Below are 72,089 nucleotides of genomic sequence, written 5' to 3'. Positions count from 1 at the left end.
GCACAACAAAAATCCGGCTATCATGTTAATCATGGCATGTTTCATATTTCTAAAAAGCCGATGTATAGTTTTGCCAGTATGAGAGAGACCGAACCAGAACATACAACTTCGGCCACAAACAAAAAATCTAGTACAAGTGAAAATCCAGGCTGGAGGAAGCCCATTATTGATTACTTGTGTGATCCGAGTGAAAGGGTGGTCAGGTTTGTTCGCCGTATAGCTTCCAAATATGTTATGAGGGATAATGAACTTTATTGCCGAATAGTAGATGATATTCTTTTTAAGTGCTTGGATGAGGACCAAGCTAGAATTTCTATGGGATGGGTACATGAAGGTATTTGTGGAACTCATCAGTTGGCTCCCAAATGAAGTGGTTGTATATGATGGTTGAATTTGTGGAATTTGCTCAACTAAAAATCTCTTACATATACTCTCATAGTACATATGATGAATTATAATTGCTTCCATGAGTGATAACATAGTTTATTACTTTTCAAGAAAGTTTATTGCTTATACTTTTGAAGTTATGAATGAATTGTTACTTTAATATGTGAAGTCTATGATGACTACTTGTTGTCATAATAATGATAATGGTGCTACTATGTCCGTATTTTGTCTTATTGACTTCTCTCTCTCTCACCATGTGGTCATGATTATTGAGTTTGTTATTCGTTTGAGGACAAGCGATGTCTAAGCTTGTGGGAGTTGATACGTCCATTTTGCATCATGATTTTTGATACTTCTCCATCGTATCTACTTTTCCAAACTCTTTTGCCCTTGTTTTGGACTCTAATTTGCATGAATTGAATGGAACTAACCTGGACTCACGCTGTTTTCAGCAGAATTGCCTTGGTGTTATTTTTGTGCAGAAATCAAAGTTCTCCAAACGTCTTAAAAATTTACGGCGAGCAGTTTTGGAAAATATCAAAAAAATCTGCGCCAAGTTCCACCTCAGGGGGTGGGCCAGTGGGCCACAAGCCCCTGCTCCGCCACCACCCCCTGGTGGCGGTGGGCAGGCTTTTGGGGCCCACACGGCCCTGCCGCCCCCAACTCTAGCTCTATAAGTTGCCTTTCATCCCAGAAAAAATAAAAAAGAGAAGTTTTCATCGCGTTTTCGATACGGAGGTGCCGCCACCACCTGTTGTTCATCTGGAGGGCAGATCTAGAGTCCGTCTTGGGCTCCGGAGAGGGGAAATCGTCGCCATTGTCATCATCAACCGTCTTCCCTCTCCAATTCCTTGAAGCTCTTCGTCGTTCGTGAGTAATCTATTCGTAGGCTCGCTGGGCGTGATGTGTAGGATGATATCTATCATGTAATCGAGTTAGTTTTGATGGGGATTGATCCCTAGTATCCACTATTTTTGAGATTGATATTGCTACTACTTTGCCATGCTTAATGCTTGTCACCAGGGCCCGAGTGCCATGATTTCAGATCTGAAATTATTATGTTGTCACCAATATATGTGTGTTTCAGGTACGATCTTGCAAGTTGTAGTTACCTACTATGTGTTATGATCCGGCAACCCCGGAGTGACAGTAACCGGAACCAGTCCCGGTGATGACCATAGTTTGAGGAGTTCATGTGTTCACCAAGTGCTAATGCGTTGGTCCGGTTCTTTATTAAGAGGAGAACCTTAATATCCCGTAGTTTCCTTTTGGACCCCGCTGATACGGGAGGGATGGACAATAGATGTCATGCAAGTTCTTTTCCCTAAGCACGTATGACGACACACGAAATGCATGCCTACATCACATTGACGAACGAGAGCTAGCCACATATCACTCCGTGTTATAGCTGTTGCATGATGAATATCATCCAAACAAATCACCGACCCATTGCCTACGCGTTTGTCCTACTGCTGTTGTTACTTGTTTTGCTCTGCTGCTGCTACTACTGTTGCTACTTATGTTACTCGTCTTGCTCTGGTGCTACTGTCGCTTGCTACTGTTGCTACTTGCTACTGCTGTCACTACTGCTGTTCCTTGCCACTGCTATTGCTCGTTACACTGCTGCTAACTGCTACATTGTTGATTCGCTGGACGTTGACGGGAACTGACAACTTCCGTCAACGCGGCAACGGAGGCGCCATTGATACAATCGTTAGGAATAGTCTGCCGTCAACAGATCGTTTCTGACACCGTTGTTATCATACTACTTTGTTGTTACTACTGTGCTTGCAGATACTAATCTTTCAGGTGTGGTTGAATCTAGCAAATTCAGCTGCTAATACTCGAGAGTATTATCTCACCTCCGGACGGGCTTATCAACAAATTGGGTCGAATACTCTACCCTCGAAAACTGCTGCGAACCCACGCGTTGGTGGGCCATCAACAACATTCTTCTAGTTCCGTTGCCCAGGAGTGCTAGCAGCATTCTTCTGGTGCCGTTGTAATGGAAGGTTTGTTGTCATCAGCATTCGTCTAACTATCGCCAGAGATTGCAAATCAGCATTTTTCTGGCGCCGTTGCCGGGGAGGTATTGCTATATTCTCTGAGTTACTTGGGATTTATATCTGCTGATCACTATGAAGAATCTGAAGGATCCGAAGACCAAAGTCTTGCCCTCAACTACGAGGGGAGGTAAGGAATTGCTATCTAGCTCTGCACTTGATTCACCTTCAGTTATGAGTAAGTTTGCGACATCACCTCCTGCTAGAAATCTTGATATGTCGCCTGTGCTTGATGATGCTTGTGATACTACTGCTAGAGATGCTATGCTTGATACTATGCCTGATACTGCTAGAGATGCTATGCTTGATACTATGCTTGATACTATGCCTGATGATACTATGCTTGATACTATGCCTGATACTGCTAGAGATGCTATGCTTGAGACTGCTTTGCCTGATGATGCTAGAGGTGCTATTTTGCCTGATGATGCTATGCTTGATATTGCTAGAGATACTCCTTTGCCTTATATTCCACTAGGAGTATTCCTTGATGCTCATATTGCTAGAGTTACTGCCAATGCTCGTGATGCTTCTGAAACTACTGATACCATTGAGATAAAACCTGCTTTTGCTCCTGCTAGATCTAGCTCTCCTAGATATGAATTGCCTGATATACCTGATGGTTACGTTATGGAGGGAGAGATAGCTGAGGATTTTCTTGCGTGTAAGGATGCCTATGATGCTGAGAAATTACTTCTCAAGTGGAAGGAAAATTCTCGGGAAGCTAGGATGAAAAATGACCCGAAGTTTGCCACTTCGCCTATCTTTGTCATCGATAAGGATTATGAATTCTCTGTCGACCCTGAGATACTCTCTCTAGTCGAATCTGATCCTTTTCACGGTTATGAGTCTGAGACGGTCATAGCCCATCTTGCCAAACTATCCGAAATAGCCAACCTTTTCACTAATGAGGAGAAGATCCGCCACTACTATATCCTTAAGCTATTTCCTTTCTCTCTAAAGGATGACTATAAAGTCTGGTTCACCTCTCTTGCTCCTGGATGTGTGCGTAGTCCCCAGGAGATGGTCTATTACTTCTGTGAGAAATATTTCCCTCCCGTAAGAAGCAAGCTGCCTTGCAGGAAATATACAACTTTGCTCAACTCCAAGAAGAGAGTCTTCCACAAGCTTGGGAGAGGCTCGTCCATCTACAGAATGCTTTGCCTGATCACCCTCTTAAGAAGAACGAGATACTTGTTATCCTCTATAACGGACTTACCGATGCCTCTAGAGACCACCTAGATAGTTCTGCCAGTTGTGTTTTTAGAGAACGAACTGTAGAACAAGTTGAGACCCTACTGAATAACCTCTTGATCAACGATAATGCTTGGACTATTCCCGAACCACCTCCTAAGCCAACTCCTAAGAAAAGAGGTATTCTATTCCTCAGTCCCGAAGATATGCAAGAAGCCAAGAAATCTATGCAAGAGAAAGGCATTAGATCCGAAGGTGTCAAAAATCTATCGAAGAGATCCATGGTCTCGATAACCCGATACAGGTAGTAGAAGTGAATTCTCTGCGTAGGATTGATGAGAGTGATATTCCTTCTGATAAACCTGCTAGCCTATGCTTTGATGAATTTGACAACTTTGTTGCCAAACAACAGAGTTTCAATGATTATGTTAGCAGACATTTGGAACAAAGTGCTCGTATGCCTAGCCATTTAAGCGCTTGTGTAGACAGAAATGTCAATGCTCTGAAGCTTCTGAGTAAACATGCCTCTATGATTACTACTCAGGTAGAACAAGTACTTAAAGCTCAGAATCACTTGCTCAATGAATTAAATGACAACTCTGTGAGAGTCATTTCTAGAGGAGGCAAAATGACTCAGGAACCTTTGTATCCTGAAGGTCATCCTAAGAGAATTGATCAAAATTCTCAAGGAATCAATGTTGATACACCCAGTCATCCTAAGGAGATGAAGAAGGATGATAGAAACCTGAACACCAGTTCACCAAATACTGTCACACCTGAAGAACCTAATGATATTTATGCGTGTGATGCAGAAACACAATCAGGTGATGAACATGAACCTCGTGACAATGTGGACAGTGATGTTCATAATAATGCTCAGCCTAGCAATGATGAGGATGTGGAGATTGAACCTACGGTTAATCCTGATAATCCACAACCTAAGAAATACGACAAGAATGACTTCACTGCTAGGAAGCATGGTAAAGAAAAGGAGCCATGGGTTCACAGACCTATGCCCTTCCCTCCTAATCCATCCAAGAAAAAAGATGATGAGGATTTTGAGCGCTTCGTTGAGATGATAAGACCCGTCGTTCTGCAGATGCGGTTAACTGATATGCTCAAGATGACTCCGTATGCCAAGTACATGAAAGATATCATGACTAATAAACGGAAGATACCAGATCTTGAGATCTCCACCATGCTTGCCAATTACACTTTTAAAGGTGGAACTCCTAAGAAACTTGGTGATCCCGGAGTGCCCACTATACCTTGCTCCATTAAAGGAAACTATGTAAGAACTGCCTTATGTGACCTTGGAGCCGGTGTTAGTGTTATGCCACTCTCTCTTTATCGTAGACTTGAGTTGGATAAGTTGACACCCACTGAAATTTCTCTGCAAATGGCTAACAAATCAACTCCTTTCCCTATCGGCGTTTGCGAGGATGTGCCTGTTGTGGTTGCTAATACCACTATCTTAACAGACTTTGTTATCTTGGATATTCCGAGGACGATGCCATGGCTATCATCCTCGGAAGACCCTTTTTAAACACTGTAGGGGCTGTTATAGATTGCAACAAAGGCAATGTCACTTTCCACGTCAACTGTAATGAGCACACACTGCACTTCCCGAAGAAACGATATCCAGTACATTGCATCAATGCTATCGAAAAGACTTCGTCAGTTCTTATTGGGAGCTTTGAATGCCCTATTCCTCGTGTCAAGATGAAGTATGATTTGTTTGTTGGGGCGATACATATCCCCATTGAGGTGACTTAGTGGCTATTCGAAAATTCTCCATTCCCTCTTGTGATTCGAGAAGGTTTTGTCATAAGGACTTGATCAATCCCATTGATGGATTTCTTTCGATGACCATGAAACGGATGAATCAAAGAGTCACATACCTCTGTTTTGAGCTTTATTTTTCTGTTGCTTAGAAGAAAAATGATAGAATTAGTTTAGTTTTTCCTGTTTTCTGTTTTAGCGTCCCGGAGAAAAATACCTCGAAAATAAAAGTTCTCCGATGGTCTTGAAAATTTAGTATGATTTTTTCTGGAATTTTTGAAAATTTGTGGGCTTGAGAGCTGGCCTGGGGGCCACAAGCCCTGCCACCGCCACCTATCCCCCTGGTGCCGGGGTGCAAGCTTGTGGGGCCCACAAGCACCCCCTCTAGTCATTCGAGCTCCCAGCCTCTTCTTCCACCTCTAGAAAAAATTGTTTCGCAGGTCAAACCCGTGTTCTGGCTCATTTGGCTGTGATTTTCGATCTCCTTGCTTAAAGCACCATTCTCCGAACCATTTTGGGGAAATTACTCCTTGGTAAGTGACTCCTGCATTGGTCCAAATAGTTTTTGCTCTAGAGCTTTATCCTTCGTGTATTCTTGCTACCTTGGTGACCCTGTTCTTGAGCTAGAAATGTTGATTTTAGCTGGTCCCAAGTAGTTTTAGCGCGTGATACGGTCTCTAGGCACTAGTGGGAGTAGTTTCTACAAGTTGGGTTAACCTTATTCACTTTCCTTTCGAAGTCTCTAAAAATTTCAGAATTTTTCAGAGCTAGAAAAAGGAAAAGATGAGGAGGTTCTTGAGAGGCTCTTCAAGCTGTAACCACAAGGAGGATGAAAAGAACAACCCCAAACGCGTAGTCCCTTGAGTCACAGAAGTTCGAGCGTGCGAGTGGCCAAGTGATGAATTTTGCGCACTGCCGGACTTTATGAAGACTTTTATTACTTGGTGGAGAATGCAGGTCTTACTGCGTTCGTTGAAGATAAGTGCCCACAATATCTCCTCCTCACCAATATTTTCGTTCAAGCTTCAACTTTTATCCGAGGAAGAATCATCCCATGGTTGAGTTCATGATATACGATGTTCCCCAGTGCATGACGTTGCAGGACTTTTGTAATGTATGCAAATACCTTATGTTGGGGATATCCGTGACCCTCGTCCACGGGACTTGGAGGATTTCATTGGTTCTATTGCTGTTGGAGAGGAGAGAGGAGTGTCTCGCGCTAGAATTGCTAGCATACATTTTCCTGTGCTTCGGTACTTCTCACTATTTGTGGGAAAATGTTTGATTGGCCGTGGGGAGGCTGGATCACTTAGTTCTCCATACCTTGCGTTTTGCGCAAAGGCCTTTATAACGATAAGACTTATAGCTTGGGCGCTATAGTAGCTCAACGGTTGAACCTGAACCGTTCTGAAGGTGTCGTCTATGGAGGTATCTACGCTACCCGTCTTGCCAGACACTTTGAGATACAGATTAGACTGGGAGTGGAAGGAGAGATGCTTCTCCATGAGAGATATCTGGATTATGACAGCATGGTTCGCCATGATTTTCTAGATAGAGATGCTAGTAGATGGATGATTTATAACCTGGTGTTTAGTCAGGGTACTCGAGAGACAATTACTTTGCTTGCTCCTTCTTTGTGTGATCTTCATGCAGGCAGGTACACTATTATGCCCGCGGACATCTACGCATATTGGGGCTTGGCCCAACCACAGGCGCCCTTGCCCGAGCCGCCAGTCGAGTACCAGACGCTAGTTTATCAGTGGGATCCAGAGGAGCTCACACAGCAGTGGCATCCACAGTCTGCTCCCGAGTATCCCGGAGCTAGTTATTTCCCACCTTGGGAGTAGACCAAGCTAGGCCAAAAGCCTAAGCTTGGGGGAGTACGTGTTCTCACCGACTTTACATTCATGCTTATGCTTTCACTTTGTTAGCCGATGTTTACACTTTGCCACTGTATTATCCATGCTAGTTTCTTTTTGTTTTCTTGTTTTCTTGTTTTGTGTCCTTTTGAGAAAACCCAAAAAGATTTTTCTTTCTTCTTTTGCTTGTTGGGAGATTTCCTGTGTAAATAGTTTTCTTTTTCTTTGTGTCAAGGTAGAAGATGTTGGTTACAATGCTTAGTGGTTCTTGCATGCTTACCTGTTTAGCTTTCAAAGAGCCATATTACTTTGTCTTCTCCTTTGTGTTTGCCTGCAGATTCATCTTAGTCCAATGCGCTTATTATTGTTCACATCATTCGATCGTACAAATGAAAGGCAACAATGATGATATATGATGAAGTGACTGAGACTGAAAAGCTGGTATGAACTCTATCTATTTGTTTTTGTAAATATGACTGATTGTCGACCCAGATTTAGCTTTGTTGTGAGAGAACCATGTTTGCAATGACAACTTAGAGATCATAGTTTCTGATGCCATGCTTATTTAGCTGAGAGCTTATAATGGTTTGTCTTGAATGCCAACATAGATTTTGAGATGACTATGATGTAGTATGATAGGATGGTATTCACCTTTGAATGTTTCAAGTGGCTTGACTTGGCACATATTCATGCATCTAGTTGAAACAAAATCAACATAGCCTCTATGATGTTCGTGTTCATGGTGATTTATATCCTGTTCATGCTTGCATTCAATGTTAGTCAAACTATTTGCATCTTGATGACTGTTGTCACTCTCTAGTTGGTCGCTTCCCAGTCTTTTGCTAGCCTTCACTTGTACTAAGCAGAATACTGCTTGTGCATCCACTTCCATAAACCCAAAAGTTTTTCCATGAGAGTCCACCATACCTACCTATTTGCGGTATCTACCTGCCGTTCCAAGTAAATTTGCATGTGCCATTCTCTAAACCTTCAAGAAATAATCTATTCTGCATGCCCGTACCGCTCATGTGGTGACAGAGAGCTATTGGTATCTTCCATGCTAGGAGTGTTATCCTCGACATGTGTTTATTCACAGTCATTCACGAGAAAGGGGACGGTATTTGGAATGCCCAGTTCCACGCTTAAATCGAAAACATAACTGTAAAACAAGACTCCCCCCGGATTGATGTTAGTATGGACGGTACCCGAGGATTCGGCTAGCCGTGGAGTGTGATTGATTGGTGGTGGGGGACTTAAAACTTTACTTTTCTGTTTGGGAACCGCCTATAGCATGAGTAGCATGGAAGATATTGAGAACTATTGGTCCTTGCGTTGACAATGAAAGCATGCCACCCAAAATTATTATCTCTGTTTTCAAAGCTTGAGCTCTGGCACCGCTGCAAATCAATGCTTGCCTCTTCGAAGGGCCTGTCTATTTATTTTCCTGTCGAGTCATTCTCCTCTTATATAAGCACCAATTAGATGGCACCTCTGTCATTTTTATGCTTTGCTTTTGATTGATATTGAGTATGACTATGATTGGATCTTCCTTGCTATGAATTACAATGTTTAGTCAGCCCTTGATCTTTGAAAGTGCTCTGCATTTATGTTTTGCGGTCTCGGAAAGAGCTAGCGAGATACCACCTATTCATATTGCTTCATGCTTGTGTTGATTGAAGTGTTGGTATTAGAAACTCATTATTATTTGCTCGTTAGCTGAATATGCCATAGATATTAGTTTACCGTGAGACCTTTGTGTCATTTGCTTATGTGGTTAACTTGTGATCTTGTTGAAATTCTAGTTATGAGTTAGACATAGTTGCAACAACAAGATCAAACAGAGTTTGTCAAAGTTTTTCTTTCTCTCTCAGTTTGTCAACTGAGTTGCTTTAGGACAAGCAAGGTTTTAAGCTTGGGGGAGTTGATACGTCTCCATCGTATCTAATTTTCCAAACTCTTTTGCCCTTGTTTTGGACTCTAATTTGCATGATTTGAATGGAACTAACCTGGACTGACGCTGTTTTCAGCAGAATAGCCTTGGTGTTATTTTTGTGCATAAATCAAAGTTCTCCAAACGTCCTGAAAATTTACGGGGAGCAGTTTTGGAAAATATCAAAAATATCTGCGCCAAGTTCCACCTCAGGGGGTGGGCTAGTGGGCCACAAGACTCTGCTCCGCCACCAACCCCTGGTGGCGGTGGGCAGGCTTGTGGGGCCCACACGGCCCTGCCGCCCTCAACTCCAGCTCTATAAGTTGCCTTTCGTCCCAGAAAAAATAAAAAAGAGAAGTTTTCGTCGCGTTTTCGATATGGAGGCGCCGCCACCACCTGTTCTTCATCTGGAGGGCAGATCTAGAGTCTGTCTTGGGCTCCGGAGATGGGAAATCGTCACCATCGTCATCATCAACCTTCTTCCCTCCCCAATTCCATGAAGCTCTTCGCCGTTCGTGAGTAATCTATTCATAGGCTCGCTGGGCGGTGATGAGTAGGATGAGATCTATCATGTAATCGAGTTAGTTTTGATGGGGATTGATCCCTAGTATCCACTATCTTCTGAGATTGATGTTGCTACTACTTTGCCATGCTTAATGCTTGTCACTAGGGCCCGAGTGCCATGATTTTAGATCTGAAATTATTATGTTGTCACCAATATATGTGTGTTTTAGATCTGATCTTGCAAGTTGTAGTTACCTACTATGTGTTATGATCCGGCAACTCCGGAGTGACAGTAACCGGAACCACTCCCGGTGATGACCATAGTTTGAGTAGTTCATGTGTTCACCAAGTGCTAATGCGTTGGTCCGGTTCTTTATTAAAAGGAGAACCTTAATATCCCGTAGTTTCCTTTTGGGCCCCGCTGCCACGGGAGGGATGGACAATAGGTGTCATGCAAGTTCTTTTCCCTAAAAACGTATGACGACACACGGAATGCATGACTACGTCACATTGATGAACGGGAGCTAGCCATGTATCTCTCCGTGTTATAGCTGTTGCATGATGAATATCATCCAAACAAATCACCGACTCATTGCCTACGAGTTTGTCCTACTGCTGTTACTTATTTTGCTCTGCTGCTGCTACTACTGTTGCTACTACTGTTACTTGTCTTGCTCTGCTGCTACTGTCGCTTGCTACTGTTGCTACTTGCTACTGCTGTCACTACTGCTGTTCCTTGCCACTGCTATTGCTCGTTACACTGATGCTACCTGCTACACTGTTGATTCGCTGGACGTTGACGGGAACTGACAACTTCCGTAAACGCGACAACGGAGGCGCCATTGATACAATCGTTAGGAATAGTCTGCCATCAACAGATCGTTTCTGACACCGTTGTTATCATACTACTTTGTTGTTACTACTGTGCTCGCAGATACTAATCTTTAAGGTGTGGTTGAATCTGACAAATTCAGCTGCTAATACTCGAGAGTATTCTCTCACCTCTTGACGGGCTTATCAACAAATTGGGTCGAATAGTCTACCCTCGAAAACTGCTGTGAACCCATGCGTTGGTGGGCCATCAACAACATTCTTCTTGTCCGTTGCCGGGGAGTGCTAGCAGCATTCTTCTGGTGCCGTTGCAAGGGAAGGTTTGTTGTCATCAGCATTGGTCTAGCTATCGCTAGAGATTGCAAATCAATTTCCAACTGTTATTTACAATGTTTTTGATAATTACTATGTAATTATTATGCCTTTTCACTCTTAATTTTTCATATTTATCTGAAGAGGGAAATTACCAACAGTTGGAATTCTGGACCTGAAAAAGCTACAGTAGATATGGATATTCTGCGGGGCTCCAAACGACCTGAAATTTTATGAAGAATTGTTTTGAAATAAATAAAAAATACTGGAGGAAGAATCATTGGATAAGGGTTGCCAGTGGGTCACAAGCCAGGTGATACCACCCCGGGGCATGCTATGTGAGCTTGTGGGACCGTTGATGGGATTTTGGGGCCCCCTTCTCCTATATGGTGGCATTCACCATAGAAACAAATCAATAGATTACTTTCGGGATAAAGCACCACCTTCTTGAGGTGGAACCTTGGCAAGATCAGTTTAGCTCTTTGGTAGAGCGATTCCATCGGGGATACGTCCCTTCGGAAGGGGGAAATCGAAGCCATCGTCACTACCAACACTTCCACCATCATGGGAGGACTCATCTCCATCAACATCTTCACCAACACCATCTCATCTCAAACCTTAGTTCATCTCTTGTATTCAATATTTGTTCCTAAACTTCAGATTGGTACATGTGGATTGCTATTAGTATTGATTACATATTGTAGTTGATGCTAGTTAGTTTACATGGTGGAAGATTAAATGTTTATATACTTAGGCATATTAAATTCACCTCTTATCTAAAACATGAACATGATTTGCGAGTAGTTAGTACTATTCCTGGGGACATGGGAGTGCTTTTTTTGTTTCTACTATGTTTCCCAAGAGTTGCATCATGAGCAGTTTTATGAGTAGATACAGGTTGCGATCTAAATCACATATTGATGTGAGGGTTTGATGTTCTTGCTATGCTTCCCTCATGTGTTTCTTTGATTTAGTTGATTAACAACATGATGTGGCTTTGTACAAAGTTTTAGCTATCGCTCGGCTCTAGCCGCTCATGATCTGCGAACAGTACTTTGGGCCTCATCGTAGTCAAGAATAGTGAACCTTCGCGTACACAAGAGGGTGATGAAGAGTGACGATATATAGGGGGTCATGCAAAATGAAGAAGTTTAGTGTGGAGCTAGATATTGTTAATTAACTCTCTACCTCACACACCGAAACTTAATCCAGGAACAAGGATTATCGCATTAGTGGTGGATGTAGGTAGCTAGTGTTATCCAGAAACCCTAGAAACCACAGAATTAAAATTTCCCAAACCGATTAGTGGACGTCTAACTTGTTTTTGCAGGATAGCATGTTATTTGGTATAGACACTACTACAGGATGCGTTTAACGCAACACTACAATCACAGACCCTTCGATGAAACTATGTGTGATCCACCTATCACATGTGGTATAATTCAAGTTCCGTCACTAGTGACACGAACTGTGTGTGATGGTTGATCCACCAATTGCGATTCACAAAAGAGTTGCGTGTGTGATGAATGCCATATAGTTGGTTCTTAGGAATCATTTGTGATTAGCCAAGATAACACAAAAGATTAAGAAAATACATATGTGTGAAAAGTATGGCATACATTTCACTTGGATAAACTGCTTACGCTGATCCAGCAGAATGCAAATGAGTTAGCATAAGAAGGTGTGAGTGATACTCGACAAATAGTTCATTCATGAGAATTGTGCATGAAGACCAATTATAACACAAATGGGTCATCCCAAAAAGTTGTGTGTGTTGTGGGAAGACGGTTGCTGCCAAACAATTGTCATTGATTGATAACATCATTATCGACGCTATGTTGGAAGTACCGTTTGCCTGTATTAACACCACAGACGTTTTATTATGATGACCCGTATGCATGCGCATCACCCCATCCTCCTCTCTTACGTCTTGTCACAAGTTGCCACCCGAGGATTCTAGTGCACACCTTGGCACCTCTTTTAGCCATGCATCGGATCGATCAGCCTGTTCTCATGCTCAAAACCATGCTATGTCTCTGGCTTCCCACGAGGCTCGGCGAAATCTCCAAATCCCCAATGCTTGTTGGCCTCCTATCACGGCCAACAACTCCACATTACGTTCATTCCCTCCCTCCACGTCGCTTATCTAGTTTGCTTCTCCCCCAGTCACCAATAATATTTATGGTTCTTCGTCACTCAGCCACTCCGCCATAGGACAACTCCAGCTGGGAGGCTTCACCGCATCGGCGTGGCAGTCCTCTGAAGCCTGTAGTGCACATGGCATCAATGGTGGGTGTGTGCATGACACCCAGTACATGCTCCACCATTGCTGCCCCAAGGCAGCTTCTGTTAGTGGTCCTCGTGGCCGACATCCCACCAGCAGCCGGCAGGACGCCAGCACAGCGTCGTCCGCCTTGGACACGACCCCGTCGTCAGGTGGTGGGGTCATCACGCGATCTGCCATCATGGCCCAAAAGAGGGAGGTGGAGGCTGCCAAAGGACCGCCGCCGGGCTTCTGCGTCACAAAACTTGTGTGCTACATGTACTTCCTAGAGAATGAGTTAGAGTGCCGGGTCGTGCACGCGAAGAAGCTCACCGACATCGTGGCCGCAGGAGAAGCCGGAGCGGAGGCGCCGAATGAGCAGATCTACATCGATTCCTGCCGCTTCGATTGGGGCCCCTTGGGCTCCGAAGGGCAGCACTGGCAGGCAACACACACAACGCCACCAACTCATGAGTAGGCTCCTCCTCCACTTGCTCTTAATGATCATGCTCGATTGCGCTGGAATTAGTACAAAGTCCCTCTATAGTACTAGTATGTAGGGGCTATTTTGTTCATTTCATCTAACTATAGATATGTTGAATTGTACCACGTACTATAAATAGATAGTATATATAGGTTAACTAGCTATTTTCCTACGTGGTTGGCAACAATTGCGAAATTTCTGTTCGGTTCAGCTGTCGAGTTGAACTGTTTTGTACAAACACCACCGCTTAACGTATGAATGAAATCCGTGTTTAGTGCACTTCAGTTGCAAAATTGCACCCTAATTATGATTTTTTTTCCTGTAAAATTTGACAAATGTTAGTGCTACAATGTTGACAAATGCCAATGTTACTAGATCGGCAAATGCCAATGTTCCCGATTTGACAAATGGTAGTTTATCCAATATGATAGATGCAAATATTCCTAGATCGTATGTACTAAGCACACGTGTTATATTAGAGAAACTTTTGCAATGACGCATTGCACCAATCCTTCCCGCCAATTTTTCACTTGGCTTGCGGGCGAAGGAAACATAGCTATCGATCTGCAAATGGGTAATCAACCTAAATCGTTTGTTATGAGTGTTTATTCATAGAAAAAAATGATGGTTTTTGTTTTCTATGTGAATTCAGAGATAAATACTTAGCTCATCAAACCATTGATTTCATTCAGTAAAGCTTTGACTTGACATTCATACGATCGAAATACAATATAAATAAACTAGTTGCAGTTGCGAGGACGTCCTACGTTGGCGATGTCGTGTTCCGGGGCGCAGTTGTTCAATTCTTCAAATGAGACCAAAATGTTACGGACTTCCAAATCAATGAGCCAGTCGTCGCGCGATCGATAGACGAGGGGCCGGGCGGCGGCAACTAGTGGCACTACAAGGAAGCTATCAACAACAGTGTCCCAACACAATGAGGGGGTCGTGACGGGTGCAGGCACGCGCACGTGCACGAGAACGGTGGGTGTTGGCGCGTGCACGGGGACCGATGCGGCCCATGAAGTGGCGAGCACGAGCACATGCACGGGAGGAGGCGCTGGTGCTTGCAGGTGTATGAGCTCGCTTGGGTCCATGGAGACCTCACTGACATACGTGGATTCCAACTCTGCGATGATGCTCGGTGACCAGCCCGTCAATTCTACGGGGATGGTTGTTGGGTGATGTCTACTATGAAACTTTATTCTTGTAGACGTTGTTGGGACTCCAAGTGCAGAGTTTTGTAGGACAACATCAAATTTCCCTTAAGTGGATGACCTAAGGTTTATCAATCCATGGGAGGTGTAGGATGAAGATGGTCTCTCTGAGACAACCCTCCAATAAAAGACAAGAAATCTTTTGTTTGCCCAACACACCCAATACAATGACAAATTGTATAAGTGCACTAGTTCAGCAAAGAGATGGTGATGCAACTATAGTATGGATAGTAGATACAGGTTTTTGTAATCTGAATAAATAAAAACAGCAAGGTAACAAGTAGTAAAAAGCGAGCAAAACGATATATTAATGCTTAGAATTAAGGCCTAGGGTTCAAACTTTCACTATTGCAATCTCTCAACAATGCTAATATTGTAGAATCATATGGTCATACCTCAACGTGCGACAAAGAATCACTCCAAAGAACATAAGATACAAATTTTGTAGGTAGCGAACCACCTCAAAGTCATTCTTTCTGATCAATCTTATGGGCTATTCCTATAAATGTCACAAACAACCCTAGAGTTCATACTAGAATAACACGCATGATACATATCAATCAACCTTAATGGCACCTAGATACTTGATACGTCTCCAATGTATCTAGAATTTTTAATTGTTCCATGCTCTTATATTATCATTCTTGGATGTTTTACAATCATTTTATAAGAACTTTATAACATTTTTGGGACTAACCTATTAACATAGTGCCCAGTGCGAGTTAATATTTTTTGCTTGTTTTTTCCTTCACAGAAAATCAATATCTGATGAATTTCAAGTGTCTTGAAACTTTTTCTAGATTTGTTTTGGACCAGAAGGAAATTTGAGGAGAAAGGAAGCACACCAAGGGAGGGCAAGGTGGCCCAATAGGCACCAGGGCGCGCCCTGGTGGGTCGCGGGGGCCTCGGCCACCTCCTCCACAACTTCTGAGCTCTATAAATACCCCTAATATTCCAAAGCCCCTAGGGGAACCAACGAAAAATCGTTTCAGCCGCCGCAAGTTCCAAAAGCCACGAAATCCAATCTACAACCCATTCCAGCTCGTTGCCGGAGGGCGACGCAGTGATGGAGGGGTTCATCATCCTCATTGGTGCTCCTCCGATGATGCATGAGTAGTTCATATCAGACCTACAGGTCTGTAGGCAGTAGCTAGATGGTTTTTTCTCTCGGTTTGCTTCTCAATACAATGGTCTCTTGGAGATCTATTTGATGTAACTCTTGTTTTGCGGTGTGTTTGTTGGGATCCAAAGAAATGTGAGTTTATAATCAGATCTATGAAATTATATCCATGCTTTATTATTATAGCCTCATATTTCTTCTCCGATATTTGGGTTTTGTTTGTCCAACTTGACGTTTTTATCTTGCAATGGGAAGAGGTGCTTTGTCATGGGTTCGATCTTGCGGTGCTCAATCTTAGTGACAAAAAGGACATGACACACATGGATCATTTCTAGTAACGATAAAACGATGGGGTCTATTTCTACATCGGTAGATCTTGTCTACATCATGTCATAGTTCTTAAAGCATTACTCCATTTCGCCATGAACTTAATACACTAGATGCATGGTCGATAGTGGTCGATGTGTGGAGTAATAGTAGTAGATGTAGGCTGGAGTCTGTCTACTTGTCTTGGACGTGATGCCTATATACATGATAATTGTCTTGGAAATCATCATAATTATTCGCTCTACTATCAATTGCCCGACAGGAATTTGTGTACCCATCGTTTGCTATTTTTTCGAGAGAAGCCACTAGTGAAACCTACAACCCTCGGGTCTATGTTACATCATCTATTTTGTAGGATATATTTTTCTATTCACATTACCAATTTATTGGCTCTTTAATTTTCAAATCTATATTATTAAAAAACCAAAAATACCTTGATGCGCTTTATTTACCATTGCTTTATTTGCATCTGTCAATCTATCTATTTTATCCATGAGGGATTGACAACCCCTACACGTGTTGGGTTGCGAGGATTTATTATTTGTGTCCCGGTACTACTTACATAGTCTTGTGGATCTTCCTACTGGACTGATGCCTTGGTTTCATAACTGAGGGAAATACTGGTGGTCGATGTGCTACATCAGCCTTTAAGCTTGGAGGGAAACGAACACAATCAGCGAGGAGTCAAGATTTCTAGCACCGTTGTTGGGGAAGATCAAGTCAAGATCTATCATGTTCTCACACATAAACTCTCATCTCCTTGCAATTACATTATTTTCGATTTGCCTCTCGTTTTCCTCTCCCCCACTTCACAAAAAAATGCGTTTTTATTTTCCTTCTTTCCATTTTCCTTTTTCTTCCTTGCTTGCTTCTCTTGCCATCATGTCAACACTCAAAAATAGAAAAATAAATAGGAAAACTAAAGACATATGGATCCTCATCCACTTGCTAATCTTTTCAAGCGATCTAATTATCTTGAACCAATTGCTAGTGAGTTGAGTGCTCTTGATTATTTTTGTTAAGTTTTGCTTCAAAATCATGAATCTGAATATTATGATGCAGTGTTAAAAGAAGAAATTATAAAGTGATTCATGATATCTCCTTGAATGAAAAGGATGATTGTGATGATGTTATTATAAATTCTACTTATGTAAATTGTGCTAATAATATGCAAAACTACAAGCTTGGGTTTGACAAATTTGTCATGTCCACTACTCATTGTAATGATCATGATTGGGGTTATAATTCTTATTATCTTGAAAATTTATTTAATCCTCATGATGAAAATGATCTTGATAATAATGTTTGCAATAGTATTGAAAGTGGGTTTGGAAGAGTGTCAAATTTAGTTAATAATGATCCCGATATTTTGTAGAATTATCTATCTTTTGAATCTTTCGATAAAAGTGTGTTTGGAGGGGTCATGCCTTTAGTTAATGTTACTCCCACTACCTTGGAAGATTATAAGACTTCTATGCATGTGGATCATGAATAGAATATTTTATGTGATAGCTATATTGTTGAATTTTAATATGATCCTACATTTAATTATTATGAGAGAGGGAAATATGGTTATATAAATATTCATGTTACTAAATTATCTCTTTTCATGTTGAGATTGCTATCGTTTCTTTCTTCTTCCATGCCTATGTTAGATATTTCTTGTCTTGATAATTTAATTGCTTATGAGATTCTTATACATAGAAATTATGTTATACTTAAATGTGTTTGTCTTATGCTACATGATGCTCTCTTTGTGTTTCAACTACTATCTTTCATGTGATTATCATCAAAATCTCAAGCCTATATTAATGGCTATAAAGAAAGGGCTTGTTGGGAGGCAACCCAATGAAAAAAAAATATTTTTCACTTTTTCTTTCTGTTATTGAGCGTTTGCACAATTTTTATACCATTACGATTGTGTTTTTCATGTTTTAGTTAGTGTTTGTGCCAAGTAAAGCCTTTAGGATCGTGTTGCGTGATAGTTGCTTTGATCTTGTTAGTAAAGCCTTTAGGATCCAGTAGAATAATTTGAAAAATCTCAGAAGAGACCAAAGTGTATGAATATTTTACACAAGATTGATATACAAATTTCCAATGTTGTCCTAATTTTTTCAGAATTTTTAGATTTGCATAAGTATGAGTAATATTTGTGTATTTACACACAATTCTGTTTTTTTTGCCAGAGTCTGTTTTCTTTGCGTTCTGTGCTTATTTTGATGTATCTATGGATTGTATCGGGGGGTATAAGCCATGGTAAATTTAGAATACTGTAGGTATAATGAAAAAACAAAATTGTAATAGGTTTTAAACAGTACCTAAAGAAAAGTTTGGTTTTCTTATACCAATGGTTCTCACGAAGGTTTTGTTGAGTTTTGTGTGATTGAAGTTTTCAAGTTTTGGGTTTGATCACGATGGATGAAGGAATAAGGAGTGCTAAAAGCCTAATCTTGGGGATGCCCCATGGCATCCCAAGGTAATATCCAAATAGTAACAAGCAACTAAGCTTGGGGATTCCCCGGAAGGCATCCCCTCTTTCTACTAACAACTATGAGTAATTTTACTTGGAGCTATATTTTTATTCGTGAGATATCATAAATTTTGCTTGGAGGGTCTTGTATTATGTGAGTCTTTTCTTGCACTCATTGTTATTTTGTAATGATAAACCTTGCTGGACACACCTATTTGAGAGAGCCAAATTATTCTATGGTTTGTTAGAATCGCTATTAATGCGTCACTTAAATTTTTTAGAGCCATGAAATTTCTCTAGTACTTCACTTATATATTTTTGAGCACGGTGGTGCTGTTATTTTGAAGAAATTTTCTCTGATGCTTCACTTAGATTATTTTGAGAGTTAGTAGAAGTTTTGAAGAAATCCTCTCTTGCTTCACTTATATTATTTTTAGATTTGAAAATTTTAAAGAAACTTTTGCTCTCGTTCTTCACTTATATTTGTTTGAGAGCTTGTTATTTCCAATTGCAATTTTTTAAATGAATTTAATTCCAAAGTGATAGATATCCTGGGGAGATATAATACAAACTTCCATAAAGATCATTGTATGTTAAACTTGATTTGGTGCGATAGCTTTGCGATACGAACATAGTGATATATTTTGATGAGTAATTATGCTTTAGTAAGAATATTGGTGTTAAGGTTTGTGATTCCCTATGCATGAACATGAACTCAATAATTATGCTATGAAATTGCATCCTACTTGTGTTGTTTTATTGGGTTTTAGTTATGTTTAATGTTTCCTTATGATGGTTTTTGTTCCTTTGTTCGGTGCTTCTCAATCTATTTGCTAGCCTTCACTTGTACTAAGCGGCAATACTGCTTGTGCATCCAAATCCTAAACCAAAATTTGTGCCAAATTAGTCCACCATACCTACCTATATGCGGTATTTTAGTGCCATTCTATGTAAATTTGCAAGTGCCAACTCTAATGTTCAAAATAAACTTATGTTTTGTGTGCATGTACCGCTCATGAAGCGGTGAGAGGTAGCCGGTATATTCCATGTTAAATAGGTTATTCCCAAGATGAGTGTTTATTCACTTGTAATTGCACGAGAGTGTGGAGGTAATGAGGATGCGCAGTTCCGAAATGCAAAGAAAAATTATTTTATGTTGTCGATTAATAAATTCTTTGGAAAGTATTTGTATGGACGGTACCCGTGGATGCGGCTAGTCATGGAGTGTGAAAGAATGGTGGAAAAGGGAATAAACTTTATTTTCAGTTCGGGAACTGCTTATGATTTGTTTAGCATGGAAGATATTGGGAACTCTTAGTCGTTTTCGTTGACACAAAAAGCATACCACCCAAAATATTTTATCTCTATTTTTTTGCTTTGAGTTGTGGCACCACTACAAATCTCTGCTTCCCTCTGCGAAGGGCCTATCTATGTACTTTATCCAATTTTTTATTTTGAATTTGAGTCTCCATCTTCTCTTCTAAAGCACCAACTCAGCAACACTGTCATCATACTTGAGCATTGGATGTAGCTAATATTTGGGTGTCTTGGATGAATGGATCAATGATGACGCGTGATGGTCTAGGGATAGCGATCTTTAGTGTTGATATTTTGAAAGACTTGGTTGCTTGTTAATATGTTTGAGTATTGAAGTTTTCATGTCAAACTATATACTATTGCTTTGAATCATCTACAAGTCCATAAGTCCATGCTAAAGAAAAGAATATGATGAACATGTTAGGCATCATTCGACATTAAAAATTCTATTTTTATCATTTACCTACTCGAGGATGATACGTATCCAACATATATATAAATTTAGATTGTTCCATGTTGCTATATTATCCGTCTTGGATCTTTTGCAATAGAGCCTAGTGCGAGTTGTTGTTTTTTGCTGTTTTTTTACTTCGCAGAAAATCAATATCAAACGGAGTCCAAATATCACAAAACTTCTTGGAGATTTTTTCCCGCCTAGAAGACACCCACAGGAGCAAAGAACTACCAGATAGGAGGCCCAAGCTGCCCACTAGGCACCAACGTGCACCTGCCCCCCCCCCCTCGCGCGGTCTCATACCTAGTGAGCACCTTGTAGCCCATCTTGGCGTGATTCCAACACTTAAAATTCCTATAAATAGAGAAACCTCCACAAATAACCCTAGATGAGAAGTTCCACCGCTGCAAGCCTTTGTAGCCACGAAACACCATCGGGAGCTGATGACGAGATGATGGATATACTTCTCGCTCCTCGTTGGTTACCCCAAGTGGAAGGTGGAGATGTAGTCAGCATCAATTTTTCCCTTACACGTAGACTGTAAGGTTTATCGAACCAGGAGGAATCCAAGGATCTAGTAGGTGTCCCCTGCCCTGGTGCAAGAAGAAGACGTGGACCTGCACAAACACAAATAAGTTTTCTCCCAACGAGTACAAAGAGGTTGTCAATCTCCCGGCCTTGTAGTTTGATAAGGATCAAAACACAAGCGGGAATAGTTATGGTGATTGCAACGGAAAAGTAAAAGAAAGCAATAAATGGTGGACGTCTAAGCAATGGTGGTGATATGGACCGGAGTCACATGATGTTCACTAGTGATGTCTCTCTCCCAAAAGACGATAAACAACTATGCTTGGGTAAGCAAATTACAGCTGGACAATTGAGAGAATTATGAATGCACCGCAATGCTAATTATGCCACATGAAAGTTAGAGGCTCAATAGTAATGGGTAGTACGCCAAGACAAGTAGACCGTTTATTCATCAGCATATACTTACTAATCATCCACCTTGAGATATCTATCCAGAAAATCTCTCTTGTATTAAGTTGCGAGGCACACCCAAAGTGTAGACTCAAAGCAATGGACAACTGCATTAATGAACTATGCGTAAGGTAAACAACCCTTGCAACCATGGTTACAAACACCATTGTTTTCTCCCTAGTGTCAACAGCACATCGCCTAGTCTCATGTTTCTGTCACTCAAGATAGACATGAGGGGGCATGAACCCACAATCATGCATAACGCTCCCTCTTGGAGTTACAATCTACTACTCGGCCAAAGCAATAAAGAGCAACGGAGAACATTCATGAATCACTAAGGAACATAACATACAAGGATAATAAAATATATAACTCATAAGAATCTGAACATAATCTCATAATCCATCGGATCCCAACAAACCGAGCATAGCAATAGCAAGAAAATTACATCGATGCGCCTTGATCATGTAGGGCAACTCACAAGGGCTATTCATGGAAGCACAAGATTGGAGAGAAGACATCACATAGCTACTGGTCATGGACTCATGGTCCAAGGAGGACTACTCACGGCACGTCCGGGAAGCGTCCAAGATGGTGCAGAAGCCCCCGGAGGTCAATCCTCCCTCCGGTAGGGTGCTGGGAAGAGGTCTCCTGATGCTCCCTCTCGCGATTCTGGATGTTGTGGAAGGGTTTCCTTGCGGAGGAGTAAATATAGGCCAAAGGAGGGCACCAGAAGAGGTGGGGTCCACCCAGGCTGCCTGTGGGCGCGACCAAGGGCCAGGCCGCACCGGGAGGTCGCCTGGGCAGGCTCTGGCCCATCTTCGGTGATGTGGAAGCTTTCGTTACGGTGATTTTTAAATATTTTTCTCGGGATTTTTGGGGCTCCAGAAAATTGGGTAAAAGCCATTGCAAAAAAATACATCAGCAGAGAGAAACTGGCACTGGGTGCCCTGAGTTAGTAGGTTAGTGCAAATATGTGTAAAAAGATATAAAAGTGTAGCAAAACATATAACAATGTCACCCAAAAGATCATGGAACAAGCAGAAATTATAGATACGTTTGGGACGTATCAGGAGCCCGTTCTAGCACCCTGCCGGAGGGGGAGAGCATCTCTGGTGGCCATCTTCATCATCCCGGCGGAGGCCATGATGAGGATGGATTAGTCCACCCTATGGGCTGAGGGTTTGTACTAGTAGCTATGTCTTTAATCTCTCTCTCTCTTTCGTGTTCTTGAGATGTCACGATCTTGATATATCACGGGCCTTCTTAATATAGTTGGATCATATGGTGCTTGTCCCATGCTATTGTTGTGATGAATTGAATCTTTCATTTTAAGAACCAGTTATGTTGGATTGAATATTTAGGTTTGAGAGCACATGATGTATGTCTTGCATGCGGATACCCATAGTGACATTGGGTTACTCAAGTGATTTACTTGATATATGTTTTTGCACTCAACTCACGGATTCTCGAGGTGACATAGGGGTTAATGCATGTTTTCATACTATGTTCTTCGATAGAAATCTTCGGGTGCTCCTTGAAGTTCATTGTGTTGGATTGAATATGAAGAATGTGATATTGTTTGATGCATGCCATATAATTAGCCCACGGATACTTGAGGTGACATTGGAGTATCTAGGTGACATTAGGGTTGATTGATATGTATTGATGGTTTTATTTTAGTACGAACTCTTGGATAGATTGATCGGAAAGGATAACTTGTTATTTTAGTATGAACTCTTGGAAAGATTGATTGGAAACAATAACTTTGAGGTGGTTTCGTACCCTACAAACAATTTCTTCTTATGTTATCCACTAGATAGGAGCGTTGGAGTGATTCATCATCACATGTTGAGGGATTGTTATGTTATCCAATTATATTAGCATTGTTGACACATTACACTAGCAATAGTACGGACCCCGGGCTTCATTTTCAAGCATTGCAACACCGTTTATGCTCACTTTTGTTACTTGCTACCTTGCTGTTTTTTGTTGTTCCTATTACAAAAATCAATATCTACTATCATTACTACACTTGTATCACCACCTCTTCGCTGAACTAGTGCATGTATACAATTTATCATTATATTTGGTGTTTTGGGGACACAAGATACTTTTTATTATTTGGTTGCAGGGTTGTTTGAGAGAGACAATATTCATCCCACGCCTCCCACTGATTGATAAACCTTAGGTCATCCACTTGAGGGAAATTCGATGTGGTCCTACGAAACTCTACGCTTGTTGGCCCAACATGAGTCTAAAAGAACAAGTTGTGTAGTAGACATCACAGGATGAGCAGGAATTAAGCTTGGGGATGCTGATATGTCTCCAATGTATCTATAATTTTTTTATTGTTCCATGTTGTTATATTATCGTTCTTGGATGTTTTACAATCACTTTATAGAAACTTTATATCATTTTTGGGACTAACCTATTCACATAGTGCCCAGTGCCAATTGTAGTTTTTGCATGTTTTTTCCTTCGCAGAAAATCAATATCAAATGAAGTTCAAATGCCACAAAACTTTTTGGACATTTTTTATGGACCAGAAGGAAATGAGAGGACCAGGAAGCTCACCAGAGAAGGCCAAAGTGCCCCGCTTGGCACCTGGGCGTGTCGTGGGCCCCTACCGTCCCCTGGTGTTTAGTGAGGGCCTCACTCACCTCTTCCATCACCTGTGAGCTCTATAAATACCCCAGTATTCTAGAACCCTAGTTGAGCCGAGGAAAAATCGTTTCATCCTCCACAAGTTCAAGAATCCAAGAGATCCAATCTAGAGCGTGTTCCCGCACCCTGTCGGAGGGGAACACAGTCACGGAGGGGTTCATCATCCTCATTGGTGCTCCTCCAATGATGCGTGAGTAGTTCATATCAGACCTGCGGGGTCGTAGGCAGTAGATATATGGATTTCTCTCTCGTTTTTCTTCTCAATACAGTGGTCTCTTGGATATCTATTTGATGTAACTCTTTCTTTTGCGGTGTGTTTCTTGGAATCCGATGAACTGTGAGTTTATGATCAGATCTATGAAACTATATCCATGCTTGATTATTATGGCCTCGTATTTCTTCTGTGATATTTAGGTTTTGTTTGGCCAACTTGATCTTTTTATCTTGCAATCGTAAGAGGTGATTTGTGATGGGTTCAATCTTGCGGTGCTCAATCTTGACAATCCCTACACGCGTTGGGTTGCAAGGATTTGTTATTTGTCTGGAGGTACTGCTTACATAGTCTTGTGGATATTCCTACTAGACACCCGGCGCGCCGGCCGAATTGTTCGGCCGGTCGCGCGCGGGCCGCGCGCCTCGCTTGCAGATGCTTGCAACATATTTCCATCAAATTTGCTGCAACCGTGTGTTTTTCTGATACAAACGTTTTCCATGCATCTTTTTTTCTCGTGTAAATTTATTGCAACCAGCGTCATATTTGCTCCAAGAATTTTTTTTCTACATTTGTCCAGTAAAAACGCTGCATATACGTTTGGTTGCAACTCCAGTTTGTCAGATTTTTCGTTACAATCGATGTTTTTTACTTTTGTTACAACCTGTTAATTTTTGCTACAACTCGCATCATTTTTTGCTGCAACCGTTCACTAAAAAATTTGCATACACGTTCACGTAGAAATTTGTTTCAACCGGCATTTTACTTTTGCTACCACGCACCATCAACTTCATTTTTTTGCTACGATCACGTAGATAATTTTTTTGCTATAAATTTTTTTTTGTTGCAACCGTTGAAAAAATTGCTGTATCGCGTTAAATTTTTGCTGCATCGGGAGAAAAAATGTTGCATGGAGATCCAACGGTGGTTGGTGGATCGTGCGGCCCACGCACACTTTCGGCCGGCGCGCCAGCGTAGAGCACTGCCCTTAATATATTGGTTTCATAAGTGGGGGAAGTACTTGTCCTTGTTGTGCTTCATCACTCTTTAAGCTCTGAGGGTAAACAACACAATCAGCGAGGAGTCAATACTCAAATGTCACCTCAAGTATCCGTGGCTTAATTATACGACATGCATCAAACAATTTCAGATTCATCATATTCAATCCAAAACAAAGAGCTTCAAAGAGTGCCCAAAGATTTCTACTCGAGAACGTAGTAAGACAACATGCAATCAACCACTATGCATAGATCCCCAAGGTCACCGAAATCCGCAAGTTGATGCCATAACATATATCAAGTGAATCAATAGAATACCCCAATGTCACTATGGGTATCCACATGCAAGACATACATCAAGTATTCTCAAACCAAAATATTCAATCCAACATAACAAGATCTCAAAGACAAAGATTCAATTCATCACAACAAGATAGCAAGGGCAGAACACCATATGATCCAACTATATTTAGAAAGCCCGTGATACAACAAGATCGTGCCATCTCAAGAACATGAGAGAGAGGGAGAGATTAGACACATAGCTACTTTTACATACCCTTAACCCTGAGGATGAACTACTCCCTCCTCGTCATGGCCTCCGCCTTGGTGATGAATATGGCCACTTGAGTTGATTTCCCAACTAACGACAGGGTAGTGGAAAGGATCTAGATGGGGTTTTCATCGATACAAAGAGTTGCGACATTTGAGCAGAAGTTCTCTATTTATTTATGAGGGTTTCTATATATATATATATAGCAATTTTTGGTGTTGTAATCATGCTAAACGGAGCCACGTGGGCCCCACAAGGCATCACGACACGACCAAGGGGTGTCCGTGCCCTGTTGCCTTGTGGCCCATAGGTGGCTCCCCTCTCGTGGTTCTTAGCTCCAATATTGATCATATGTTCAAGAAATAATCGTCAAATAATATCAGACGATTCCAAGAACTTCCATTTTCTACACATAAAAAAGAACACCACTATAATTCTGCTGAAATTATCGTGAGTCGAGGTAAATAAATCACAAAAATTACATCAAAACCATATAAAAATATTGTAAACATATGTGAATATGGCATGAATACTTCATAAATTATCGATACATTGGTGACGTATCACTATATCGGACGTGTAGAGGGTTGTGGGAGAGTGCATCAATACAGCATCTGATGCGGCATGCAGATCTTCCAAGGCTATGTCCATGGCGTCCTATTCATCTTTATGTTCTATCACCTCCGGCTCGGTGTCTATCATGGTTTTGTCACGACACATGTCCTCGGGAACGGACTTATTGGTGAGGCCATTGTCGTGGTGTGGCGCCTCAAATAGATTGATCGGAAAACGAGGGGCGGGTTTACCCAGGTTCGGCCCCTCCGATGGAGGTAAAAGCCTAGGTCATACTTTGTATCTGTATTGATGGGAATATCAATTAGAAGGGTGCAGAATCGCTAACCTAGCTCTTGAGGGTTTTCTTACTTCATCTTTGTTACTTGAGGGCTCTCCTTTATATAGGTAGAGGCCCCAAGTTTACAATGGAGCCCGGGTCGAATAAACACCCGTGACTTACTACAAACCTACCTTCTCTTCCTTCCCAAGTCAAGAAAGCTTCTCGCGGGTCTTGCCTTGTACGTCTTTGAGCCGCCGCCTTCCAGTGATGGGCCGCTTGGTGGACCATCAACTAAGTCCTCCGACCCATCTTCTCATGTTGTCCTGGCTTGACCTGCCCCCATAGGGCGGGTTAAATCCTGGGGTTATGTCCCCGACAATGTGTCACACCCTGTTTTTACTACCACTTTCTTTGTAATGCAAAAATCTGAGCTTGTTAAAACTTTTTCAAAACTAATGATGTGAGTGCCATGTTTGTCATTGAATGACTTGTGTGACGATCATGTGATGATAAAACACCATTTCCCAATATTGAATTATTTTCAAATCCTTCTTTTTGTTTCTGATCAGGGTAAAACCCTACTTTGAGTTCCACTCCTTGACCTTGATGGCAATATTGATTTCTACCCAAAGTTGGTGATCTAATTTTAACTTATTTTAGTATTCCAAAACCACAAAAATAATTATTTTTAGAATTGTTTTCTTAATTTATTTGCATGTCCATTTTTGAGGCCAGAAATGGTATTCCTACATGGAAAATACTTATTTGCCTTAGAAAAATCTAATTAAATTTGGACATGATGAGAAGGACATATGTTTTCCATACGTAAGATTTTTAACTTGCTGAAACCCCATGTTTTAGCATGGAACCCAAACCTGTTAAGTTGAAGCACCAGTGGTGGGGTGCAACCCCCTCAAACCACTATCGATCACTTTCTGACAGATGGGTAGAGGCCCTCTTAGCCACAGCTAAACACAACACCTTTGCTCCACACTCATAGATTAGGTGGCCAGTATCAATGCCCAACCCCAGTCAGCTGGTCCTTCACCGGTTCAAAGTGGAAATGCCAAAAACCCCAATCAAAGCTTCAGTTCAAAGCTGACAGCACCAGTATTCCTTGTCTCCCTTCATCAGCCAAAGCTCCCACGAGACCCCAAACGGCGAGCCACACTCCCAACTAGTGCCAGGACATGCTAGACACGTATGAAGTGCCTCAGAGCGCACCAGCATGTCGTGGCATGCCAAAACTGCACTCTGGGCGCGGTACAAGAAGCCACCGAGGTGGGGGTGACGCTCTCGGCCAGTTCTAGCCTCCCCCGAGGTGTCCAACCTCTTCCCCGACAACCCCTCTACATCGAGCAACCATCAGGGCCCCTCCTCTCCAACGCTAGAGCTCGTGCGACGCGTGCCCGCGCGCACCAGAACCAGCCAAGGTTGTGCGGCCACGGATGCTCGACTCCTCTCTCTCTTCCTCTGTTGCAGATGGTTCTGGTAGTCCAAAACCACGTCCAGAGACCGTGGTTTCGAGCCCAACTTTTACCTGCACCCCCATGCACGCCACGGTGAGTCACCGGTGCTCCTGAATCGGCTCACCGTTGCGGGCCTCTTTATAGCCCTCCCCTTCGCTCCAGCATCCCTAGACAACTTCACCATGACCACTAGTACCTCCTAGCGATCCCAGCAAACCAGGAGAGCCCCGGTGCTCGAGATCGACCGAGGCCCCTCCGCCTTGGAGCTCCGGTTGATCTTCGGCTACACGGCAGCTCATGCGTTCCTCGACCCACAAAACTGACCCCCTCGACCCCAGGAAGCTTTCGTCCAACTTCCCCGAGCATTTCCGTGCCCCTAGCTACCTCCTCGACAACCTCCCGAAACTCCTCCGCCGCGGCCTTCTCATCGCCGGCGAACTCTTGCCTCTCCGTCGTTATTCCGACCACCAGCAGGTATGCGACGTCATGCCGAGCCCATTTCTGTCCTCGTTGGGGCTTGAGAACGTTGGTAGCCTCGTCGGCGTGCTCCTCCTCCTTTGTGGCCACATGTAGGAGACGACCCCGACAGGTGTGCCCCACCTGTCGGTGGCCCAGCTCCTCCCCCACGCTGCCCACAGCCACTGACCGCATGGCCCCGCACGTCAGGTTCAAACCTGATGGCGCGCGCGCCTGGGCAGGATGTCGGCTACCTTTGGGGCAGCCCAGTTCCAGGCTGAACCAGGCCAGGGACTTAGCCCATTTTTCTTTATTTTTAAAAATCTGATTTCAAAGATTTTTATAAAAATATTTAACCAGTGTAAAAATATAATTTTTTCACTGTTATTCTTCTAAAAATATGTAGAATTTAATAAGACCTTGAGATGATTTTTTCAACAACTATTCTGTTTTGCGATAATAAAAAGGACTAAATCAGAATATTTTTGCCTCTGTTTGGTTGATTTTAAAAATGTTCCTTCATTGGAAACAGAGGAAAATATTTATCAACATAACAACTTAGATTTATCAGTAATAAAGAACAATTTTAAAATGACTTTGTGATCTGTTTTTTAGTGAGCTAGTTCTTATTTATTCTTTTGACGACGATAGAAAATCCGTGTGACGAGGTAATCAGAGCGGAAGACCTCGAAGACCTCGGATACCTAGCTGACCAAGGCAAGCAGCCCTTTGACCATGACTGAGAATATTTTATAATTGCATGTTAAGATAGCAAGTATTTCCGTTGCACATGATCATAAGTGCCGGTAAATCACTAAGGTGATATTACAGATGGCTCCTCCGGAGCACATGCATTGAGCTTGATCCTACCCCTTTTTAGGATCATGCTATTATCATGTTGACAAGTAATGCTAGAGTAAATAGCATGAGCATGTTGTTGGTATAAAATCAAAGATTTATAAAAACCCCGTCAGGTGCCACTAATGCCCGAGGGTGATGATGAGTTAGGTAGCCACTTTTTGTGAAGTGGTGCACCAGGTATTTGTGTGAGTATGGTTTCGGAAATGGGATTAGATTTATGAGATGTCGACCATCCGAAACTTACCAGTACGACCATGTTACCCCTTATGGGACGAGGCTATGTTGATTAGTCTGGTCGGTGCTAGCAAAGAGCCACATTACTAGTGGCAGGAGTGATGTGTGGTCACTCTCGTGATGGGGTCGTGCCAGGTAGGACGACTATGCCATTTTTATGAGTTCGAGGCACACCGTTGGTCCCCGCATGGTTGATACTGTCCAGAGTCGGTGCTCGTAAGACGTACAACATGTGGGCTGGGTACCAATCAAGTGGACCTCTTTGTCTAGTATCGTTAGTGGAAAGGCATTGATCGGGTACTTACCTCGGGTAGGTTATATACCGCGAGTCGTGGATTACACGGAAGTTTGCCGGATCTCGTGGGTCCAGCGTACTACCTCTGCAGAGTGTAAAACTATTCGAATAGCCGTGTCCACGGTCAAGGACAGTTGGGTGGTGATGCTTAAACTACGTTCAGTCGTTTCCGCATAAACCAAGTGTGTGTGAGTGGTGATAAAAAGGAGTTACTATGAAAGTACTGATATGACCAAGTTTGGTGACTTGGCATATAGGGTGAGCCCGGATGGTTCAGCCCTCGAGAAATATATTGATATATGTAACCTGCTTTTCAAAAGTAACTCTTTAACTTGATGCATAGTCATGATCATTCCACGAAGATGAATTCCACCAAAGATGCATGTTATTGTTATCCTTCACTTTCAATGTTCATATCATTGGTTGTTTGCGAGTACATTCAAAAGTACTCATTGGCTTGGCACTGGTTATATTATTGACCAGACATGGAAGGACCGGAGTTTGGAGATGAGTACGTCTTCGGAGATGCCCCTGCGAACTAGGACGCTTCCGAGTCAGAATGCCTGTCGGTGTAGGCTTGATGGCATGGCCACCCGCTTAGCCCCTATGATTTCCTCTATTAGTTGTATCAGTATGATTTGGCCTTAGGCCCAACCTTGTGAACTTGACCATTCGGTCAAGTGATGTAATAATTCGGTACTCGGATGTAAGACTCTTATTATTCAGTATGTGTGTGTTCGGTGAGCATTGATCTCTGGGATCACTGAGCACGATCATTCGGCGATCTCGACTTGTAAGTCGGGGTCCCCACACAGTGTCAACTTCACCAAACTAGAACATTATTGGCATATGATTCTTGTGCGCCATGGCGTAGGTGCGTGGAGATCTGATTGATGGAGAGGAATAGGAGGCGATGAGAGAGGATTGTGAGTGAGTGGGATGTAAGCCGCCTATTAAAAATCGGCTCAAGAGCCATTGATGGACAGGTTGGAAGCGAGGCGGGCGGATATGAAGGTCAAAGGGCTCGCTTCTCGGTGAGCCTACAATGTAGTTCTTGCACGCATCCCAAGGAGCTTGCGTCGTGGAGGCCAACTCCCATGCCTCCCATCAAATCAAATAGCTGCTCGCACGACACATCCTCGCCATTAAAGAGTGCGATGCAAGGAAGCAAGTTAATGGGTAGTAGAACACCCATGATTTATAAATAATGCAACCATTTGCATGGTAACGTGACAATTCTTTGTTGCAAAAAGTTGTAGTTTGCTATTAATGTGCGCGCCTTTTCCCCAAGTGGACACAAAAAATATCACATCATATTTGTGTTATTTCATGATGCCATGCCCAATTTCTTGAATTTTATGTGAGTTTTAGATTTATTATAGTTTAAACCAAGATTCTAAATGTTGGCTCTTGAAGAGAAAAATATAGAGAACGTGTCTTAAATAGGAAAACAATTCTATGGTGCCATTATGTGCCATGTCATGAAACCATGCCAAGTTTCATGAATTTTTTGATGAGTTTTTGATTTACATGAGTTTAAAACCGAAGTTTCTCAATGTTTATGGCCGGGCCAAAATCCTGAAATGTTTGAAATTCATTTCCATTTCTTTGCATGGGACCTAAAGATGCAACCATGTACACTTATATGTTTTTAACCCATTTTGATGCACCAGACCATGTGACTATATTTCAAATTTGAATTATGAACATTAAATGTCCATGAAACTCAATTAATGTTTAAAAAGTCAAAACAAACCCTGGATATAATTCCATATTTTAGCACGACACTCCTACCGGTCTATGTTACCTCTAGAAAAGGTTCAATGCGAGAAGAGGCAAGAGATGTCGTTTCACCCACATAATGGTATGTTACATGTGTTCCGATTTGTTGGGGTCTTGTGCTAAAACTTGTCCTAAATTGCTCAATTTCTTTACCATGGAACATATGTGCCATGTCATGACACCGAGCCAAGATTAGTGAATTTCTGATGAGTTTTCGATTTACGTGAATTTAAAACCCGAATGTCTTAATGTTTGTGTGGCCAAGCAAGACACCCGAGATGTTTGAAATACATTCCGATTTCTTTGATGGGACCTGAAGATGCAGCCATGTACATTTATTTGATTTTTAACCCATCTTGATGCATTAGACCTTGCGATGGTAATTAAAATTTGAATTATGCACAATAAATGCCTACAAAACTCAATAAATATATAAGAAGGACAAAAAATCGTGTATAGTTCCATATTTTAGCACGACACTCATCTTAGTCTATGTTGCCTCTATAAATAGTTCAAGGCGAGACAAGTCAGCGGATGTCGTTTCTCCCCTCATGTAACGTGACGTGTTCCATATCGGAAGTAGAAAGAGCTTCCCAAGAGAAGCTCCGGTTTGTAAGGGGCACTTGCCAAAACATGACCCAAATTGGACATTTTTACCACGCCACATATGAGCGATGTCATGACATGATGCCATGTTTCATGAATTTATGATGAGTTTTTGATTTACGTGAATTTAAAAAGCTTATCATTTATTGCATGTGCAGCCTCTATAGATGCATTTATGGACACTTATATGATTTTTCAACCCATTTTGATGCACGAGACCATGTGATTGTATTTCCAATTTGAATTATACGCATTAAATGCCTCGAAAACTGAATTAATGTATAAAAATGCAAATTGAACCCTGAATAATTCCATATTTTAACGAAACACAATCATTAGTCGATGTTCTCTAGAAAAGGTTCAAGGCAAGAACATGATGGATGCCATTTCGCCCACATTATTAATGTGACATGTTCCCTATCGGAACCACAAAGCTTCTCGTGAGAAGCTCCACTTTGTATGGGGCTTGTGCCAAAATTTGTACCAAATATTAAAAACAATTACCACGCACATATCGGCCATGTCATGTCAACATGCCAAGTTTCATGAATTTTTGAATTGTTTTGGAATCATAGTAAATTAAAACCAAGTTTGTCAATGTTTGCGCCCGAGCCAAGACCCTCTAAGATGTTTGAAATTCATTCCCATTTCTTGCTTGTGACATAATAGATGAAGGCATGGAAACTTATATGTTTTTAAACCCATTATGATGCACCAGACCTTGTGACTATAGCTCAAAATTGAATTATACACATTAAATGTCTAGTAAACTCAATTAATGTATAAGAAAATGTTCAACAAAACCCTTAATAATTTCATATTTTATCACGACACCACTATTGGTGTGTGTTCACTTCTAATAAATCTTATTGCAATCCAAACAACATCCCTTTCTAAAGTAACCTCATTTTTTGTTTCAAAAACAATATGAAAATCAAGGACATCGCAAATAGTTCATGTGCATGAATCATGTGTGATGCAGTGCGAAATATCTTGGGACAATCCTCATACATGGTCGTTTGTTAGAGCGTTGGTCTTTTGTTAGCGTAATATTGTTTAGGTCATCTAACTATGTATAATTTTCCGACTCTGTAAGTGTGGGCAGTGTTGTGGGCTCTTTTGTGTTGTACTCAAATTTGCAAGTGATGTTAAATTCAGACCAAAATTACGTGGATGACGACTGTAACGAGGGAAATTCAGACCAAAATTTGTTGTTGTATCCCCATATTCTCTTCCAAATCAAAATGACAAAATTTCCACGTTCATCTCATCACACACGGGAAAAACTATATGATTCGTTTGTAATGTTGGATATCGGACACAGTTCCCACAAAAATAGTGTGTCCTATGTGAGTGCACGCGCGAGTTTCTTGCCCAACCGAACGAAAATTTTAGGTTGCCATGCAAATATGTACCTCCCCCACCTTAATGACCCACAAGTAGAGGCGATAAATCGTAGTACTTTCGATAAGTATGAGTGTTAAACCGAATGAGGAGCAGAAGGAAATGATAAGAGGTTTTCAGCAAGGTATTATGTGCAAGTGCTATACGTAATATTTATAGATAGTTTTGTAGCAAGATAATTCATAACAAGTGACAAGTCATAATAGTAGAAAAGGTGTAGCAAGGTATCCCAATCCTTTTTATAGCAAAGGACAGGACTGGAAGTACTCTTATATAAAGCTAGCGCTCCCGAGGACACATGGGAATTTTGTCTAGTCATGTTTATCATATTGACTTGATTCGCATTTGCTCCTTTGATAAATTGATATGTGGGTAGATCGGTGCTAAGGTGATGTTCTTACTTGAACAAATAACCAAATTACGATTAGCATATGTCACATGCATCCTCAACTACAAAAGAAGAATTAAGAATAATCTAACCATAGCATTAAATGTGTGGATCCAAATTGGCCCCTCATGAAGCAATGCATAAACTAGGGTTTAAGCTTCTATCACTCTCGCAAGCCATCGTCTACTTGTTACTCCACAATGACTTCCCTTAGGCCCATAACATGGTGAAGTGTCATGTTGTTGACGTTCACATGACACCACTAAGAGATGTAACAACATACGTCTCATCAAAATATCAAAAGAATACCAACTTTATAGGATTACTTTTAACAAGACTTCTCCCATGTCCTCAGGAACAATATTTACTACGCACACATCATCAACATGTTCAAGATCAGAGGTGTAATAATAATAGTTAAGGATCTGAACATAATATCTTCCACCAAGTAATCCAGCAAACATCAACTACAAGATGTAATAAACACAACTAGTGACCCACACGTACCAATATGAGGTTTTGAGATTTATTGCTGTCAAGTGGGATAGCCCCCCCTATCGCCCACCCAAGCAAGGTGACAGTTTAAAACTATGTTTCGAAAAGGCGGTAAAAACCATTTGTGTAGGAGTCACCTGCACTAGTGAGCCTTCCTTATGATAAATCATTTATGTATGAGATGGTTATATGTTGTAATGTTAAATCACATGAGAATCATAATATGTCATGATGGATGGTGCCAAAGGATTGTCACCTTAATGACCTGCATGTCAAACTCATTGTGTTATTATCGACGGACGTGATACGGAGGACCCCGGAGCAAGAGGGCTTCAACCAACCCGGGAGATCATGGTGGTGGCTAACGAATCACCCCGAAGAACCATCCCTGGTGTAACGTCCCAAAACTCTAATTTTTGTAATGTTATTTTAAATTAACTATATCACTAGTAGAAAACATGGCTATCGTTCGGCCCTGGCCAGCCCATTAGTCCCGGTTCTTCAAGAACCGGGACTAATGGGGGGTATTAGACCTAGTTCCTGAGCCCACGGGGCCGACCGGGGCCTCGTGGGCATTGGTCCCGGTTCGTGTAGAACCATTTGTCCCAGTTCGAGCCACGAACCGGGACCAATGGTCCTCGCTGCTGGCCCACAACCATTGGTCCCGGTTCGTGGCATCAACCGGGACAAAAGGGGTGGCTTTAGTCCCGGTTCATGCCACGAACCGAGACAAATAACTTGCCTATATATATCCACCGCCGCGGCAGAGCACTCCACACTGCTTTGTTTTTTCAATCCGGCGAGGTTTCTAGTTCACCTCCTATGCACATGAGGTGTTCACCTCCTATGCACATGAGGTGTTCGATGAAATGCCCGAGTCACAATAGTTAAGCTTCCTCCTCTCGAAGCTCGACCTAGGAGCTCCATTTTTTTTCGAGATTTGTCTAAATTTAGGGGTCCGTCACGCCCCGTCCCCGTTTTCACCGCCGTTGATTGCCCGCGCCGATCTCGTCGCCGGCACCACCGTGGTGAGCCTCTTGTTGTTATCTTCTTTATGATACTTGTCTGATTTTCTTACTTTAGATAGATATTTGTCTGATTTTCTTAATTTTGACACACATAATTATATGTAATGCACATAGATGAACCGGCAATGGATGTATGGTGACAGACACACCTCCGAGTACATTAAGGGCGTGCATATTTTTCTCGAAGTGGCTGAGGCAGATAAGCAGAATGGTTTTATGTGTTGTCCATGCAGTAAATGTGGGAATACGGAGTCTTACTCTGACCGGAAAATCCTTCACACCCCCCTGCTTTACCAGGGTTTCATGCCACACTATAATGTTTGGACGAGGCACGAAGAAATAGGGGTTATGATGGAAGATGGTGAAGAAGAAGAGGACGATGACAACTATGTGCCCCCTGAATACGGTGATGCTGCAACGGGGGGAGCTGCTGAAGATCAAGAGGAACCAGATGATGTGCCCGATGATGCTGCAAGGGGGGAAGCTGCTGAAGATCAAGAGAAACCAGATGATGTGCCCGATGATGATCTCTGCCGGGTCATTGTCGATGCAAGGACGCAATGCGAAAGTCAAAAGGAGAAGCTAAAGTTCGATCGCATGTTAGAGGATCACAAAAAAAGTTGTACCCCAATTGTGAAGATGGCAACACAAAGCTGGGTACCGTACTGGAATTGCTGAAGTGGAAGGCAGAGAATGCTATGCCTGACAAAGGATTTGAGAAGCTACTGAAAATATTGAAGAAGAAGCTTCCACAGGATAATGAATTGCCCGATAGTACGTACGCAGCAAAGAAGGTCGTATGCCCCCTAGGAATGGAGGTGCAGAAGATACATGCATGCCCTAATGACTGCATCCTCTACCGCGGTGCATACGAGGATTTGAACGCATGCCCGGTATGCGGTGCATTGCGGTATAAGATCAGACGAGATGACCCTGGTGAGGTTGACGGCGAGCCCCGCAGGAAGAGAGTTCCTACGAAGGTGATGTGGTATGGTCTTATAATACCACGGTTGAAACGACTGTTCAAAAACAAAGAGCATGCCAAGTTGATGCGATGGCAAAGTGAGGATCATAAGAAAGACGAGAATTGAGAGCACCTGCTGAAGAACTTTTATAGCTCTGGGCCGAGTTTTCACGTGACCCAAGGAACGTATGGTTTGGTTTAAGCGTGGATGGCATTAATCCTTTCGGGGAGCAGAGCAGCAATCACAACACCTGGCCCGTGACTCTATGTATGTATAACCTTCCTCCTTGGATGTGCCTGAAGCGGAAGTTTATTATGATGCCAGTTCTCATCCAAGGCCCTAAGCAACCAGGCAACGACATTGATGTGTACCTAAGGCCATTAGTTGAAGAACTTTTATAGCTCTGGAATGGAAACGGTGTACGTGCGTGGGATGAGCACAAACAGGAGGAATTTAACCTGCATGCGTTGCTGTTTGTAACCATCAACGATTGGCCCGCTCTCAGTAACCTTTCAGGACAGACAAACAAGGGATACCACGCATGCACGCACTGTTTAGCTGACACCGAAAGGTTATACCTGGGAAGCTGCAGGAAGAATGTGTACTTGGGCCATTGTCGATTTCTTCCGACCAACCATCAATGTCGAAAGAAAGGCAAGCATTTCAAAGGCGAGGCAGATCATCGGAAGAAGCCCACCATGCGTACCGGTGATCACGTACTTGCTATGGTCAATGATTTACACGTAATCTTTGGAAAGGGTCCTGGAGGACTAGCTGTTCCTAGTGACGCTGGGGGACACGCACCCATGTGGAACAAGAAATCTATATTTTGGGACCTAGCCTACTGGAAAGACCTAGAGGTCCGCTCTTCGATAGACGTGATGCCCAAGTCAAAAGATAAAAAGAGCACAAACCAAAACAGTGGTGTCCGCTTTGATGCAGCCACCGAGAGGGGAAAGGACACATATTATGGTTACATAGTGGACATATGGGAACTTGACTACGGAGTAGATTTCAAGGTCCCTTTGTTTAAGTGCAAATGGGTCAATCTGTGAGGAGGCCGGGTAGAGGTAGACCCACAGTACGGAATGACAACAGTGGATCCAAACAATCTTGGGTACACTGACGAACCGTTCGTCCTAGCCAATGATGTGGCACAGGTTATCTATGTGAAGGACATGTCTACCAAACCGAGAAAAAGAAAAAATAAGGAAGCGAATACATCATACGATGAGCCAAAGCACCACATAGTTCTTTCAGGAAAAAGGGACATCATGGGAGTGGAGGGCAAGACAGACATGTCCGAAGATTATGAAAAGTTTCATGAAATTCCTCCCTTCAAAGTCAAGGCCGACCCAAGCATCTTGATAAATGATGAAGATTATCCATGGTTACAGCGCAATAAGGAAAGTACACAAGCGAAGAAAAAGTGAAGACTTTCTCCGCAACTATTATGATGATACCATGCCAACTTTCAACCTTTTTGTAGTTCATTTGAAATGCATGATGTAACAGACAAGTTTCCGTATGAAATCCTGATAGTTCGAAAGAGATTGTCCGTTTTGTACACGAAGTGCATCTAGTTTTTGCCGTAACCCTCTCAACTTTCTTGCATATGCTATGTGGATGAAATGATGACACCATGCCAAAATAAAAGAGAGGCGCAATGCTCACCTGTACGTTGCTTAGCTTCAGGCCAACGTGTAGGTGAGCACTTTGCTTCTCGCTTCATCGTCTCTACACTCGGGGCTTATAAACCGCTGCGAGTGCCTCTCGCTTGGCGAGGTGGGACTAAAAACGAGCTGCAGAAAGAATCAACTAAAAAACTCTTTTACCGGTTCATGCCACGAACCGGTACTAAAAGATGCTTGTGGGGCCCCAGCCTCAAAACCTGTACCAAATAAAATGCCTTTGTAACAACCTTAGAACTAGTACTAAAGGAATCAACTAAAAAGCTTTTCTAAACCTCTAGTATTATTCAAACTAAAATTATATAGAATTTTGTTACAAAATTTAATAGCTAAAAGAATTATCATAAAAGAAAATAAATAAGTAATTAGAATTTTGTTCAAAACATTAAAAGCAAAAAAGAATTATCATAAAAGAAAATAAATAAGTAATTAGAATTTTGTTACAAACTTTAATAGCAAAAAGAATTATCGTAAAAGAAAATAAATAAGTAATTAGAAACAAAAAAAAGCAAAAAAACTGGGAAAAAATTAAAATAAGGGAATCAACTAAAAAGCTTTTATAAACCTCTAGTATTATTGAAACTAAAATTATATAGAATTTTGTTACAAACTTTAATGGCAAAAAGAATTATCATAAAAGAAAATAAATAAGTAATCAGAATTTTGTTCAAAACATTACAACCAAAAAGAATTATCATAAAAGAAAATAAATAAGTAATTAGAATTTTGTTACAAACTTTAATAGCCAAAAGAATTATCGTAAAAGAAAATAAATAAGTAATTAGAAACAAAAAAGAAAGCAAAAAACAAGATTTTTTTTTTAAAAAAGTGCCACCACGGCCTGCATACGACTAGAAACCCATTACTAGGGCCAGGATGCAGGCCCGCAGTAGGCCCAATAGGCCCACAAGCACAGAGAGTGATTTTAGGCCCGTAAGCCTGCAGTAGAGAGGAGCTTGAAGTGGTTGGTTCAGCGGGGCTTGTAAACCACTCCGAGCCCCTCTCGGCTAGCGAGGTGGCACTAAACATAGCACCGCACCGCGCCAGCACACGCCCTTTGGTCCCGGTTGGTGCCACCAACTGGGACTAAAGGGGGTGCATTGGCACCAACCGGGACCAATGCCCCTCTTTTGTCCCGGTTTGTGGCACCAACCGGGACCAAAGGTCTCTATTTCCCACCCTTTGGGCTGCTGAAAAGAGGCCTTTGGTCCCGGTTGGTGCCATGAACCGGGACCAATGCTCTGCCTATAGAAGCAGCACTCGCGAAACTTTGGTTCAGTTCGTTCTTCCCCGCCGCCCGACGCGCCAGGCAGCCCGTCCGTCTCTGCCTCGCCGTCGCCGTCGTCGCCCCACGCCGTCCCCACTACGAGAAATATGCTCATACATGACGTTCTTTAAGATGTCGTTGATGAATTCGTCATGAATCTATGACGATTTTGTCCGAGATTGTCGTAAGCTGTTTGAGGGGATCAAATCTACATATAAATTATGACGATGTGAGCCAAAAACGTCGTAACCGCATAAGATGAGATCGTCGTAACATGTTCTAACTATGTTAAAATAAGCTAGAAAGATCGGAAAAGCATACAAATTGGTCCTCATCCAGAAAATATGGTCTAACTCTAGTGAAAATTTATGTGGTGCCCTTTTACAAAATATTTTTGATAGTTGCTTCACAAAATTTCTCTATTTTTAGTACTTGAAAACTATTTTAAATCAATGATTTTTCGAACCAATGAGAAAGCTTCCCACAGATCGATGACTGATAACCGAAAATTCGGTTTATACTGTTCGGTATTTTGTTCAATTCGGTTAGAAAAACTAATAACCGAAATAGCAACTCAAAACAACTAACCAAAAATTCGGTTAACCGATAATTCGGTTCGGTTTTCAGTTTTATACCGATCAATTTGTTGTAGTACAACACAGCTGCTAGCGCATCTATACAGAGAACCCAGGACCTCTTATATTAGCGAGAACCTCATCCCATCGAGCGTAGCTACTCGATGTGGTACTAAAAATAGGACTCTCCTTCCCTGCACATTCCACCAACGCGCTTGGGCCTTGTAATTGGTGTGGAGGCCTGATCTTAGACACAGAAGGCTCTAATCACGTGGCTTACCTCGCAATTGGGCATGCCGCCTGTGCTAAAAAAACACGCATGTTGGCAGAAACACGTGTGTGGTCCTGTAGACACAAGCGACTAGCGGCATGAGCCTCGCGTGCGACGTGAGGACTGGATCCCATGTGCTTCGGTTTTTCGTTCGGTTTTACGATTTCCTACCGAACCGATGGATTTTAATTCGGTAATTAAAAGGGCAAACCGAATTTTACTGTAGCAATTACAAAAACCGAAAATTCAGTTTTATCGGTTTCGGCATCGGTTCGGTGTTCGGTTGGTCGGTTTTTATGCCCACCCTGAGCGTTCATCCATCCATCCATCCATATCTCCAACCCACATCCATCCATCCATCTATCTACAGAAAAAAATGTCACCCCCTCCCCACCCATCGCACCCTTCCTCCCGATCCAGTCCTCTCCCCTCCGTTAGAGCCGCCACCCCAATCTTCTTCCAGATCCGGTGCCCCCGCATGCTCTCCTCTCCTCCTCACCCCAGATCCGTAGCAAAAACAGGGTCCAGAGACAGAGAGTGGGTAATGCGCCGGCCTCTCCCTCCCTCACCCTCTCTCTGTCTCTGCGCTGCGCGCTAGGGTTTGATGAAGCTGCTGGTAGAGCACGAAGCTGCGTGCGCTAGGGCTCTCACTCCCCGTCCGCCACGATGGTCGCGCCGGCCAAGATCCCGCGGCGGTAGCTCTTCATCGACGGCGAGTGGCGCGCGCCCGCGCTCGGCCGCCGCCTCCCCGTCATCAACCCGACCACCGAGGTCTCCATAGGTCCGCCCCTCTCTTTGTCCCTGCTCTCCGTTCGCCCGTCTCGTTAGCTGCCCTGCTCATCACTAGGTATCCGCAGGCGAGATCCCGGCGGTCACCTCCGAGGACGTGGATGCCGCGGTGGTGGCCGCGCCGGCCGCCCTCAATAGGAACCGCGGCCACGACTGGTCCCGCGCCCCCGGCGCCGTCCGGGCCAAGTACCTCCGCGCAATCGCCGCCAAGGTACTCTGCCGCTTCCTCCATAGGCGGTCGTGTGTGTGCGTCACTTTTTGACTTCCTGTTTCGTGTTGTTGCAACAGCTGTGATAAAGGATTCAACAGTTATTGATTACTGTCCATGAATTTTAGGCGTGATCTATTCCCGGCATCCCCAAACGCTTTGACCGATTTGGTTTGATGGCAGTGATGTACTGGTTTTGATTTTGCGTGCTAGTCCACCATGATTTTGTACCCTTGTTATTCGATATAGATGATTTTTCATCTGGCTATAGAATTATCAGCGGTGAAAGCTACTTGAGCTGCTAAAAGTGATGGAGTTGCTGTCACTTCCTGTTTCGTGTTGTTGCAACAGCTGTTACAAAGGATTCAGTAGTAATAGATTACTATCCATGAAGTTTAGGTGTTATCTGTTCCCAAATGATACGTGTCTGTCCATGAATTTTAGGTATTCTTGATTCCCAAACGATATATGTATCCTTTTCAACTGTCTAAAGCAAGAACTTTGAGCATAATTTACCGGAGTATCACTATTGGAGCTTTGCGGTTTCCAGTTTTTACAAATTAGTTTAGGCAATTGCGTCGATACCGTTCTTTGTTTTATCGTGTATAAGAGTACTATACTAGATTTATTGTTCTATACCATGTGTCTGATGAAACTATGTTTTTCCGGGTGATATAGTGTTAAGTTTTAGGCTGCAGAAGAATGTTTCCGAGCTCACAGGAAACATGTCTAAGCTCGCATTGGACATCTATGCGGAAGTCGGCGTCCCTAACTCCATTGTATGCCCCACCACATCTTTTATTTCACTTATGTTGATGTGTTCTTCCACGAGGGTTGACTGATGCTTGAATGCATACATAGGAGGCAGCGATGGCGAGCAGCGGCGGTGCGGTGAGGGAGGTGGGGTCGAGGGCGGAGCTGGACGCGGCGGTAGGCGACGCGTGGGCCGCCGCGGTGCACTTCTGGGCGGTCAAACCAACAGTTTAGTGGTCTTTCACTTGCGTGTCAGATAGTGTACAAATTAATTGCTGTTTTGAGTTGGCGGTCAAACCAGCACTTTGTTATCATACTAAATCGCATCGGTTGCATTGTATCATCTGGGTAGTCGCAAGCGAGGACTAGTTGTTCAGACTTAGGGGGGTATGTTCTTCTGATTTGTGATGCTGATGGGACTTCTGCCCGTAGCATTTGTCGATTTAGTTGGACTGAATTAGTGATACATAACATTAAACTTAGGAAAAGTACATGGCTGATTGGGTGCATAATTAATCTGTGTACTAAAGATTGTTTCCTGTCTCTGATTGATGCTGACGTTCTTTCTGTTCGTTTCATCCACAGTAAGCAAACACAGCGCCATCCATGAGCCTCGTCGCGAAAGGGCTGCTCCCCTTCGGAGCGCTCCCCTCGAGCGACGGTGTTGCGCAGAGGCCGGTGTCATTGACCGCCTCCCTCAAACTTCATTGTTAGCAGATGTGTCATTATTTTATTGTGCAATTATGTCCGTTCTTGCTATATTCCTGTGTAAGGAAATGTATTCATGACATGACTTATTGTGTTATGTAAACGTGGAAGATGTATTATGTGATGTTATATGATGGATGATTTTAATTCGACATGGAGTTTTCTTGATTTGAATATGAAATAGTGTTGGATTTAATATTGGATAAATAATTGGGTTGAAAAGGCCCAACAAATAGAAATGAAACCAAGTTCTTGAACAAAAAATTGCTGAATTCAAAAATGAAAAAAGGCGAAAACTGAAACTCGATCAAATGTATTTGGGCATGAAAAGGCGAGGGCCCAAATTAGAATGATAGAAAAAATTCGAAAAAAATACTAAAGTGGTTGTAAATAGGCCAGGCCCAAAAAGAAGCCCAATAAGAAAAGCCCAAAAAAACAAAACAAGTCCATGTGATCTATTGAAATGGGTTGGGCTGATTTCAACCGTCACGTTTTGATTTCGTCGTAATATTGCCACGTAGGACTGCCACCTAGGACTGGGTTGGATTGCCAACGACGATTTAGGACCGTCGTAAAGGTTACGACGATCTAGGAATCGTCGTAAAGGTTACGACGATTTTGATCAAAACGTCGCTGTTGTTCATTTGTGACGCTCTATTTTCGACGTTTGGTTTTTCGTCGTGAGATCGTCGTAAACTAAAAACTGTGACGATGTAGCGACGAAAATATAGCGTCGTGTATTAGCATATTCCTTGTAGTGCCCGCGCCGCCCCGACGCCGTCCCACGTCTCCCCGTCGCCGTCCCGCGCCGCTCCGACGCCCTCGCCCCCCCCCCCCCCCCCCGCGCGCCCTGCGCCCCGTGCCCCGCGACGCCGCCGGCCCCTGCCCGTCGCCGCCCTGCCACGGCCCGCGCCGCACCTCACCGTCGACCGTCGCCGCTCCGCGCCGCCCCGCGCCGCACCTCGCCGTCGCCGTCGCCGTCCCCGACACCGTCGCCGTGAGCAAAAAATTTGCTAATTTAATTTGATGTTCGTAGTAGTTAATTTAGATGTGTAGTATAATTTAGATGTGTAGTTAATTGAGTTAGATTTTGTTAGCTTTTTTTTAGATTTTTTTGTTAGATTTTTTGTGGTTCATAGATTTTTTTTGTTAGATGTGTAGTTCATAGATTTTTCTGTTAGATTTTTTTTCATATTGTGTTAGATTTAGTTTCTGTTAAATGATTTTTTTGGTGATATTATTGTTGAATATGCATGTTTGTATGTTCATATATATGCAAAGATCGAATATATCAAAATTTTATGATTTTTTTCTGTTCATAGAATTTTTACTATATATAGAAGTCGTTTGTTTTTAGTAAGTACTACTTTATTTATTTATAGTAAGTGCTTAGTAGTTGAACTAGTTGATTTAATTAATAAAACTACTTTATTTAACTATATATAGAAGTAGTTCCCGCATCGATGTCGACGATGCCAATCCCGGATCCTCGTCGTCGTCGACTCGGCGGTGGAGGCGTGCTTGATCAGGGCCATGTTCGGGACTGGGCTCCGCCGGGCTGGTATTGGGAGGTGCTACCTTCCGGGGGACGTAGGCTGGTGAGGAGGCAGCCCGTTGTTGACCCGATCCTTGTTTGGTGGCGGTCGCGAGGGCCAGTGATGCTGCCGAGGCTTCCGGACACCGCGGAGGTGGTACGTCACCGTGTCAGCGAGGAGGACGAGCACGTCCGTCACTATGTCGGGACCCCGATCCTAAGCCATAGGAATCCAGCCTGTAACATATCGCATACCTTTGCGGTCTCACGCACGGTTAACCCCACGGCTGCAGCCTTACCTTAGCTGGGACCATTTGCGTCTTTTGACTCACGTATGCAATTGTGTTGCTAGCATTCCAATGTCAAAGAACCCGGATCGACAAGTCTAGTCATAAACCAAAGTGGCAGTACCGCACACGGACAGGCATACATGACCCAACAAGGCAGGTGTCGGTCACCAGCGAATGTAGACGAGTCGTAGCAAGCTACAAGGACTCCATTACATCGCGTGTCATTTCCTCAAAGGGGACAAACACATCAGCTAAGAAGGACACATGCCGGTCAACCAATGTGTCCGGAGCAGTAGCGAGCTACCATGGCTAGTTGGATCACAAAGGGGCATTTCCCTGTAAGCAGTGCTACTAAAGTTCACGTCTAGGTAATCGAACCCCATACATATCAAGTATGCCACACGTACGCATGGCATACTGATATGTATAGATACATCGATGGCATCACAACATAACCATAAACATACAAGCTTTATTTAAGAGGCTCGGAAGAGCCACACACATAATTTTACGCAGTAAGGGTCTCACGACCCATAATAGCAGTCAGTCAGTTACAAGCCAGCGGAAATGTTTAAAACTGTCTGAGTACAGACAGGTGAAACTAGAAGGCACATGGCCTGACTGTACTACAGACCCAACCTAGGGCCAGATCGTAGCTGGGACACTAGCTACTCGTCGTCGTTGATGTCTATGAAGAACCCTCCATTAGGGTCATTAGCAACCTCTACAAAATTTATTAAGCAAACATGACTACAGAGGTACTCAGCAAGACTTTTAGGATAACTAACTACTCATACAATATATCAACAAGGTATGGTGGGGTTTCATGTGGAAAGCCAGCATTTGACTCGTGGCTAGACAACTTGCATTTTTAAATAATTTTGACAACTTGATTTCTCGCACACGAGTCCACTAACACCACAACAATACACCATCATGGAATCATTCCGTCTCCATACGGAAATGCCGTCCGCGACACTCACGCTTATCTTGACAATTTTATGAGTAGCCATTTAAGTTATCTATGAACAACATATGTCTCCAAGTAGTCCATATCCGCGGACGCGGCTATTCGAATAGATCATAACCCTGCAGGGGTGTACTTCGTCATACACGCTCTCACCACTTATCGCCATGTGCACGTCATGCACCTCGGCAACCTTCAGGCGGAAGCCCAGCGAGGGAGTCGGCCACGACCCTTAAGCACATTAGTACCTAGTCCAGGTCTATCGCCTATCTGAGGGTAACCCGCACAGAAGTCCGGCCGAGGTTTCCGTCACGGCCCCAAATGATGTGCGCAGGGTTCCCAAGCCCACCATCCGGGTGCCACTTGGTACACCGTGCCACTGCCTACCGCATCACAGCCCACCTCTCAGGTCAGCGCTATGCACGGCCTCCAGCATGACTATAAACACCAAAAACTACTTGCATCTACTGGGCCGAGTACTAAGCGATTAATAAGTCGAGAGGGTCAATTAAGTATCCCAACGTGTGGTAGTATCTAGTCTTGGATTACATACACGGAACTCAGTTCCTAAGGACGGTTCCAATGAAACAACCCGCCATGTACTCCTACACAGCCTTTCACCGGTACCTTTACCAAATCAGGTTCAACACACAACCTTTGCTTACCGAACACATTCTCACAATTCTGTTCATCTCCCGGATGACAGACCATACACAACTCTAAGCATAGCATGCATAGCAGGATAAGGCACATCATGGCTCAAGCAACTACCAGGTATGCTAGGTTGCAAGGTTCAGCTATTTACTGTGACAAGGATAGGTCATGCAAAGGAAGTGGGTTCAACTAACGTGGCAAAAGCATTTGAAGCATTTGATCCTAATGCAATAAGTAAGTGCAGGAGCAAGAGCATGGGATTTATCGGGATGATCAAAATGGTTGCTTGCCTTGTTGCTCAGAGGAGTGACAGTATCCGTCAGACGGATATTCGGTTCCGGGGGAGCGGAGCCTACCGAAAGGAATGACAACAACCAATATCAAACATATGCAATCAAGATGATGCATGCGCATGGCATGAGAATGCAAGATGGTAAACTATTATAGATAACATGTATTAGGTTTGAAGTTGATTTGAATCAAATTCAAATACCACTTCAAACGAGATATTCTCGGATACCACTTTAATTGATTCGACCTGATGCTCAGATCAACTTGCTTTTAACATGCATGGGATGACATGTTAGGTTGCTGGTTTGTAATTAAAACAATGTTTGATCATGTCATTTATAGTGAAATTTAAATATTTTCCAAATTCCATCTACAAAGTATTTATAAGAATTAACTTATTCATTAATCTACATGTTTGGGTTCTGTAACGTTTTCAAACATGTTTGAAAATGACATATTCAGATTCCTTGAATTTTTCTGATACTTTTTCATATATAAATTATTTTCATTGGAGTTACACATTAATTTCTATGAATTTTAGAAGTTTTAAACATTTCTCGAATTATTTTTATACTGGAAAACCCTTTTATTACATCAGCCTGACATCAGCAGGTCAACTGACCTGTTCAGGTCAAACCTGACAGGGGGACCCACTGGTCAGCATCTCAGGGGCTAATCCCGCACTGACCAGCCCCTAAGTGGGTTTGACTTGGCCTTGGGCCCACTGTCAGTGAGTGTTTAGTCTTTAAACTTCTGGGTTAGGTTGGCCACGTTGGCCCCCACCAGAATATGGCCGGCGGCGACCACGGGCACGGCGGAGGGCTCGCCGGAGAGAGCTAAAACGTGCTGTGGTGCTCGGAAAAAGATGCTGAGAGCACTGGAGTGATCTCCAGGCTCGGCCTCATCCAGCGCTGGCCTCAGGGAGGGCTATAGGTGGCCGGAGTAAGCCGGCGACGAGCCGGAGCGGTTGCTAGAGTACGGGTTTGATGGTCCAGTGGCTAGGGGGCACGGATCCGAGGGGAAGGAGAGGGGAAATGATCGCAGTCTCACGGTGGAGGTGAAGTTAGGCTCAGACTACTCGGGGAGGGGCTATTAGCGGCGTTTCACCGTCGATTTGCCGGCGACCGAAGGCTGAAGACGATGGCGTTGGGGACGTCGCAGAGCTCGGGGAGACTTCGACCATTGCAGAGAGAACCAGCTCGACGAGGCGAAGCTACAAAACTACTTGGAAGGGAGGTCCTGTGGCTAGAGGCGCAGCGGCTCGAGCTCGGGCTCTTGGCAATGGCGGCAGAAGGAGGGAGGAGAGATCCCGAGAGGAGGGGGAAACTAGGGCTGGGGAACGGATAGGGACGGGCTCGGGGTGGATATCCACGGTGTCGCGCTGTCCTGGGGGGCTCTGGAGGTCGCCACGACGAAGCAGGAGGTGGAGGGGGCCGCCGTGGTCGATCTCCCCTCTACCAGAAGGCAGAGGAAGAAGACGACCCTGCCCCTAGTGGGCTGGGCCTCCTCAGGCGACAGGTAAGGTTTCCTCTTTTCTTTCTCTTTTGTTTTTTTGATTTGTTTCTGTTTTGCTATTTCATTGACTTACTATTTATTTCAGCTCCCAAATAGTTTGTAAAAACTATGTTGAACACCCCAGAATATTTGTTGGAATATTTCCAACCATTCCTAAAGTTGTCAACATTTTTGAAAGCTTAAAGTTTCTGATTTCAAATTTAAAACTTGAAACCAGTAGCTTTTGCATTTATTTAAAATGCCAAGAGAATAAAATAAATGGTTTCCTTTATTGCTTATTTGTTTTCAAGAATTATCAGAAAGATTGAACTTTTCTTGAGGCCATTTTGGGTTCATTGATTTTAACTAGTTTTGGAATTTCCTTTAATTTGAAAAGTGGCTAGGGTTTTAGAATTTTCCTTCACCACTTGCTTTGTTCTTGTTGAAAATTTACTAGATGCAATGCAAAGAAAACATGAGCACAAAGCTAACTTGATTAAGGTGTCAGGGATGTGACAACTCACCCCCACTCAAAAGAATCTCGTCCCGAGATTTAGAAGTCGTCGAGAATAACGCAGGATACTCAAGTCGGAGATGATCCTCTATTTCCCAAGTTGCCTCCTTTTCAGAATGATTTGACCATTGAACTTTAAGAAACTTAAGGTTTCAACGTCGAGTGGTACGCTCATTTTGATCAAGAATACGCACGGGGTATTCTCGGTATGAAAGGTTATCTTGGAGATCAAGCGTTTCGTGGTCCACTTCACGGATAGGATCCGAAAATCAACGCCTGAGTTGCGAGACGTGGAAGACATCATGAACCTTGGAAAGATGCAGAGGAAGTTCCAACTGGTAGGCAACTTCTCCTCGTTTGGCAAGAATGCGAAAAGGACCAATCTAACGAGGAGCCAACTTGCCCATGATACCGAATCGATGGGTACCCTTCAAAGGTGTAACCCGAAGGTAAGCCTTCTTTTCAACTTCAAAGGTCACAGCCTTATGATGACGATCATATTGGCTCTTTTGACGAGACTGGGTTGTTTTCAACTTCTCACGAATAATACGAACCTGCTCTTCTGCATCCTGGATCATATCCGGATCAAAGAGTTGCCTCTCTCCGGTTTCTGACCAGTTAAGAGGTGTTCGACGTCTTCGTCCATAGAGAACTTCAAAAGGAGCTTTGCCCAAGCTTGATTGATAACTATTGTTATAAGCGAATTCAGCGAATGGAAGGTACTTCTCCCAATTCATAACGAACGATATAACACAAGCTCGGAGCATATCTTCTAGGATTTGATTCACTCTTTCTACTTGACCACTTGATTGAGGATGGAAAGCAGTGCTGAAAGATAGGTGAGTCCCCATGGCATTCTGAAAACTTTCCCAGAAGCGAGAAGTAAAGATACTTCCACGGTCCGAGTTAATCTCCAGGGGAACACCATGAAGAGACACTATTCGAGAGATATATAACTCCGCTAGCTGGCTACCTGTTATACTCTCACGAACGAGAAGAAAATGAGCCACTTTGGAAAGACGGTCAATGACCACAAAAATAGCATTATTTCCTTTCTTGGTCCTGGGAAATCCGGTAATGAAATCCATACTAACTTTATCCCATTTCCATTCAGGAATAGCTAGAGGTTGAAGGGTGCCATCAGGCCTTTGATGTTCTGCCTTAACTCGACGACAAACGTCGCAGTTAGCAACGAACTCAGCAATTTCTCTCTTCATCCTAGTCCACCAGAACCTCTAGCGTAGGTCTTGATACATCTTAGTACTACCGGGATGAATCGTGAGAGGAGAATCATGAGCCTCCTTAAGGATCAATTGCCGTAGACGTTTGCTCTTGGGAACCACTAAACGGTTCTGAAAGAACACAACACCTTTCTCATTGATGGAGAAATCCCTAGCGTTTACCGCTAGCAATATTCTCCTTGATCCGGGATATACCCTTATCATAAGCCTGGACGGCTATGATTTGATCCCTAAGAGTAGGCTTCGCCACCAAGGTAGAAAGGAATCCTTGAGGAACAATATGAAGATTCAACTTCCAAAATTACTCATAGAGATGTGGTTGACCTTGTTGTAGCATCAAATTGTTACAATAAGATTTATGACTTAGTGCATCGGCCATAACATTGGCCTTCCCCGGGGTGTAAGTTATCCCTAAGTCGTAATCCGAGATCAACTCAACCCACCGTCTTTGCCTGAGATTCAAATCCGGCTGGGTGAAGATATATTTCAGACTTTGGTGATCAGTGAATATTTCGCAACGATTACCCAAAAGGTAATGCCGCCAGGTTTTTAGTGCATGGACCACGGCTGCAAGCTCAAGGTCATGTGTGGGATAGTTATCCTCATGTGGATGCAACTGTCGAGATGCGTATGCGATCACATGACGATCTTGCATGAGAATGCAACCTAATCCTCGTCGCGAGGCGTCGCAATAGATAACAAAGTCCTTAGAAAATCTGGTGGTAGCAACACAGGTGCGGATGTCAGGCGTCTTTTCAGTTCCTGAAAACTATGCTCACACTGTGGTGTCCACTCGAACTTTTTATCCTTCTTGAGGAGTTCAGTTAGAGGCTTTGCAACCTTGGAGAAATTCTCGACAAAGCGGCGACAATAGCTCGCCAGACCAAGAAAACTCTTAACTTTCTTAACCGATTCAGGTTGAGTCCAATCAAGGACAGCTTGAACTCTCTCGGGATTGACAGCAATACCCTTACTAGAGATTACGTGACCTAGATAGGTCACTTCTGGTAACCAAAATTCACATTTTGAAAACTTGGCATAAAGGCGATGCTCTCGAAGTTTCATCAATACCAGCCTTAGATGCTCGGCATGTTCTTGTCCGTTCTTCGAGTAGATGAGAATATCATCGAGGTATACCATGACGAATTTATCCAAATACTCCATGAAGATTGAATTCATCAGACGAGAGAAGGTGGCTGGGGCATTGGTTAAACCAAAGGACATGATGGTGTACTCGTATGGGCCATAACGAGTAACAAAAGCCGTTTTTGGAATGTCCCCGTTCTTGATCTTGATTTGATGGTATCCAAACCTCAAATCCATTTTGGAGAAGACTCAGGATCCAGCGAGCTGATCGTACAGATCGTTGATCCTGGGGAGCGGATACTTGTTCTTTATGGTGACCAGATTAACTGGTCGGTAATCTACAACCATCCGATCCGTTCCGTCTTTCTTCTTGACGAAGAGGACGGGACAAGCCCAAGGAGAAGAGCTAGGATGAATGAAACCTTTATTCAAGGCCTCATCTAGTTGCTTCTTAAGTTCGGCTAGCTCTAGGGGTGCCATCTTATATGGTCTTCTAGCTATTGGAACAGTTCCCGAAACAAGATCTATCACAAACTCTACATCTCTGTCAGGTGGAATTCCTGGCAGTTCCTCTGGAACAACATCCGGGAAGTCACGGACTACCGGAGTGTCTTCAAGTTCCGGAAGAGGGTTGGCATTTAGGGAATAAAGTTGGCATTTGGCAACTCGAGTAGAGACATTTACTATCTCACCTGACGGATGGGTAAGCTGGACATTTCTAGAATGAGTATCAATTTTGGCATAGTGAGCTGACATCCAGTCCATACCCAAGATGATATTAATATCCAAAGATTTCAAGGCTATCAATGAGGCTAGAAAAACTAGCATGTCTACTAGAATTTCATTGTCATAGGTTATCCTAGAGGTTTGCCATTTACTACCAGGAGTTTGGACAACCAATGGAATTGGCATATCACAAAAAGACATGTTATGCAATTGTGCATAACTTTCTGAAATGAAGGAATGAGAAGACCCAGTATCAAAGAGAACAGACGCTGGGTGATGATTAACAAGAAGCGTACCCAGTATGACGCCGGGATCCTCTGCAGCTTCTTCTGCTGAGACATAGTTCACACGGCCACATGCAGGAGTTGGCTTCACATAGTAAGCTTTGCCCGACTTGCCTTGCCCGACGGACTTTCTGGGTTGCTTGGCACCCACATTTTGAGTACACTCACGGGAATAGTGCCCTGGTTCCCCACACTTGTAGCATATCACTTGGTTGGCATGTGGTGCAGCATTGTTAGCTGGACCACCATAAGTTTTTGCTGGAGGGTTGGTCTGATTCGTCTGAGGCGCCACGTAGGATGGAGTCGGAGTGTATATTGGCGGCAGAGAATTGCTTGGAACCGACAACCTGCATTTTGGAAACGCGGAACCAGAAGACGAGCCAAAGTCACGGGAGTGCATCCTTGTGGCTTCAAAATTAGAATGACCAGTCTCGGCACTGATCGCCTTGTTGACCAGGGCTTGAAAGCTTGCACACTCGTGGAGGCGCAGATCACGACGAAGCTCAGGGCTCAGACCCTTACGGAATCTTGCTTGCTTCTTGGCGTCAGTAGACACCTCCTCTGTTGCATACCGGGCGAGGTTACTGAACTCGCGGCTATAGGCATCGACGGTCAACTTGCCCTGGGTGAAAGCACATAACTCCTCTCTCTTTCTGTCCATCAGGCCCTGTGGAATATGGTGCAGACGAAAGGCTGCACTGAAGTCTGCCCATGTGGCTGCTGGTTCAGCGGGACGCATAGCTTCAATATTCTCCCACCACAGATTGGCAGGTCCTTCCAGAAAATATGCCGCAAAGGTCACCTTGTCGGCCTCAGAAACATTCACAGAGCGAATCTTGCGTGAGATGCTGCACAACCAGTCATCAGCGTTGAGGGGATCGACAGAATGATGAAACTTTGGAGGATTCAGCTTCACAAAGTCGTTGAGGGACACTGCAGCATTCCTAGGTGACGAGCCGTATTCTGCTCAATACGCTCTAACAGTCGGTTGATCTCCCTTTTGTTTCCCTCTGCCTCTAGCATAACTTCCGCCAGAGAGGGCGGGTGAGGCAGGTCTTCCTGCGACGCTTGACTACCCTCGCCTTGCTCATGAGCAGGGGCACGGTTCAACCTGGTGAACACCATCCTGACAAACAAACTCACAGCTTAGACCAATATCATATCAATACTAGCTATGGATTAAGAATGTACTGAACACACGGAATGCGGAAATGAATATCTGAACAACATGGTAACAAGCAACTGCTATATATACACCATGGTTCATACACACCCTTACATAGTTCAGTACAACCTTAACCGAAGAGCAAACTACTGAAATTATGAAACTACTCATCAGAGGCTTACAAGCTTCCTATACATTATTTATCTAGGCCTCTGGAATTCATTTCACATCACAGGCATACTCCACAAGTCACGCAGGACTATGAACGTACGGCTACTACCGTACTATCCTTCCGCTCACAGCTCAGGCATCCGCATAGAACATCTCATAGAGATTACCTCCATGACCTGGAAGCTCAACCTGCGGATTAGGAAACACTCTAGCCTGAGATCCCTGGGATCCATAAGGACACGGATGTGGTCTTGGTCCCCTGACTGGTGGTAAGAGGGGTCCCCGAAGAGGGGTGACTCCTCCTATAGCTGGCCAGTCAACGTGGGCCGGAAGATGGGTCCTAACAGGGTTCAGCATCTCCATATCTCCGTACCCTGTCTGGACTACCAGTGCCAGCTGTGTCAAAGCCATCCACAGACGGGCACGGGTAGCATCAAGCTCCATGCGGAGAGCACGAGCATCCCTGTCTCTGTTCTCTAGCATCTCAACAGTGGACTGCAGTAGTGGATCCTCCATAGAAGAATCAAAATAGACTCCACTAAGGTATCCCTCTTCACCAGGCTGAGAGGTCGGAACATAGCAGAACTCTGAGTTCTGCAGCAGTGCATGTCTCGCCCTCATAATGGTCAGCATTGAATAGGCAGCATCTTGTACTGCCATGTCAACAGTGACTCCCAACCCATAGGACCAATGGATTGGCTCCTCAGCTCCACGGTAGTCTGGAAATACCCTAAAAGTGCAGATATACCGGCTCTGGTTGAAGTCTCGGTACTGATCCTCCACTATGTACTCGGGGTACCAGCGGTAACCGCACACCGACATCTCCCTGACCAGCATGGCCGTATGACCCGGTACATCAATGCACCTGGTCAGACATACCACCTGACGAGAAGGACGGCCAGGCATATGTAAATAGAGAGTAATGCAAAAGCATTAGAGCTCCGAATGCAAAATTGGGCAGCATAACGGCTGTAAATGCTCAAAAACAAATTTTGAGACAACCCAAAATGGAATAGCGTAACCACTCAACTATCAAGTTCAACTCTCTGATCATCAAACTTACTTCCTTTTTCCTAGGAATGAAAAAACCCAATTATCTCTTGACCCATAGTCCTATAATCTACCGATCAGAAACACGAGCCTAGAAGAAGATGAGTAACCTAGTCCTTAATTCCCGCAGAAAATACGAGGATGACCAGAATAGAAGAACTTGAGGAGAGAACAAGAGTCTTACGTTCCCTTCCACAAACAATTCCCTTATATACAAGTAAAGCAATTCTAGACTCAACTTCGACCAGTTTGGCTTAGTAATCCTACAGTTAGTCAGGCTCTGATACCAACGCTGTCGGGACCCCGATCCTAAGCCATAGTTATCCAGCCTGTAACACATCGCATCCCTTTGCGGTCTCACGCACGGTTAACCCCACGGCTGCAACCTTACCTTAGCCGGGACCGTTTACGTCTTTTGACTCACGTATGCAATTGTGTCGCTAGCATTCCGATGTCAAAGAACTCGGATCGACAAGTCTAGTCATGAACCAAAGTGGCAGTACCGCATAGGGACAGGCATACATGACCCAACAAGGCAGGTGTCGGTCACGAGCGAATGTAGACGAGTCGTAGCAAGCTACACGGACTCCATTACATCGCGTGACATTTCCTCAAAGGGGACAGACACAACATCTAAGAGGGACACATGCCGGTCAACCAATGTGTCCGGAGCAGTAGCGAGCTACCATGGCTCGTTGGATCACAAAGGGGCATTTCCCTATAAGGAGTGCTACTAAAGTTCACGTCTAGGTAATCGAACCCCATACATATCAAGTATGCTACACGTACGCATGGCATACCGATATGGATAGATACATCGATGGCATCACAACATAACCATAGACATACAAGCTTTATTTAAGAGGCTCGGAAGAGCCACACACATAATATTACACAGTAAGGGTCTCACGACCCATAATAGGAGTCATTCAGTTACAAGCCAGCGGAAATGTTTAAAACTGTCTGAGTACAGACAGGTGAAACTAGAAGGCATATGGCCAGACTGTACTAGAGACCCAACCTAGGGCCAGATCATAGCTGGGACACCAGCTACTCGTCGTCGTCGATGTCTATGAAGAACCCTCCATTAGGGTCATTAGCAACCTCTGCAACATTTATTAAGCAAACATGAGTACGGAGGTACTCAGCAAGACTTTTAGGATAACTAACTACTCATGCAATGTATCAACAAGGTATGGTGGGGTTTCATGCGGAAAGCCAGCATTTGACTCGTGGCTAGACAACTTGCATTTTTAAATAATTTTGACAACTTGATTTCTCGCACACGAGTCCACTAACACCACAACAATACACCATCGTGGAATCATTCCGTCTCCATACGGAAATGCCTGCCGAAAGGAATGACAACAACCAATATCAAACATATCCAATCAAGATGATGCATGAGCATGGCATGAGAATGCAAGATGGTAAACTATTATAGATAACATGTATTAGGTTTGAAGTTGATTTGAATCAAATTCAAATACACTTCAAACGAGGTATTCTCGGATACCACTTTAATTGATTCGACATGATGCTCAGATCAACTTGCTTTTAACATGCATGGGATGACATGTTAGGTTGCTGGTTTGTAATTAAGACAGTGTTTGATCATGTCATTTATAGTGAAATTTAAATATTTTCCAAATTCCATCTACAAAGTATTTATAAGAATTAACTTATTCATTAATCTACATGTTTGGGTTCTGTAACATTTTCAAACATGTTTGAAAATGACATATTCAGATTCCTTGAATTTTTGTGATACTTTTTCATATATAAATTATTTTCATTGGAGTTACAGATTAATTTCTATGAATTTTAGAAGTTTTAAACATTTCTGGAATTATTTTTATACTGGAAAACCCTTTTATTACGTCAGCCTGACATCAGCAGGTCAACTGACCTGTTCAGGTCAAACCTGACAGGGGGGACCCACTGGTCAGCGTCTCAGGGGCTAATCCCGCGCTGACCAGCCCCTAAGTGGGTGTGACTTGTCCTTGGGCCCACTGTCAGTGAGTGGTTAGTCTTTTAACTTCTGGGTTAGGTTGGCCACGTCGGCCCCCACCGGAATATGGCCGGCGGCGGCCACGGGCGCGGCGGAGGGCTCGTCGGAGAGAGCTAAAACGTGCTGTGGTGCTCGGAAAAAGATGTTGAGAGCACTGGAGTGATCTCCAGGCCCGACCTCATCCAGCGCTGGCCTCAGGGAGGGCTATAGGTGGCCGGAGTAAGCCGGCGACCAGCCGGAGCGGCTGCCGGAGTACGGGTTCGATGGTCCAGTGGCTAGGGGCACGCATCCGAGGGGAAGGAGAGGGGAAATGATTGCAGGCTCACGGTGGAGGTGAAGCTAGGCTCAGACTGCTCGGGGAGGGGCTATTGCTGGCGTTTCACCGTCGATTTGCCGGCGATCGAAGGTTGAAGACGATGGCGTTGGGGACGTTGCAGAGATTGGGGAGACTTCGGTCGTTGCAGAGAGAACCAACTCAATGAGGCGAAGCTACTGGACTACTTGGAAGGGAGGTCCTGTGGCTAGAGGCGCGGCGGCTCGAGCTCAGGCTCTTGGCAATGGCGGCAGAAGGAGGGAGGAGAGATCACGAGAGGAGGGGGAAACTAGGGCTGGGGAACGGATAGGGACGGGATCGGGGTGGATATCCCCGCTGTCGCGCTGTCCTGGGGGGCTCTGGAGGTCGCCACGGCGAAGCTGGAGGTGGAGGGGGCCGCCGTGGTCATTCTCCCCTCTGCCAGAAGGCAGAGGAAGAAGACTACCCTGCCCCTAGTGGGCTGGGCCTCCTCAGGCGACAGGTAAGGTTTCCTCTTTTCTTTCTCTTTTGTTTTTTTCTGATTTGTTTCTGTTTTGCTATTTCATTGACTTACTATTTATTTCAGCTCCCAAATAGTTTGTAAAAACTATGTTGAACACCCAAGAATATTTGTTGGAATATTTCCAACCATTCCTAAAGTTTTCAACATTTTTGAAAGCTTAAAGTTTCTGATTTCAAATTTAAAACTTGAAACCAGTAGCTTTTGCATTTATGTAAAATGCCAAGAGTATAAAATAAATGGTTTCCTTTATTGCTTATTTGTTTTCAAGAATTATCAGAAAGATTGAACTTTTCTTGAGGCCATTTTGGGTTCATTGATTTTAACTAGTTTTGGAATTTCCTTTAATTTGAAAAGTGGCTAGGGTTTTAGAATTTTCCTTCACCACTTGCTTTGTTCTTGTTGAAAATTTCCTAGATGCAATGCAAAGAAAACATGAGCACGAAGCTAACTTGATTAAGGTGTCAGGTATGTGGCACGCTACATGGTTTCATTGGAGGCTAGGTTCGACAATACCTGACAGGTTCTTCAGGGATCTCACTGGAGCTATGATCCTGTGATGGTTCCTTATCTTTGGGTGTCCACCGCCCGCGACGATACCCGTCGGGCGCTACAGTTCTAGCTATAGTAGTGATGCTATATGTATGACAAGAGATGATGTAGTTTTGCTTATAATTGAATGCATGCTAATTTGAATACTACTTTATTTTACGATTTGGTTTTTCTTATTGAATGCTCAAATTGGAAAAGTACTCCTACTTTGAATGCTAAAATTGGAGAGCACTAGGCAGAAATCTAGGAGCCCCCTCCCTCATCCACGTCGTCGTCCCCGTCACTGACCCCCCTTCGACCTTGAGTCAGGGTCTATATTGTTTTATGCTATTTTACCTTAAAGAGGGTATTTAATTAGGTCCTACCTAATACTGATGATCATGTTACTGTAAATGTTGTATGACAATGTTGTAAGGGTAGTAATTGGTCTCTTCAGCTGCTTTTGAGAGATTGAGTTCTTAACGATTACACTTGAGAAATCCTCCAGCAGGCAGGTGCTGCCGGACAATTTTGTGAAGATGCTGGACGGCCATTGGCCACAGAACATGAAGCTGAGGCAGGCCGACAACGGGCTTCGCAAGCTGTGGGACGTGGAGGTGGTGTTCGACACCAATGGAAGCATGTACCTATATCGTGGCTGAAAGCAGTTCGTCCGTGCCTACGACTTGTGGCACGGGTACTTCCTTGTCTTCAGGTACGACGGCAACGCCACGTTCGCCGAGAAGGTGTTCGACACGACTATGTGTCAGAGGCGCTACCAGGACGACGACGATGCCAGTATGCTCTGTCTCTTCTTCGTCTCCATTAGGCTATGTCTCACACCCATTTAAAAAAACTTTTTTGCATTTTGCAAGGCAATGGGAGCAGGAGCAGCGAGTATTGACAATGTTGTAAAGGTAGTAATTGGTCTCTTCTGTTGCTTTTCAGAGATGGAGTTGTTCACGATTATACTTGACAAATCCTCCAGCACGCAGGTGCTGCCGGACAATTTTGTGAAGATGTTGGACGGTCATCGGCCACAGAACATGAAGCTGAGGCAGGATGGCAACGGGCTTCGCAAGCTGTGGGACGTGGAGGTGGCGTTCGACACCGATGGAAGCGTGTACCTAGATCGTGGCTGGAAGCAGTTCGTCCGTGCCTACGACCTGCGGCACGGGTACTTCCTTGTCTTCAGGTACGATGACAATGCCACGTTCGCCGTGAAGGTGTTCGACACGACTATATGTCGGAGGCGCTACCAGGACGACGACGATGCCAGTACGCTCTGTATCTTCTTCCTATCCATTAGGCTATGTCTCACACCCATTTTTAAAAAAAACGTTTTTGCATTTGGCAAGGCAATGGGAGCAGGAGCAGCGAGTACTGCGACAGGTGCTATGTCTACGGCAGCAGCGACTCTGGCTATAGCAAAAGTAGCAGCTACTCTGGCTACAGCAAAAGTAGCAGCGACGATGGCCTCGCGATGGTGATCCCACAGCTGGCCGACAGGGCCATGCCAATTCTGGTAGAGGAGTACATCCCGCAGCCCGGCCTGGGGCTTCGCCGCTCTAAGCGCATGAGATTGATGAAGGTGAAGGTGAAGAAGCAGGAGTGAAGATCTTAAGAACCTTATGGAGCTTTAATCTTTATAGTGTAAACCTTTTAAGTACGATAGTGTTGAACTGCTACTGCACTTTTAAGTATGATGGTGGTGTGCGTGATGAAATTTTGTGCATGCTCATGGATGCTCATTGATGAAAGATAAAATTATTTCTTTTTGTGCTTGCTCATGGATGCTCCTTGATTGGTGTATATAACAACCTAAATTAACCCCTAAACTAGCCCCTTTAAAAAAACTCAGCTTCAGTCAGGTGCTAACGCGTGGATGCCTTTTGGTCCCGGTTGGTGTCACCAACCGGGACTAAAGGCCCCCCTGCTTGGCCTGGCCGCAGCGGCCACGTGGAGGCCCATCTGTCCCGGTTGGTGTAAGAACCGGGACTAAAGGCCGAGGGCATTAGTAACGACCTTTTAGTCCCGGTTCCAAAACCGGGACAGAAGGCCCTTACGAACCGGGACAAAAGGCCCTTTTTCTACTAGTGTATTGATTGATTGAGTGAATGATTGATTGTGATTGACTGAAATTGAGAACTTTTGAAAATGCAGAGAGAGGGAATAAAAGGAATTCCCAAAAGTATTTCTTCTTGAAATGATTTGTAATTTTATTGTGAGAGTGTTTAAAACTTCATGCCACTCAAGGTCCTTCATTGTGAGAGTGTTTAAAACTTCATGCCATTATGAGAGAAAATTACATGAATGAAAGAGAGTGGGGAGTTAAAAATAACTATTTCGAATTCCATTTTAATCCTTTTTAGTTTTGAATTTGAATAAATTCAAATGCCCTGGTCAATTTCCAAAAAATATTGAGTGGAGCAACATGACCCTCCAAACGAGAGGAAAATATGAATGTCATTTCAACAGTATTTGATCTTTGGATCAAAAGCTTTTGAAAGTATTTCAAATGTCTCTCGAAAAGTGTTCATTCTTTAGATTATATTTTTCTAATTATTTTGTTAACCAATATGTATATATAATTTTTTATTTATTCTATTCTATTTTTTCTTTCTATGTTTTAAATAAAAGAAAAGGTTGTTTTTGAAAAATGGCTCATGCTAACAGCGCTCACACGCCCAGCTCGCTAGGCCAGCCCAGTCAACACGATGGCCAACCCGAGCGAAATCTAATCCGGATCGGATGCCCGATCTCTTTCCTTACCCGCCCTATCTCTGGTGCATGGTACTGTGTCCGACCGAATCACCTCGCTCTCACCTTCCTTACCTTGCAGGATATTTTCCGGAGATCGAATCCATCACGGTTTCCTATCATTTGGTCATTGCTCGTTGATAGATCTCCAACATATCTATAATTTCTGATTGTTCCATGCTATTATGTTATCATTTTAGAACACTTTTTAGGAACTTATCTACCAATTTATATTATTTTTTAGAACTAACCTATTGACCTAGTGCCCACCGCGAGTTGTTGTTTTCTGCATGTTTTCCACTTTTCAGGTTCAAGTACCAAACGAAGCCCAATGGACCTGAACTTTTTGTGATTTGTTTCCGGACCACAAGAAAACCGTGGACAATCGGAAGAAGGCCGACAGGCACATGAGGCTCTCACAAGCCATCAGGATGTGGCCTCACGGCTTGTGGTCCCCTCGTGGCTCTCCTGGCCCCGTTCTCTCGCCTATAAATTCCAATTTACCCTAAAAACATCACAGGAGCCCCCGAACACTTTTTAAACCACCACAGAGCTCCGTTCCTGCAATCTGTCGCAGGGGGGTTGATCACAGAGGGCTTATTCATCAACCTTGCTTTCCTCATGATGAAGTGTGAGTAGTTCACCACAAACCTACGGGGCCATAGCAGTACCTAGATGGCATATATATCTCTCTCTCTCTTCGATCTTCAATACAATGATCATCGCATCTTTGCTTTAATCCATATGATGTAACTCTTTTGTGCGGTGCATTTGTTGGGATCTGATGAATTGTGGGCTTATGTTCAAATAATTCATGTAAAATATTTGAGTCTCCTCTGATATATATTATGATTCTTATGTGCATGATTATAATATCTTCGTAATTCTCTCTGATCTATCGATATGGTTTGGCCAACTAGATTGATATTTCTTTGATGAGAGAGATGCATTGTAATATGTTCAATGTGGAGAGTTTCTGTATCCCAGTGACAAAAGGGGTCAAGCGACATCTTTGTGTTGCTACTACTAAGGGTAAAATGATGTGGTTTATTCATATTGGTTGAGTTTACTTTGTCTACATCATGACATCTTACTCCAAGCATTACTTCGTTTGTCATGAACTTAATACGTAGAGAGGCAAGCATTCAAGCGCTCTTGTGGGGACCCTAACTTGTAAGTCGTTATCACCGAATGCATGTGTACAATGATCACAGAGATCAATGCTCACTTAACACACATATACTATATAACAAGAGTCTTACATCCATACATAACGTCTGATACTAATAGGGGCCATTAGGGCCAAGTCATTACATAGATACGGCCTCGAAGGCCGTCCACCAAGACACAACCGAATGCGGATAACTTGGTTGGTAGCGTTAACCCATGCCATTTTCCTTAACCTACACACATTATCACTAGGAAGCTTCCTAGATCGCATGTTCGTCCCCGACGAACTCTTCTCCAAACTCCGGTTCTTCCATGACTAGCCAATTAAATAACCAGTGGGAAGCCAATGAGTACTTTGAATGTACTCGCAAGATACCCATAATTTGGTACAAGGCAATAATGAATTATCATGTAACACTAGTATGTTGTTTTTGTAGAAAGCATGTTTTCGGTAGTGCAACAACATGATCAAATTCTTGGGCGACATGCATCACAAGGCATAGTTGTAACCCACTCAACAAGTTACATATATCAATATCGACTGAGGGTCAAACATCCCATGTCCACCCATCATGCCAAGTCACGTGACTTAGCTCAAGCATCATATTTCCCATAGCACCATCTTTTTCTCGTACTCCCCCCCCCACACACACACACTTGGTTTATGCACAAACAACTGGACGTAGTTCAAGCAGGATTACCCAACTGTCCTTCACCATGGACACGACTATTCAAATAGTTTGTACACTTTGCACAGGTTGCGCGTTGTACCCAGAAGACCCGGGGAACTTCCATCTCATCCACGACTCGTGGAATATAACATACCCAAGGTAAGACCCCAACAATGCCTTTCCCATGGCGATAGTACACAAAGAGTCGACTCGTTGGTGTCATCCCTCGTCTTGTACATCATACGAGCCTCACTCTAAATCGTACCATCCATGGGGGCAAGCAACGGTGTGCCTGATGCCTGTAAAAACAGCTCATGGTCACCCTATCTCGCACGACCCCGTCTCGAGAGTGACAATGTCACTCATGCCACTAGTAATGTGGGCTCTCTGCTTGCATCGACCAAAGTAATCAACAAATCCCCGTACCATCAGGGGTATCATGGTCGCACGTGTAAGGTTGGGACTGTCGACAAATCTTAAATCTAATCCCGTTTCCGAAACCACACACACAAAACCTTTTTTGGTACACCACTTCTTTCTCAAGTGGTCATCCATCTCAACACCAGCACCCTCAGGCATTAGTGGCAGCCGACGGGGTTTTTAAAAAGCCTTTGTAGACATTCCCTTCTTCGTCACCATGCATATTCCCATCCCTTTTTGTGTTGCAACTACTAGCAAACAACTACATCGCACATGCACAACCCTCATAGGTGGTAGTGTCATGCCCAAGTGCAGGTTTCAACGAGATGTTCTTCAGGAACAACCCAGCAAGGGGGTCTCCAACCCAACATGAATACATGCATAAGTAAGGTGTTATATGACATGGAAATAAAATTTTCTTAGGCATGGTCAAAGGGCTTCTTGCCTTGTTGAACAAATTCTCCGGGGTCTTCGAAGTCTTTGGGTCCAACTCCTTCGTCAACCACGTGATCTATGGTAGTGATAGTAATAACAATAATAAGAATCACAACAAAAACAGAACACAAAACTCACTTCTAAAATGTTACCCTACTCTATAAAATACTAACTCCACATCTATAATTTTATGTCCGTGGTTTTGGAGTGAAAAAGGCTTTGAAATCTATTTTAACAAAGGCTAAAAATACTTAAAACTAGGTTTCAAAATGAAATTGTGTATAAAAGTTTTTTGTAAAAATTACACAAGTAGTGTTATTAAATAATACATATTTTTACAAGATTTATGGTTTAAAATATAATTGGATTTGGAGGATTATTTTTCCCTATAGAATATTTGGCACATGCTAGAAAATAAAAAAATAAAAAAATAAAAGGGTCACAACACCCTAGGCTAGACTCGGCCAGTAGCTGGGTCGGCCGAGCCACCCCACGCGGGCGCACCGTCAGGTTTGAAGCTAAAACATGGGGCCCTGCGGTGAGCGTGTGGAAGAGGGAGAGAGAGAAAGACAGACTCCGACAGGTGGGGTCCCCATGTCGGGATCATCTTCCACCTTGCGACAGAAGGGGGAGGAGCTCACCGGAGTTACCTCCATCGATGGCGAGGGGAAGTGAGCACATGATAGGACTCCTCGCACTTCCGCCTTTCGGATGAAGGTCGAGAGAGTGGTTGGGGTGGCTGGAGTCGCCGGTGGCGAGGAGGCCGTGGCGGAGGGCGTCGGGAGGTGGTTGGTGCCCATGGCCTGTGAAGGAAAAGGAGCAGGGGAGAGGCGGAGGTGAGGCTAGGGCTCACTACGGTCATGATGAAGGAGAAATGGAGGCCGGAGCGAGTCTGTGTCCCGAGATTGACGGGGCCCTAGCGCGGGGGCGCCTCGGTCGATCTCGAGCACTTGTTCTCGTGGAGCTCAAGCGGGGTGTTGGGGAAGTCGATTTGAGGGGAGAGAGATTCTAGAGAGGAGGAGAGAGGCTGGGGTGGCCTTTTATAGGCGGGGCGCAGTCCACTGAAAGGTGGTGCACCGGCAAGGCCGTGGCAACGGCAAGGGGAGGAAACGAGCATCGGGAATGAGCCCATGGTCTTCATGGGCATGGTTTATGTTTGAAAAAGGGGGTGATGGAGAACGGGGATGGCTCCTGACGCGTCGCGGTGGCGAGCGCCACCTGACCGCTTCGTGCGGGCGCGGGCACGCGTCGCTAGCGGGAGAGAAGGGGAGATAGGAGGAGCCCGAGGCGACGCAGATACATTACGTCAAGGTGGTCAAAGCCAGATAGCATGTGGGGGCGAGGCCTAGCCGAGGTGGTCAAAGCCAGAAAGGGAGAGTTAGTCTCTACGAGTGGTGAACCAGAAATGGAAATGAAGATATTGTCCTCCTCCTGTTGAATTAGAGCTAGAGCTCTCGACTGCACATGTGGGGCTGAACAACCGGCTTGTGTTAAAAGTTTGGGGTGAAGGAAGAAGGTGGAAAGGGTGAAAGTGGCTGATTTACCAAATCACCACAAGGTGTTTGATGCTGGTTTCGGCAAGGAAAACCGCACCAATTATAGTGAGACTTGACATGATTAAATGATGGACAAAAATAGTAGGATTCACCATGTTTGATTTCATTTGAGCAAGGTTGATAATGTAGACATGGAAAGCCCTAGGAATGGGCAAAATCAGGTTTGTGTGAACCAATTTGAGTAAACCAACTCCCACAAATGCACAACTTGGTGTTACACCATTATTTGGGGGCTCGATCATTCCTGCAAAGTTTGAGAGCAATAGGGAAAACTTGGCAATGAAGACTTGTTCAAATATGGTTTTGGACATGAAGGGTTTAGGGTTTCTTAGGTGAACCAAATCAACTTGGATGGGGATAAAACTTTGCACGGTCTCCTCATATAACATGTGGGAGATGCTAGAATTTTTGTGGGATTTATTTAGAATATTTCCTTTGAAAATATTTGAAAAGCTTAGAATAGGCACAAAGGGTCTTGAGGGGTTTTGCCCAATATTTTGAACATGACGATGTGTTTAAACTCATATATATGGAAAATATATGTCCTCTGAGTTTCCCTAAATTTTCTCAAATATTTTTCAGGTAAGAAAATGATTTTTCTCCATGAAATACCGTTTCTGGTCTGAGTGTCGGGACCACGCCCTAAGCCATAGGAATCTAGCCTGTAACACATCACATCCCTTTGCGGTCTCACGCACGGTTATCCCCACGGTTGGAGCCTTACCTTAGCAGGGTCCGTTTGCGTCTTTTGACTCGTGTATGCAATTGTGTCGCTAACATTCCGATGTCAAAGTCGAAGTATCGTACAGGGATAGGCGTACATGACCCAGCAAAGCAGGTGTCGGTCATCAGCGAGTGCAGACGAGTCGTAGCAAGCTACAAGGAGTCCATTACACCGCATGCCATTTCCCCAAAGGGACAGACACATCAGCTAAGAAGGACACATGCCGGTCAACCAATGTGTCCGGAGCAGTAGCAAACTACCATGGCTCGGTGGAAACACAAAGGGGCATTTCCCCGTAAGGAGTGCTACTAAGTCATACGACTAGGTGTTCGAGCCCCATACATATCAAGTACAACACACGTACGCATGGCATACCGATATGCATAGATACATCGATGGCATCACAACATAACCATAAACATACAAACTTTATTTAGAAGGCTCGGAAGAGCCTCACACATAACGTTACACAGATAGGGGTCTCACGACCCATCATCACCAATCATTCAAACAAGTTTTACAAGCCAGCGGAAGATTAAAATTGTCTGAGTATAGACAGATAGAAAGGTAAAAGGCACATGGCCTCACTATCTGCAGACCCAACCTAGGGCCAGATCATAGCTGGGACACCAACTACTCGTCGTCGTCAACGTCTAGATAGAACCCATCATTAGGGTCATTAACATCCTCTGCAACAATTTATTAAGCAAACGTGAGTATAGAAGTACTCAACAAGACTTTAGAACAAATATATCTACTCATGCAGATGTATCAACAAGGGGTTGTGGGGTTTCAAGCAGAAAGCCATCTTTGACTGTTGGCTAGACAAAACTACGTTTTAAAATAGTTTTAACAACTTTGATTTCTCGCACACGAGTCCACTAACTCCAAAACAATACACCATCATGGAATCATTCCCGTCTCCCTACGGAAATGCCATCCACGACACTCACACTTATCTTGATACTTTTATGAGTAGCCATTATAGTTGTCTATGAACAACATATGTTTCCAAGTAGTCCATATCCGCGGACGCGGCTATTCGAATAGATCATAACCCTGCAGCGGTGTACTTCTTCACACACGCTCTTGCCACTTATCGCTATGTGCATGTCATGCACCTCGGCAACCTTCAAGCGGAAGCCCAGCGAGGGAGTCGGCCACGACCGTTAACCACGCTAATACCTAGTCCAGGTTTATCGCCTATCTGAGGGTAACCCGCACGGAAGTCCGGCCGAGGTTTCCGCCACGGCCCCAACCGATGTGCGCAGGGTTCCCAAGCGCACCATCCGGCTGCCACTTGGTACACCATGCCACTGCCTACCGCATCATAGCCCACCTCTAAGGTCAGCACTATGCACGACCTCCAGCATGACTATACACACCAGAAACTACTTGCAACTCCTGGACCGAGTACTAGGCGATTAATAAGTCGAGCGGGGTCATATTTCAGCGCCCACCATGTGGTAGTATCTCGTCTTGGATTACATACATGGAACTCAGTTCCTAAGGACGGTTCCAATGAAACAACCCACCATGTACTCCTACATAGCCTTTCACCGGTACCTTTACCAAATCAGGTTCAACACACACAACATTTATTAACTGAACACACTCTCACGATCCTGTTCATCACCTAGATGACAGACCAGACACAACTCAAAGCATAGCATCCATAGCAGGATAAGACACATCATGGCTCAAGCATTGCTACGTCAATAGAAACCTTCTGTCGTCTCTTGGGCTTGCGTTGGTTTTCCCTTGAAGAGGATAGGGTGATGCAGCACAGGAGCAGTAAGTATTTCCCTCAGTTTGAGAACCAAGGTATCAATCTAGTAGGAGAATCTCGTCAAGTCCAGAGTACCTGCACAAACACAAAGAGCTTGCACCCAACGCTATAAAGGGGTTGTCAATCCCTTCAAGATTGATTGCAAAGTGAGATCTGAAGGCGGAAAGTGAAACGAAGAAAAAGAGTAAGGCTGAAAATATGGTGTGTAGTAGACCTGGGGGCCATACTGTTCACTAGAGGCTTCTCTCAAAATAGCAAATATTACGGTGGGTGAACAAATTACTATCGAGAAATTGATAGAACCGCGCAAAGTCATGACGATATCTAAGGCAATGATCATACATATAGGCATCATGTCCGAGACAAGTAGACCGATACTTTCTGCATCTACTACTATTACTCCACAGAATTTCGCTTCTAGAAATATCTTGGACTCCGCCTCAGGTGGAACGTTCATGGAAATCACGTTAGGAGAAGCCACAAAACTCCTAGACAATATCATGACGAACTACTCTCAGTGGCACACTGAAAGGTCACCTACTAGTAAGAAAGTACACGTTATAGAAGAAATTAATTCGTTGAGTGCTAAGATGGATGAGTTAATGAATTTGGTTGCTAGTAGAAGTGCTCCTTGAGATCCTAATGATATGCCCTTGTCTTCTTTGATTGAGAGTAGCAACGCTAGCTTGGACGTTAATTTTGTTGGTTGGAATAATTTTGGCAACAACAATGCTTTTAGAGGAAACTATTTTCCTAGGCCTTTTCCTAGTAACTCCTCTAATAACTTTGGCAACTCCTACAACAATACTCACGGAAATTACAATAGATTACCCTCTGATCTAGAGAGTAATATCAAAGAGTTTATTAACTCGCAGAGTGTTGATAGAATGTCTAGTGATATTGATGCTTTGAAAGTAAGATGTGCTCCTCCCAAGATCAATATGGATGAAACTTTGAAAGCTATGCGTGTTTCCATGAGTGAGAGTAAAGAAAGAACCACCCAAATTCGTGCTAGACATGAATGGCTTAAAAAGGCGTGTTCTCGTGATAAGAATCACGAAGATCTTAAAGTGCTTTGTGTGACTCCCATTGAATCTTTATTTTCTTGTGTCAAACCCAATGATGATGGGGCTGGATATCAATCCACTTTGTTTGAAAAGCGCCCTAATGATTCGGAGTCCATCTATCTTCATGCTAATAGCATTGAAAGTGGAGCTGAATATATTTAAACTTTGAGTAGTAATGAAATTACTACTTTGGATTTCAAGGAATTCAATTATCATAGTTGCTCCTTGATTGAATGCATTTCCTTGATGCAATCCATGTTAAACTCTCCACACACTTATAGCCAAAACAAGGCCTTTACTGATCATATCGTCGAAGCTATGATAAAATATCTTGAAGAGAAACTTGAATTGGAAGTCTCTATCCCTATAAAGCTTCATGATGAGTGGGAACCTACTATCAAAAGCAAAATCAAAAACTATGAATGCAATGCTTTGTGTGATTTGGTTGCTAGTGTTTCCGCGATTCCAAAGTCTTTATGCGATCTTCTGGGTTTTAATGAGATTGAAGAGTGTTCTATTAATTTGCATCTTGCGGATTCTACTGTCAAGAAACCCATGGGAAGGATCAATGATGTTTTTATTATTGCAAATAGGAACTATGTACCCGTGGATTTCATTGTGCTTGACATTGATTGCAATCCTGCATGCCCTATTATTCTTGGTAGACCTTTCCTAAGGACTATCGGTGCTATCATCGATATGAAGGAAGGGAATATTAGATTTCAATTTCCTTTAAAGAAGGGCATGGAGCACTTTCCTAGAATGAAAATAAGATTGCCTTATGAATCCATGATGAGGGCCACTTATGGTTTGAGCACCAAAGACGACGATATGTGATTCTATCGCTTTTATGCCTAGCTAAGGGCGTTAAACAATAGCGCTTGTTGGGAGGCAACCCAATGAATTTATCTTTTTCTTTATTTTTTGTTGCGTCCACACCATCATAATTCTGTTGTGATTGTGTTTTTTGTGTTATTTTTTGTGTTTGAGCCAAGCAAAACCTTTATGACTAGTCTTGGTAATGGTTGTTTCATCCTGCTGGAAAAAGACATAAACTTTTCGCTCATGAGATGATTTGTCATTTTAATTCAGAAAGATATTTTGAGTTGATTCTTGTTGCTGCTGGTTGATATGCCTTTTACCCAGGCAGTCGTAATTTTTTAGAATTTTTTAGGTACCAGGAGTATACGAAGTATACAGCTTGCTACAGACTGGTTTTTTTTGACAGATTCTGTCTTTGTTGAGTTGGTTGCTTGTTTTGATGAAACTATGGATAGTATCGAGGGGTACTAGCCATGGAAAAGTGAGAATACAGTAGCCCAACACCAATATAAATAGAAATCAAGATTGCTACAGTACATAAAGTGGTGGTAGTTTGTTTTCTTGTGCTAATGATATCACGAGTTTCCGTTTAAGTTTTGTGTTGTGAAGTTTTCAAGTTTTGGGTTATGTTCTCATGGACAAAGATATAAGGAGTGGAAAGCGCTCAAGCTTGGGGATGCCCAAGGCATCCCAAGCCAAATTCTAGGACACCAAAAGCCTAAGCTTGGGGTTGCCCCGGGAAGGCATCCCCTCTTTCGTCTTCAATCCATCGGTAACATTACTTGGAGGTATATTTTTATTCACCACATGATATGTATTTTGCATGGAGCATCTCGTATCGTAGGAGTCTTTTCTTTTTGGTGTGTCACAATCATCCTTGCTACACACTTTTTTCAGAGAGAGAGAGAGAGATGCACTCATCGTGATTTTGCTAGAATGCTCATAGTGCTTCACTTATATCTTTTGAGCTAGATAATTTTTCTCTATGTGCTTCACTTAGATCTTTTAGAGCACGCGGTGCGTAACTTGGTAGTTGGCTTGTTCTATGAAGTAGTTCCAAAGGTGATAGGTACCCAAAGAGGATACAAAAACCTCCATCTTCATGTGCATTGAGTAGAAAGGGAAGTTTTGATTCCTCTCAATTAGTTTTGAGACGTGGATTTGGTAATATTAAGAGTTATGTTAGTAGGGTGTTGTGAATCTAGAAATACTTGTGTTGAAGTTAGTGATTCCCGTAGCATGCACGTATGGTGAACCGCTTTGTTAGGAAGTCGGAGCATAATTGATCTATTGATTGTCATCCTTTGTGTTGAGGTCGGGATCGCGCGATGGTTAACACCAACCAACTCCTTCCCCTAGGAGTATGCGTTTAGCACTTTGTTTTGATTACTAATAAAAACTTTCGCAACAAGTATGTGAGTTATTCATGACTAATATGAGTCCATGGTATAGATGCACTTTCACCTTCCACCGTTGCTAGCCTCTCTAGTGTCGCACAATTCTCGACGGTGCACAAACCCACCATATGCCTTCCTCAAAACAGCCACCATACCTACCTACTATGGCATTTTCATAGCCATTCCGACATATATATTGCCATGCAACTCCCACTGTTCCGTCTCATGACTTGTGCCGTCACTCTCATATTTCAATTGCATGATCGTAAGATAGCTAGCGAGATGTTTCAACGTCATACGCCAAGCTAGGTCGTTGCACATCCCGGTACACTGTCGGAGGCATTTCCTATAGAGTCATCATCGTTCTAAGCTTTGAGCTGTGAGTAAATAAAAGTGTGATGATCATCATTATTAGAGCATTGTCCCATGTGAGGAAATAAAAAAATAGGCCGAAGAGCCCATACAAATAAAAAAAGGAGAGAAAAAAAAGAGGCCTAAGAGCCCAAATAAAAAAGGGAGAAAAAGAGAAAAGGGACAATGCTACTATCTTTTTCCACACTTGTGCTTCATAATAGCACCATGTTCTTCATGATTAAGAGCTTCTTGCTTTGTCACTACCATATGCTAGTGGGAATCTTCATTATATAACTTGTCTTGTATATTCCAATGACGGGCTTCCTCAAAATTGCCATAGATCTTCGTCACCAAGCAAGTTGGATGCACACCCACTAGTTCTCCTTTTGAGCTTTCACATACTTATTGCTCTAGTGCATCCCTTGTATGGAAATCCCTACTCATTCACATTGATATCTATTAATGGGCATCTCCATAGCCCTTTGATACGCCGAGTCAATGGGACCATCTCATCCTTTTTGTCTCACAACCACCACCACACTCTATTCCACCTATAGTGTTATATCCATGGCTCACGCTCATGTATTGTGTGATAGTTATAAAAAGTTTGAGAAAGTAAGAGTGCGAAAACAATTACTTGGCCAATATGGAGTTGTGCATGATTTACATTAGTTGTGTGAGGATGATGGAGCATAGCCATACTATATGATTTTGTAGGGATAACTTTCCTTGGCCTTGTCATTTTGAAAGTTCATGATTACCTTGCTAGTTTCCTTGAAGTATTATTGTTTTCATGTCAATAGCAAACTATAGTTTTGAATCTTACGGATCTGAACATTCATGTCACATGAAAGAAGTTGCAAAGGACAACTATGCTAGGTAGCATTACACATGAAAAATTCAGTCTTTATCACTTCCCTACTCGAGGACGAGCAGGAGTTAAGCTTGGGGATGCTTGATACGTCTCCAACGTATCTATAATTTTTGATGGCTTCATGCTATTATCTTGTCAAACTTTGGATATTTTGTATGACTTTTATATCTTTTTTGGGACTAACTTATTAACTCAGTGCCAAGTGCCAGTTCCTGTTTTTTCCATGTTTTT

Source organism: Hordeum vulgare, chromosome 7H (genome assembly GCF_904849725.1).
Source record: "Hordeum vulgare subsp. vulgare chromosome 7H, MorexV3_pseudomolecules_assembly, whole genome shotgun sequence".
Taxonomy (NCBI): Eukaryota; Viridiplantae; Streptophyta; class Magnoliopsida; order Poales; family Poaceae; genus Hordeum; species Hordeum vulgare.
The sequence above is the reverse complement of the archived record's forward strand: the minus strand, read 5'-3'. Positions refer to the sequence as shown.